Source organism: Lactuca sativa, chromosome 5 (genome assembly GCF_002870075.4).
Source record: "Lactuca sativa cultivar Salinas chromosome 5, Lsat_Salinas_v11, whole genome shotgun sequence".
NCBI classification, from domain to species: Eukaryota; Viridiplantae; Streptophyta; class Magnoliopsida; order Asterales; family Asteraceae; genus Lactuca; species Lactuca sativa.
Genome location: NC_056627.2, coordinates 281,340,451 through 281,412,539, shown reverse-complemented (window position 1 = coordinate 281,412,539; position 72,089 = coordinate 281,340,451). Strand labels below are relative to the sequence as shown.

General features: G+C 41.7%; 2 protein-coding genes across 3 annotated transcripts; one reads left to right on the top strand and one right to left on the bottom strand.

Moving 5' to 3' along the window:
• Window positions 1-47,938: 47,938 nt before the first annotated feature.
• On the top strand, window positions 47,939-51,607 carry LOC111919969 (probable aminotransferase TAT2). 2 transcript variants are annotated; one of them, XM_052771689.1, is made up of 9 exons: window positions 47,939-48,098; window positions 48,255-48,316; window positions 49,658-49,931; window positions 50,008-50,347; window positions 50,430-50,648; window positions 50,723-50,782; window positions 50,926-51,081; window positions 51,164-51,257; window positions 51,336-51,607. In XM_052771689.1, the coding sequence occupies exons 3-9, from the start codon at window positions 49,708-49,710 to the stop codon at window positions 51,473-51,475; spliced, it is 1,233 nt and encodes a 410-aa protein (XP_052627649.1). In that variant the 5' UTR covers window positions 47,939-48,098; window positions 48,255-48,316; window positions 49,658-49,707; the 3' UTR covers window positions 51,476-51,607. The 2 variants fall into 2 exon arrangements, with proteins under 2 accessions (XP_052627649.1, XP_023771300.1); XM_023915532.2 differs by lacking the exon at window positions 48,255-48,316 and having other exon boundaries at window positions 47,940-48,098.
• Window positions 51,608-51,716: 109 nt separating this feature from the next.
• Window positions 51,717-52,897, bottom strand: LOC111919970 (uncharacterized protein At4g28440). The gene is made up of 2 exons (XM_023915536.3): window positions 52,506-52,897; window positions 51,717-52,086 (listed from the first exon to the last, which is right to left on the bottom strand). The coding sequence occupies exons 1-2, from the start codon at window positions 52,759-52,761 to the stop codon at window positions 51,899-51,901; spliced, it is 444 nt and encodes a 147-aa protein (XP_023771304.1). The 5' UTR covers window positions 52,762-52,897; the 3' UTR covers window positions 51,717-51,898.
• Between the last annotated feature and the right edge of the window lie 19,192 nt (window positions 52,898-72,089).

Sequence of the window (72,089 nt, the reverse complement as noted above, 5' to 3'; positions counted from 1 at the left end):
AAGTCTAAAATAAGTGGGGGAGATTTGTAACACCCAGCTCCTGGTACGTATTTAATTTCAAGTATTGTTGTAATTTACTCTAGGACTCGGCGAGTTGGAGGCCTAATCGTCGAGTAGACTCGACATTATGCGGGAGTTTTTAATGATCTACTCGATAAGTCGGGAGACCGACTCAGCTAGTACGAGTTGTCTGGACAAAACCCTGATGTTTAGGGTTTGCACCCTATTTAAACATTTTATCTCACCCAAACCAGCCTCCATCACCCTCCCAACTCAGAGAAACCCTAAATTGAAACCCTAAACCCTTATTGAGTGTTTTTTAGCCTTTTTGGTGCTTTTTGTGTGTGTTTGAAGTTGAAGAAGAAGAAGAAAGTTTGGAAGTTCAAGGAGAAGCAAGGAGATCCAGAAGTTTCACTTCATTCTCAGCTTATTCAAGGTAAAAAGCTAGAACCTTGACCATCTATCTCTTAGATTTTGATTTGGGGCTATTTCTACCCTTTTTATGAGTATAGAGAAGCAAAAAATCGGATTTTGTGGGTGTGCTTTGAGTTGCACGTTGAATCTGAGGCTATTGGGGGTCTTTGTGGCATAAAGATGCCAACTTTGTTGCCAAAAACACCCCATGCATCTTGTAGACCTCATTTTATGGCTTTTTGAGCCAAAGGCCCCATGTATGTACATCAAGTTTATGGATTTACGTATAAAATGGACCCTAGAAGGCCAGATCTATGGTTTGGATGCGTTAAGACCCATTATAATCAATTGTATAGTTTTGGACAAAGAGGGACTTAGCAAGTTGTTCATGGGACTCGGTGAGTTGGAGTGTATTTTCCACCAAACTCTTTTTGTTTATGAACCAGATGTTAAGATCGAAGGTTCCCCGGTTGCTTAGGTTCAGTAGGGACCTGGAAATCATAGGAATCAGCGAGTGGATGAACAGACTCAACGAATTCAAGGAAATGTCCCATCCACATGAAGATGAACTCGGCGAGTTCAAGGGGAACTCGACGAGTCATAGACTGAACATCTTCATATGGATGAAGATGAACTCGATGAGTTCAAGGAAGAACTCGACGAGTCAGTTGAAGATAGTATGATGTGTTGTTGAAGGCGAACTCATCGAGCTCTTGCTAGACTGGACGAGTAAGGACAAGATTATGGCAGTAGGTGAACATAGGGACTCGGCAAGTTAGCAGACCAACTCGGCGAGTCGAGTCAACCAGATGTTGACTTTGACCAGAGGATTGACCATTAATCAAGGTGTTGACCTTGAGCTTGTGTTGGACTTGAGTTGGCCCTTGTAAGGGTTACGAGTATGAATTGATAAGTTAGAAAGTTGTTGTGTAGAGACTGCAGATTCGAGGAGAGTTGGTTTTCGTACCCAGATCAGTACAGACACCACACAAATTTGAGGTGAGTTTTCTCCTAGTAGGAGTGGGTCTACGTCCACAATGTCGGCCCACAATTAAGAGTGTTGGATAGATGATTGTGTTTGTGATAATTATCTAGGGTTGATATGAGATATGTTTATTGTACCTGATATGATTATTGTGCTTGATATATTTACTGTGCTTAATATATGTTAGCAATAGTAAGGGGTGAAATAGTCCCCAGTTACCAGTTGAAAGATACCGAAGGGGAGGGTAGTTCCCAGTTACCGATTGAGAGATACCGATGGATATGTTAATTCCCGGTTACCAGTTAAAAGATACCAAGGAGGAACCTAGCTCCTGGCTATACCTGACAGTTACCGGTTGAAAGATACCGAAGATTATGCATTATTTGGTATGGGTATGATGGGGGAACTCACTAAGCTTTGTTTTTACGGTTTTTAGTTTTGGTTTCAGGTACCTCTTCATCTAAGGGAAGGAGCCGGAGGGGTAGCAGCGCATCACACATTCACACATGATATTTCGCATTTGAGATACCTGGGATTGTACTCTGATATTACACTATTTGATCATATGGTTTCGAGACTTGTGATTCGTGACTTTATGTTAAAATGATATCAATGTTGTTTTTCGTTAACTGTTTTTACAAGTAATATACTCTAAAAATGAAAAAAAAAATGGGTCTAAATTTTGGGATGTTACACATACCAATCGAGGGTCATGGTGTTGCATTGGGTTTGAGAAGCACGGGTTAGATTAGCATCAACTGTGGTGGTTCCATGGGGGCTATGCCCCCCCTCCCCCCCCCCCCCCCACACACACACACACACATCAAAACTTCAAGCTCCGCCACTTAGTTATTCACTAGAGTGTGGCTAAATCTGGGCAAACGAAGGCATAGTGGCCGTTTTTACGACATAGTTGGAAGTGAGGAGGACATCTTCCACATCCCCTACCACCAAAAAACAACCACGATACTGAGTACCACGACCCTTGGTAGCATAATAATTTATTGATGTGGATTGAGTGTTGACAGTAAATGCAAGTGGAGTGGTAGACACGTAGATGTGAATGGAATTCATGAAGAGCTCGTGGCTCTCTGCTTGAGAGAGGAGAGTGCGAAAGGGTGTACAGGGCTTGACAGCCTGATGAGTTGTGGAGAAAGACTCAAAAGCGGAGCCTAATCCACATAAAAACTAATGAGCCTTCCTGATTACTTTAATCAGAGTTGTAGCCAACTAATCACACGCAGACTTGAATTTTCTGCCAAAATCTGAGACAAAAGAGGTACCTTTGTTCAATTGCCGAAGATTGTCATAGAGAGTTTGGACACATTCCATGGAATTATGGCTATAAGCCTTTTCCACAGATTTCCAAATCGCATGAGAAGAATATAGGTTTGAGAGTCTTGGCAATTGCTTCCTCAGATAATGATTAACAATGATCATTGGTTGGCATTGCACCATGTTTGATAGGTCGGATTAGGGCTGGAAGCACCTTCAACAAGAATCGTGGCAGATGGAGCTGGAACAGAACCATCGAAATGGCCTAACAGATTCTGATAAGATAGGAGAGTGCAAATTTGGTTCGTCCATAAAAGATAGTTGGAAAATGTTAGCTTGATGGTTAAAAGATGAAGTATAGTTTGCAGAAAAATATTGGATTCGACTGAAGTCATGGTGATTGAGAAGGAGAAAGATCGAGAATTGAAGGGGGTGCGACTAGGTCAAGTGATCTGTCGCTCTATACCGTATAAGGATTATTTCCCTTGAATCCTTTGTGTATTTCATTAACTAATATATATACTAGGTGTAAAACACGTGTATTATACGGGTTGATTAAAAAAATTAAATATTAAAATGTAAACATGAAGTATTTTTTTTAAATAAAATTTTGAAATAAAGAAAGAAAAAATGTATTAATTACAATTACTATAATATTTATTATATTTAATACTTTGCATATGTAAATATATAAGTATTATGTGACTTTTTAATTTTAAAATTTAGAAAACCTAGAAATTGACATATGATTATTATTTATTTTAAAAATACCATAAAATGACGAAAACTAATGAGATATTGATATGTGGCAAAATAGATTTTTATTTAGTTGATAATACATTATACAACAAACTAGACTAAGAAACAGAAATATATATATATATATATATATATATATATATATATATATATATATATATATATATATATATATATATATACATTATACAACAAACTAGACTAAGAAACAGAAATATATATATATATATATATATATATATATATATATATATATATATATATATATATATATATATATATATATATATATATATATATATATATATATATATATATATATATATCATACAAGAGTTATCTAATCTTGTTTTTATCTAGAATATTATTGCCAATAGTTGTATTATGGATAAACCCCATAGCTCTTTTGACGACCGTTAAGTTCATATTAATATAAGCATTATAGAAACAAAAAACTAAATAAATAAATTTATATTTGAATAACCAATTTGTATCACTGAAAGTTTAATTTTATATTTGATATTAACGAATAATATAAAACTATATTTAGTTTTGAAGTATTCACCAATACCAAATTTTTTCTAAACTCTGAGTTTTAGTATCGGATTAAAGATGATCATTTTAATGAATATCAGTAAAATAAATACAACTAATTAAATACCCCTTTAGATACTATTTTATGTCAACATATTAACCTTGTAGGGATTGATACAATTCCTGTCGGATGTTTAAAGTTCTGATTTTGAAGAATAAAATTTAGATATTGAACTTAAAGTTACACGGTTCATGATTTAAAATAAAACAATATTTCATTTAGGGACGACTTTTACAATAAGGAAGTATAGGAATAATATTTATAGATTTGAAAGACTAAAAGTATTTGTAATTTTCTTTTAAAAAAAAATATGAAGAGGGGCAAAGGGAGCAGGGGGTTAACCAATGGTTCACGTCAGGGGAAAAATAATTCACCCAGGTCTGTGGTGTGGGCCGTAAAGCAGCTTGGCTAACGCTAATCAGCCGTAGCATAGCGGCGGAGATGATTTCAGGTTGCCGTCATCCTTATTTAACCCTACACCCGCTAATGTGATCTCTCGGCTTTTGTGCCTCTAAGGCTCTATCTAATCAAACAAAAACGATTTTGCAGCCTTTTTCTTTGCTTTTTTTTTTTTTTTCCATTACATTTTCTCACTCAGGTAAATAAGTTAAGATAAACAGTAACATGTCGAAAGTACATTCAGGAGGCTTAAGTTAACTACGCTAATAGTGTAAAGAGCTTAATAGAAAACTGACGCTTGTAAAAGTTGAAACCGATACCAGGTTATAGTGGTTATAGTGAACAGAACACGGGATGAGTTTTTGGCACATTATTTTAAGATTGGTTGATAACCAAGGATAAAAGGGTGGATTTGAAGATGTGATGGTTCATGGTTTAGATTTAACCGCTAAAGTTTGCATATAAAAAATAAAAATAGGATCGTTTGATAGTTTGATAGTTGTTAATTGAGTTAGAAGTTGATTGGGTTAGAAACTAACAAAGTTAAACGTTCTGACCGAGTTAAATTATAACTAAAACTTGTTGTTCGCTTTTGCATTGACTGAAGGTGCAAAATAACTATATTATTCTCAAACAACATTTTCTTTATAAAAATGCCTTAATGATTTACCATTTAACTTGTAACATATTTTTTTTTTTTATAAAAACATTCAATATGCATTAAAAAAAATTAAAGATTTAAACCATAAATCTTTCTATAAAACAACTTTGTTTTACAAGAATCAACCAAAATCTCAAATGATTGAAACTTATTAAAGAAACTGATCTTGAAATCTTACAAATAAGAGAACTACAAAATACTTGCATATTTCGTAAGAGCTCCATGAATCACTCTTAATTCATATGTATAAATATCTTAATTCATGCGTATAAAGATAGAAGAAGAGAAAATATGGGTAAAACTGAGCCACTTGAAACAAGATAATGTACACCTATACATAATTTCCCAATGAATAATAAGAACTATATGTTTCTTGAGTTTTCAATGTAAATTCAAGAATGTAATAACCATTGAATTATAAAAACCTTATATCCAGGGTTAGAATTGAAATCCCTAGTAGACGGTGTGCACTCAAATTATCCACATACCATTTTTTTTTTAAATTTTGCTACTCTTGATAATAAATATTTGGCATGTGCAAGCTTGACATCTGCTCATTATGGATCCCTACAGAATTCAAAAATTCAGATAAAATAGCAACATCAAGATGTTTAAGAAGATCAAGAATTATTAGGGAACGAGCTTTCCACCTGTCATAACATTAAAATTAACAACAAAAAACCAAAATTTATGCAGATTAAAAAGTTAGAATTTAATTCACAAAAAAAAGCCTTTGAAGCATTTTTCTCATAGCAGATTCGTTAATATTCATTCCAATAAACAAAAACTTGTTTATTCACTTCTCATCTCATTTGACCCCATGGTTTGTGGGGAACCCATCTAATTTCCAACGAATCAATCCAAGGAAAATCACCGAAGACGGGATCCTTAGTAACAAATTAAAAAGTTAGCAGATGAATGGATATCTATGAATTGGAATCCCAATCATGTTTGTGAGGCACCCATCTGTCGATTCGCTTTCTAAAAGGGCAAGAAGTATACAATAATCATAACTAATCGATTGTGTCTCTGTCATTGGTGGTGGTATTGGTGTGTGTAGCAGCGTCGTTGGTGGGTTGATGGAGAAGAATCAAAATTTGAGGGAAATTGAGGGACGTGAAAAAAAAATACCGAGTTCGCACCTTTTTTTTTCCGAGGACCGAATCAGGAGAAAACTTCCGATTGAATCTAATTTTTTCGACCGAGTCCGATGAAATGCACCAAATCAAACATACGAACTGAAGGTTGCGGACCGAGTCCAAGCTTCTGACCCAATTAGAAGGCTTATCAAACAGGCCCTATGTATATTTGTTTATGTATGCATATATCATCAGGAGTTCATACGCTGCTTTCTCTATGATAGTTTTTGGTTAATAGAAATGTTGTTTTAATCTTTACACTAGCAGGTCATGAGTCATTTATTATGTATACAAGTAGAATCTTATGTTATAAGACAACTAAAGTTTAGTTATTTTCTTATAGTTATATGCTTTTGACAGATGCTCATACACTTAAGATAATACATCGTGGAATTTTGCACCAGTCAAACCTGGATCAACTTAAACCATCCCTAATCTAGAGTAACATTATGATTCATGTTACAACACACACACACACACACACACACACACACACATATATATATATATATATATATATATATATATATATATATATATATATATATATATATATATATATGATCATCCCAAGTATCAGATAACACATTTGTAACATCCCAAATTTCAAGTCTAAAAAATTCGTTTTTAAGATAGTAATTCATAAAACAATTTATAATAAAAATCATCAAGTGATTTATTTCATAAAAACCATAAATTACGTGTCTCAAAACCATATCATCAACTAGTAACGATGTCAGAGTACAAATCCCAAGAATCTCATGTGCGTAACATCATGTGTGTGATGCACTGCTACCACGTCGGCTCCTTCCCCTTCGATGAAGAGGTACCTGAAAACAAAACTGAAAACTGTAAGCATGAAGCTTAGTGTGTTCCCCCATCATACCACATACCACATAACAAACATACTGTCGGCAATTCTGGGGTCCTGACCTACCCTATCAGGCGTTTCTGGGGTGCCAACCTACCCTGTCAGCTGTTTCTGGGGTGTTGACCTATCATGTCAGGCATTTCTAGGGTGCCGACCTACCCTTCGCTTTATCCCAACCAGCTACGGGGACTATTTCACCCCCTACCACTACCGTATAATAACATAACATACTGTCAGGCATATCTAGGGTCCCCGACCTACCCTTCGGTCCTTACGACCGTAATACGGGGACTATTCCCATACTACCTACTATCACATAACATCATATCATACTAGCACATAAAACATATAAGGTAGTAGCAAACCTAGATAATTATCACAAAGACAATCATCTATCAAACATCTCCTACTAGTGGGTCGACATTGTGGCCTTAGACCCACTTCTACTGGAAGGTAACTCACCTCAATGTCGTGTAGTATCTTAACTGTCTTCGGTGCTAGAATCAACTCCTCTCAAACTCCTCAAACTTCTACACATAACAACTTTCCTTAATTACCATTTCATACTCATAACCCTTTCAAGGGTCAACTCATGTCAAAATCAAAGTCTAGGTCAACACCCTGGTCAAAGTCAACATCTAGTTGACTCAACTTGTCGCGTTGGTACACCAACTCGTCGAGTTCAATAATCCTTAAAATACTTGAACTTTGATTGTAACGACCCAAAAACCAAGGGTAAAAATTTCATTTTTAGTATAGCTAAAACATTGATACCATTTATCCAAAACATTTCAAATCATCATTAAGTAAAAAAAATTATCAACGTTCATCCCAAAATCATTCGTTGCGGAATTCATAGGTGTGTGTACTGCGAGCAATCCGAGCCCTTCCTTTCCAAAACGATGATACCTGAAACCATAAACAAACATGTAAGCACGAAGCTTAGTGAGTTCCCCAGAGCATACCCCACACACGATCCACATAACACTTATCATATTAGCTATAAAAGCTACCTCTACCGCATACCACCTGTCATATTAGCTATACAAGCTTTCTCTACCACATAACATTAGCTATGAAAGCTACATATATCACATAAGCCATGCATACATAAACTTGTAAGGATGTCGTGGGCTCCCCCAGGGTCTTACACCATCGTGCCATGGGCTACTCCACATGGTCTCTACCTAGGAATGTCATGGGATACCCCACATGGTCTTTACCTAGGAATGCCATGAGATACCCCACATGGTCTTACATCCAATTGCCACGGGCTCCCCCGGGATCTTCCATGCAATAACACACAATCACATAGCATATCAAATCACATAAATGACTAACACATATACCATAATTATATAATGGACCGGCCTTGGTGCCTTAAACCCATGGGTATGGTGAGAAGACTCACCTCGCACTGTTAAAGTCCCGCGAATAAACTCTAGTTGCTGGTTGACAGGTTCCCGAACTGTCAATCATCAAAACAAAACCCAATTAATAATTGAGTTCCAACACAACCATAATCTACACTTGGAGTAAATAGACCATTTTACCCCTAACCTAGCTTGGTTCAAAACCAAGGCTCAAACTCACACCCTAACGGCCCAAAATCCCAATGGTCATCCAAGGCCCAACATATGGCCCAATTTTCCAAATTGGGCCCAAATTTCTACATGGACTTATTTTCAGGCTCAACCAATTATTCTAGTCCAAACAATTGGCATTTTGATGGCCCGATAGCTAAAAATCCTCCAGGCCTAATTATGGCCCACTTATGGCCCAATTCTCCAAATTGGGCCCAAGCCTCTCTAATGGGTATTATCCTGAAGCCCTATAATTTCCCTTAGTCCGTAAATATGTTCCCAATTGGCCCACAAAGGCCCGCAATAGCTTAGTCCAATAAGTGGTCCAATAAGAACCCAAACCCAATTAGGGTATTTCACATAAAATGTGGATTAGGGTTAAGTGTTCTTATTTAACCCATTAAGGACTTATTCCATTAAATCCAACTACACAATGAAATCGGGCTTGAGTCATATCTTCACTCCAATAGTCCAAAATGTGGGTCCCAATAAGTCCAAACCAATAATTCCAAATTTTGGGTTTTCTAAACCCTAATTAGGGTTTCCAACCCAGTCATAACCCAATAGGCCCAATAGCTAGGTCTTTTGATCAATGAGGGTTCATTAGGCCCATTAGGGTTTCATTGGGCCCACTTTGTCCAAGTATCCCTAAATGAGCCAAAACGCAAACGAGGCACATCACCACCCAACACGGCGGTTGGTGGCGGCAGCCACCACCTCACGGTAGTGGTTATGGATTTTTCTATTATTATTCCGGGCACCATTTAGAATTTACAACTCAATCCAAATAAAACACACACACACACATATTAATAAACACACACACAGCCACCCTTGTGGTGGTACATGGAGGCAGCCACCACCTCACGGTGGTGGTAACGGGGTTTTTCTTCGAATCTCCGGCCAAGAAACGATCCTACAACCCTTACAAGTAAAAGACACGCACGCAACCACTATATCACACTCACAACCACCTATACACGGCCGTTAAGGGTGGCAAAAAAAAACTAGCGGCGGCAGCCACCATGGTTGGCAGCCATGGTCGTTTCCTCGAGTTTTACGGCCAACTTGCACACACCAAAAGTATTGAAACACGCACACACCCACAGACAGAACACCCACCAGACAGAAATACATCGAACATGGAGGAGGAAGACAATGATTGAGGATCTCTTTACAACGGCGATGCTTACGGTAGTAGAAGAGCATTCCCGCAAGATAGCAGAAAACCACCGTAGGGAACGATGGTGGTGGCGGACTCCAGCGAGCTGCGATCGAAGAAGAAAACGATGAAACAGCCCCTGATGTTGGTCTTCAGCGAAACCTGTTGTCGTCGGCAGTCATTGCGGTGGTATCGGGTTGGTTGTTTGCGTCCTCGACTTTTCCGGTGACCGGAGCAACGATGGTTCACGCTATGGCGTGGAGATGGCGACTGCGAAGGCTTGAAGAAGATGGTGGCGGCTGGGAAGGGAAGTGCTAGGTTTAGGGTTTTGAAAATGCCACTAGGGGAAGCGGGAATTGATGTCTTAAACCCAACTCCATAATGAACTTCTCTCCTTTTTACAAAATCGATCCCTCCTTCACAAACCTTTTACAACTTAAATCCAAAACTTACCTTACTACCCCTACACACATAAATCTTTACAAAGTGGCTCCAAAATTTACTCTTTATACCCCTGTTACCTCAATTCATTCATTTTAAGTCCAAAGGTTACCAATTACACCCTTCCTTCTAAAATCCTTACAAAATAAGTCCCAAAATTACTCTTTTAACCCCCCGAATAATCCAATGTATAACATTTGGCTCCCAAAACCAACACCCCACTAAATGTTATTGATTTTAGGACCATTATAAAATAATATAAATTATAAATTTACATCTTGGGGTTCTGAGTTTATTATTTAATTACTCTATTTCAAACAGGGTGTTACATCAATCCTACTCGTCGATTCTTTCAAGAACTCATCGAGTTCTCCTTCATACATAATCGAGACCGTTGCTCATGACTCGCCGAGTTCATCCTTGAACTCGTCGAGTCCCGCTTCATATCAGTTGGGACGTTTGCCTTGAACTCGTCGAATCCTTTGATCTTCAAGACCATCTTCACGTCCATTTTGTTGAGTCCTCTTCTAGACTCAACCAGATTGCTTAGAAATAGAAAAGGTTGGGGAACCATGACCCGACTCGCCGAGTCCTATGAGAGACTCGTCGATTCCCCCAAAGTCCAAGTCCATACAGTCGATTTCAGTCGGGATCATTGCATTCAAAGCATAGATCTGACCTCCTAGGGTCGATATAACACATAAAGATACAAACTTTACGTGCATGCATGGGTGTTAAGAAGCTAGAACACCAAAACTAAGCCATAAAGGAGTCCTAATGCATGGTATAGGGCCATAGTTGAATAAAGGTGGCAACTTTGAGCTTCCTGAGCTCAAATGTTCCCAGATCTGAAGTCGTCACTCTAATATACACTCAAATCCCGAGTGTGACTTAGAAATGTCCCAAAAATGACAAGAAGCAATCCTTAAAGAAGATCTAAGTGATGAAAAGCCAAGGTTTAAGCTTTTCACCTCAAACAAGCTGGAAATGCAACCAAAACTCTGGATCTACTGCCTTCTTCTTGGACCTCCAACCCTTTTCTTCCTTCTCCAAGCTTCAAATCACTAAAATGGCACAAAATAACTCAATAACACTCACAACTGATTAGAGTTTCGAGAACAGGGTCTGAGTGTGATGGAAGTTGGATTGGAGGCCATATAAGTTGTTTAAATAGGTTGTAAACCCTAAAATTTAGGGTTTCGTTCATACAGATTTACTCATCGAGTCGGGGGCTTCCGACTCGTCGAGTAGACTCTTCCACCCACATACAAGATTCACCCCTACTCGGCGAGTTTGGGGCCTCAACTCGCCAAGTCCAAGTATGAAAATGCTAAAACTTATAGTTAATATATGTACCGGGAACCGGGCATTACAAATCTCCCCCATTTATTTTAGACTTCGTCCTCTAAGTCTGCTGCTACATCTGGAAAAAGCTCGGGGTAGTGCTTCCTCATCTCGTCCTCTAGATCCCAAGTCCATTCTGAGCCCTTGTGATACTATCATTGCACCTTCACTATCTCGACACCTTTGTTCCTCAAATCCATCGTTTTCCTGTCGAGGATAGCTATTGGTCGCTTGATGTAGTTCAGGCTGTCACCCATCTGAATGTCCTCTAGAGGCACCACTGCAGAGTCGTCTACCAAGCATTTTCGCAGCTAGGAAACGTGAAAGGTACTGTGAATCTGGCTAAGCTCGGCCGGCAGATCTAGCCTATACGCCACCTTGCCCACCCGGGCCAATACACTGAACGGTTCGATGTATCTGGGGCCCAATTTGCCCCGCTTCCTGAATCGGATGATACCCTTCCAAGGTGACACCTTCAGGAGGACCATATCCTCGACCTGGAACTCCAGGTCTAAACGGTGCTTATCGGCATAACTTTTCTGCCGACCTTGAGTAGTCTGAAGCTTGCTCTGGACCTGCTGGATCCTCTCCGTTGTCTTGAGTACCACTTAAGTACTCCCCATGACCCTCTGCCCAACCTCACCCCAGCATATCGGGGTCATGCACTTCCTCCCATATAACATCTTGAAGGGAGGACGGTCGATACTCGTGTGATAGCTATTATTGTAGGAAAACTATGACAGGGGAAGGTAAGTATCCCAGCTACCACCGAAGTCTAAAACGCATGCCCGCAACATATCCTCCAAGGTCTGGATGGTCCACTCACTCTGACCATCCTTCTATGGGTGAAAAATGGTCCTAAAGTGTAGATGAGTACCCACGTCTCTATCAGAATCTGGAAGTGAACCGCACGTCCCTATCAGAAATCACGGAGACTGGCACTCCGTGTCGTGCTACTACCTCTCTGATGTAGATATCGGCCAGCTTCTCAGCTGAGATGCACTCCTGGATCGGTATGAAATGAGCACTCTTGGTCAACCGATCCACGATTACCCAAATTGAATCCACTCTCTGTGCGGTCCTGGGAAGCTTCGTGATAAAATCCATAATAATATCTTCCTAATTCCATATAGGGATATCTAAAGGTTGTGTCTTTCCGTGAGGCCGCTGGTGCTCGGCCTTGACCTTCCTGCAGGTCAGGCGTCTCTCAACATACCAGGCTACATCCCGCTTCATGCAGGGCTACCAATAATCAGGACAAAGATCTTTGTACATCTTCGTCACCCCGGGCTGGATAGAAAACCTGGATTTGTGCCCCTCCTCCATCAAAACCTGGCGCACACCTCCATGATATGGAACCCAAACTCTACGGTGTAGTGTCAACAACCCACGACTATCATAGTCGAAGGAGGAAACCTGACCCACAATACGCTCGCTCTTTCGATGTTCCTCCTTCATAGCCTCCTGTTGGGACTCTCGGATCTGCTCCAAGGGAAGACTCACTACTGTCATCCACAAGCAAATATCTCTGATCGAGGTTGCCTTGCGGCTAAGAGCATTAACCACAACATTGGCCTTCCTCGGGTGGTAGAGGATCTCATAATTGTAATCCTTCACCACATCTAGCCACCGACACTGCCTCATGTTCAGGTTTGGCTGGTCCATGAGGTACCTCAAACTCTTGTGATGCATGTAAATGGTACACCAGACCCTATAGAGGCAATGACGCCAAATCTTGAGGGTGAAAACAACTACCCCCAACTCTAGATCGTGCGTTGGGTAGATCACCTCATGAGGCTTCAGCTACCTTGGGACGTAGGCGATAACGTGCCCTCTCTGCATCAATATTGCGCCTAAACCCAAAATAGACGCATTGAAGTATACTACAAAATCCTCCACGCCCTCTTGCTGGGCTAATATCGGCGCCTCGCATACCTCTGTCTCAATGCCTCAAACGTTGCTTGCTGCTTAGGCCCCTAGTGAAAGACAACGACCTTCTTCGCCAGTCGGGTCAAGGGTACGACTATCTTGGAGAAGTCCTGAATGAACCTCTGGTAATATCCTGCTAACCCAAGGAAACTCTGAATCTTGGATGGAGACTTCGGAACCTCCCATCTCATCATGGCCTCTACTTTGGCCAGGTCGACCAAAATCTCGTTCTGGTTGACAAAGTGCCCCAGAAACTGCACCTTGTACAACTAGAACTCTCACTTGGAGAACTTGGCATACAAGCTCTCCCTCTTCAAGGTATTCAACACCTCTCCCAAGTGCTCCTTGTACTGCTCCTGGGTCTTGGTGTAAACCAAGATGTCATCAATAAAAACTATCACAGACCGATCCAACATCGGTCTGCATACACGGTTCATGAGGTCCATGAACGCGGCAGGAGCATTGGTAAGCCCGAAGGGCATCACCACAAACTCATAGTGGTCATAGCGAGTCCGAAAAGTAGTCTTCTGTACATCCTTGTCTCTGACCCTCATCTGATGGTAACCTGAACGCAAATCTATCTTGGAAAACCAAGATGCCCCTTGTAGCTGGTCGAAGAGATCATCAATCCTCGGGAGTGGGTAACGGTTCTTCACCGTTACCTTATTCAGCTCCCGGTAATCTATACACATCTTATGCGACTCTTCCTTCTTCTTCACAAACAGAATCAGGGCTCCCCAAGGCGAACTGCTCGACCTGATAAATCCCTTGTCTAACAGCTCATGTATCTGTGTAGACAACTCCTGCATCTCGGGAGGAGCCAAACGATATGGTGCCTTGGCTATCGGAGCCGCACCAGGGACTAGGTCGATCCTGAACTTCATCCGTCTCTCTGGAGGTATCCCAGGAAACTCCTCTGGGAACACATATGGGTACTCTCGCACCACTGGCACATCACCCACAATCACCTTACCCACCTCTTGGATATCCATAACATAGGCGACATGCCCCACGCAACCCTGCTGAAAGTAGCGCTTATCCCTCGCTGTTGAGCATAAAGTTGGTCCTCGCTGTGGCTTTTCACCCTGAATCACCAACTCTCCACCACTTGGGGTCCTGATACGCACCAGCTGAGTCGATCACTGCCCTATTAGGACTCAACCAGTCCATGCCTATGATAACTTTGTTCCCACATAACGGAATGGGAACCAAATCCACGAGATAACGCTCATCATATAAGCTCAACACGCAGTCTCTGAAAACCTATGATGCCCGTACTGATCGGTCGTCGATAATCTCAACCTCTAGAGGGCAATCCAACATGCCCGAAGACTTCGAAAACCTCTTGCTAGGTGCAAGAGATACAAATGATCGGGTAGCTCCTTAATCAAATAGCACTTGTACTGGGATACCTTTCACATGGAACGATCCCGTCACCACATCTGGTGCGACATGCGCCTCCTCGGTGGTCATCTGGAAGGTTCGACTCCTTACCACTGGAGCATCTGTCTTGCCTTGTCATCCATCTATGATCTGCAGGGTCGAGGGAGCTGGCGCAGCCACTTGCGCTGTTGGTGCTAGTCTCGAGCAATCGGCCTTTTTATGGCCCTTCTAATTGCAATGGAAGCAAATAATGGGGTAGTACAATCCTTGCTAAAGTTCCTGGTCTTGGTGCACTTGTAGCAGCCCGATGATCCCAATCTACAAGCTCCCTCATGCGACCTGCCGCATTTCCTGCATCGGCTCTAGCCCGGATGGCCCTTCATCCTAGTGTCGGATCCCTTGGGTTTCTTCCCTGAAACCCCAGTAACATGTCCATCCCCTGCCTTCCTCTTCCTGAGGTGCTCTATATCGATCTCCCTCTCTCCCTCGCCCTCACGATCATGTCATCCAATGTCATACATGCCGAGTAGCTTACATGTTTCTGAATGTCAGCCCTCAACATGTCGCGGTACCGATTCGTCCTCATCTCCTCATCTCCTGCATACTGTCGCACCGGTAAGGCCCTCTCCCTAAACTTTGCAGTAATCTCCGCCACTGAATCCGTCATCTGTCTCATATTAAGAAACTCCCTGGCCAGTTGTTGGATCTCCATAGTTGGCGCAAACTCGGCCCTAAACCTGGTCACAAAGTCTGACGAAGTCATAGCCACAATGGTTGGGGCTCCCAGTGAATCACCAACTGCTTCCCACCAATCTCTAGCTCTCTCCCTCAAACACCCTACAACATACCGAACCCTCGACCCCTCAGGGTAGAAGCTCGTCAACTGAGCAGACTCCATGTCTGCAATCCACCTCCTAGAAAAAACGGGGTCCTTCACCCCATGGAAATCTGGCGCACCACATCCCTTGAAGTCCTTGAAGGAGAGTGTGCGTGTCTCTGCTTGGCCAGATGCCATGTCGCTCCTGAACGCCCTGAGGCGATCCTCCATCTGCTCGATAATCCTTTTCTTGATCGACCCGAAAATCACCGGGGTCGCCTCAAGGATGCCTCTTGTAAAACCCAAAAATTTCAAACCAATTTAAACTTTTAAAACATGTCAAGTTCATCAAAACATTACAACTTTGTTTTCAAAATATTATTTATCAGAGTATTCCCAGAAACATAAACATAATATGAGGAGCTGTACGATCATGCCTTCGCCTTGCCGCGATCCCCTGATATACCTGAAACAATAAACTGAAACTGTAAGCCTGAAAGCTTAGTGAGTTACCCCCAAAATACCAATACACATACAGTCCACCTAACCATGTCAGCAATAACATATAATAACAAACTAAACAGAACAGCACATAACGGGTCCAAAACCCTACAGACTGTAATACCCACGAGCCCACAGTACGAGTCTCCCTTAGCCCGTAACTGGAATGCTCCTAGGGTTTTTTGGCTTCCGCACGAAGCAGTACAACCTCAACCCATCCCATATAACAAGCACATAACATAACCACTAAACATGCAATAACCACATAACATCACAGGTAGTCCTACAGATCACCTAACTGGCATAACCACTAGCATGTGACACTAACTCGTACTCAACCTCTAACACTGCTAGGATAGTATATCCAATGGGCCGGCCTTGGTGCCTTAGACCCCTTAGTATAGTGAGGATAACTCACTAAGCTTTCGGGCTTACAGTTTCAGTTTATTGTTTTAGGTACATCAGGGGATCGTGGCAAGGCGAAGGCATGATCGTACAACTCCTCATATTATGTTTATGTTTCTGGGAATACTCTGATAAATAATATTTTGAAAACAAAGTTGTAATGTTTTGAAAAACTTGACATGTTTTAAAAGTTTAAGTTGGTTTGAAAATTTTGGGTGTTATAAGTTGGTATCAGAGCCTTGGTTTGAGTGAATTGGAGGAACAGTCGTGTAACACCAGTCTCAAATCAAGGAAAGGATTTTCAAAATGATTTTTCAAAAAGGTTTTCAAATTAAATAAAGGAGGATGCAGGGTGTACGATCAACCAGAGCCAGTAAGTAGACCCCAAAATACCATACAAGTTATTTGATTATGTGATATGTTAGAACAGCATGTTAGTACTAGGCTAGGGATCTTCAAAAATTGCACGATAGAATTGTCTGATTTCATGATGCCTGCTAGCTTAGGGTTTCCTTTATATGAAATTGACATCATTACTGTAGTTGCTTAGTGTATGCATCATAGCTATATATAATTAAGATCTTATAGCCTGAGAATGTTTGATTTGGCCCCATGTTCTGTTCTTGTTTGATTGGGAGCTTAGGGTAGGATTGGATATTCGAAAGTCTATAGGGTCCAGCATTATGTATGGCTGGCATACACTAGTGCTACAGGGTTGTGGAAGTTTCATGGATAGGTGGGTTGAGTGAGGCCGGGAGGCCAGTTATGAGATGTTTATCACTCCTCTAGGGTTAGAATTGAGTGCTCGCAATGTTGTGTATTCAGTTAGGGCATTGTGATGATGCTTGAGACAAATATGGGTAGGTATGGAAGGTAGTATGGGCCCGTACTACTGAAAGCACATGACTCATATGCGTGTCAAGTAAGTCAGAATCCCTAGGGTTAGTAGAGAGTTGGCTCCCAGTTATTTATATGGATTATCTGATATCTTGTGGTATGTTTCTGAATGGTGATGACGAGGCGCTTTGTGGCTGAATCCGGTTCGGGATCAGGATCAGGGGACAGAGGCCAGGAGGGGCCGACAGCAGCTGAGCCGGTGGTGCAGATGGGTACAGAGGAGTTGGATGCCAGGATTCGAGAGATCATGCATGATGAGGTTGCTGCTGTATTTCAGGCTCAGTTACCGGAGATGTTCGGGTCGATTAAGACAGCCATGGTGGAGTATTTTGATGAGCACTACGCAGCCTTTGCAGAGACAGCCGCCGCAGCAGCTGCATTAGTTGTATCAGTGGCAGGGGAGGAGTTGGTAGAGGTTTTCAGTACAGGGACTTCGATAACATGAAGTCCCCTACTTTTGATGGGACGCAGGATCCCATCAAGGCTATGAGATGGATTTCAGATGTGGAGGGGTGTTTCTTCACCTGCTCATGTCCTGCTGACCAGAAGGTCAGGTGTGCTCTGAACCTGCTTAGGTCTGGGGCCAATGACTGGTGGAGACTTGCGACTGGGTCGTACGCTGATTATCAGAGAGCTGTTGTTACTTGGGAGCAGTTTAGGAACATGTTCAGCGCCCGTTACATTCCGCGGGTTGAGCGGTAGCGGTTAGCACAGGAGTTTCTAAGTTTGAGACAGGATGGGGAGTTGGTGACGGAGATCACCCATATGTTCACTGAGCGGGTGAAATTCTGCCCAGAGTTTGCTTCCGAGCAGTCTCAGATGACCCGTTATCTGAGTCTGCTCAAGACTGATATCTGACAGTTTGTATCTACCCAGCGATGTGATACTCTTCTGGAGTTACAGGAGGCCGCCAGATGGCGAGAGTTAGAGATTGAGCTGCAGCTGAGGGAGCAGCGGCCGGCCCCGGCACAGTCGCAGCCAGCGCCGAAGCGGTCTAAGACCGCTGATTTGAGGTCTGGGAGTCAGCAAAGCCGCTCTTGTGGAAAGTGTGACAAGGTTCATTCCGGGATTTTTCGAGCCAGTAGTGGGTGCCACAGGTGTGGCAAGGAGGGGCACTATGCAAAGGATTGTCGCCAGGCCGCTCCGATATCAAGTATGAAGTTATGTTACCATTGTGATCAGGTTGGCCATTTGAAGGCCAACTGCCCGTTAATCGTCGCGAAACCGGCGCAGACTCCAACGCCGGCTACTTTGAGGATCACGGATGGGAGACCAATCACGGCAGACCCTCCGAAGGCTCAGGGTCGTGGTTTCCAGCTTACAGCGGAGGAGGGCAGAGCAGCACCAAATGTGGTTGCCGGTATGTTTCTATCCTTTATCTCGTTTTCTATATTTGTTGTATGCTTATGTGTGGTACCTGTGATTAGGTACATTTTTAGTGAACTCTTTTCCTGCTTTGGTCTTATTTGACTCAGAGGCGAGTTGGTCCTTCGTATCTCAGTCATTTAGTAGGGAGTTCAGTGCACCAGTGGGCGAGTTAGAGTGTCCATTGTGAGTGTCTATCGCCAATGAACACACGAGGTTTCTGCTTCTTCAGTTTATCGAAGGTGTGACTTGGAGATTTTCGGGGTGTCCTTTCTGATAGATTTGATTCTGATGCCCATGGGGGAGGTGTGCTTGATTGTGGGCATGGATTGGCTCAGTCGGTTCGGTGCTATGATTGATTTCGAGGGCCAGCGAGTGGTAGTTCGAACCCCAAGTGGGGGAGAACTGATTGTATATGGCGAGGGCACCAAAGTAGGATCAGGGTTTTGTTCAGCTGCTGAAGAGGAAGGGGGTGGATTTCTGTTGGGGCCCCGAGCAGCAGAGGGCGTTTGAGACCCTCCGTCAGCGTTTGTGTGAGACACCAGTCTTGACACTCCCAGAGGGAGTTGAGGATTTTGTGGTGTTCTGTGATGCATCTATCACAGGTTTAGGGGCAGTCCTCATGCAGAGAGGACGGGTGATAGCCTACGCATCGCGACAGCTGAAGCCGCATGAGACGGGATACCCTACGCATGACTTGGAGCTGGGGGCGGTGGTGTTCGCCCTTAATATATGGAGGCATTACCTCTATGGGGCCCGTTGTACCATTTACACGGATCACAAGAGCTTGAGACATATCATGGATCAGCCAAACTTGAACATGAGGCAGCGCAGGTGGCTGGATGTAGTCAAGGACTACGATCGCGAGATCCTTTACCATCCTAGTAAAGTGAATGTGGTTGTGGATGCCTTGATCCGCAAGTCAGCTGGGTCTTCCACCCCCGCGGTATGTATGAGGATAGTGGTGGATTCTCCGCTTGCGAGTTTGATCAGAGATGCCCAGGTATAGGGAATGCGACCGGAGAATTGGAAGCTGGAGAGGATCAAGGGTAAGAATACCCGGTTCGTGCAGGATACTCGGGGACTATTGACCCGATGTGGTCGGGTTTGGTTTCCGATGTCTAGTAGAGTTAGGCAGACGGTTATGGAGAAGGCTCATAAGTCGCATTTCTCTATTCACCTAGGGGCCACCAAGATGTACCGGGATTTGAGTTTGAGCTATTGGTGGCTGTGCATGAAACGAGAGATCGCTTGGTACGTCGAGACGTGCTTGACCTGTAGGATGGTCAAGGCCGAGCATCAGAGGCCGCATGGAAAGTTGCAGCCTCTAGAGATTCCCATGTGGAAATGGGAACATATCACGATGGATTTTATTACCAAGTTTCCGAGGACGGCGAAGGGGGTTTGATGCTATATGGGTCATTGTGGATCGATTGACAAAGAGTGTCCATTTCTTGGCTATACGGGAGAGCTCATCGGCCGAGAAATTGGCCGAAGTGTACGTTCAGGGTTCTTAGTGTAAATAAGGAGGGTCAACTCGACGAGTCGATGGATAGACTCGACGAGTCGAGTCGCGATTATGGTCACGTGTTAAGTGACCAACTCGGCGAGTCGGAGGCTAGACTCGGCGAGTTGGTGCTGGAATGAGAAAAAACCTAATCCGGAGTTTGTGCCATATATAAAGAACATAATGCCCTTTCTTCAGCCTCTTTACATTCCCTTTGAGTCCCAGAAACCCTAATAGCCGTGAGTGAGAGCTTGGAGAGTGTTTGGAGCTTTAAGAAGTGAATTTGGTGGAGGAGACTTGAAGATCAAGAGGCAACCATGAAGGTTTTCCTGTGGATCCTGAACCCACTCCAGTTTGGGGCACATTTGTGAGGTATTAAGCTGTTACCTTGACCTTTTCTTCTAGAATCATTCACATGTGGAGGCTAGGGTTTTCCTTGGTAAAGGGAATTGTTATAGAAGCTAGATCTGAAGCTGAAACTTCAGATCTGAACCTCTTTTGAGTCCTAAGTTCGATAAGTTTAAGTCCTTGGATAATTGGTGAAGCCCCTTTTGTCTAAAACCCAAGCCCTAGTGTGTTTTGAGTTTATATCTCCTTGATATCACGTAAAGTTTGCAACTTTATGTGAGGGCTAGCTTGTAGAAAGACAGATCTAAGGATTTGAGCTCCGACATGGCTTGGAAAGCCACTGCATGGGTTAAGAGCTTGAGATACTCGGCGAGTCGTATGGGTGGACTCGGCGAGTTGGATGAAGATAGGCAGGAACTCAGAGAGTTGGAAGAACAACTCGACGAGTCTGTTGAAGATTGCCTTGGACTTGGCGAGTCTATTCTTGAACTCAGCGAGTTTGGTCGTGGAGTCCTAACCTTTTATGGTTGAGCAGTGAATCGGTGAGTCGAAGGATGACTCGGTGAGTTGAGCAGGAAGGGACTCAGAGTTTGTTGGACTCGGCGAGTCTTGGGGAGACTCGGCGAGTTGAGTCGCGATGTGGGAGTTTTCAGAGCTTCGGGACTCGACGAGTCAGCGGGATGACTCGGCGAGTAGAGTCAGTCAGGAAGTTTGACTTTGACCAAAAGTTGACCAGTTGACTTCCAAGGGCATTTTTGGTAATTGTTGGCATTTATTGAGTTTAGTGATTTGGTGTTGACCAGTAGGGGAGTTCGTGTCCGTGATTGGAGCAGCGTGATCTTATTTCTTCAGCCGACAGTTGCAGGTGAGTTATCCTCATTATATTAGCAGGGTCTACGGCACCAAGGCCGGCCCTTTATCGGATGGAAATCCGGGTATTGTTTGTTATGTTATTGCTTTGCTTGATCTGCATCCTGGTTCAGGATGGTGTTGTGTCAGTGACCTGGTTAAGGTCGGTACCCGGTATATAGGGTAATGTTATGCTAGTGACTGATTAGGTTAGAATCCTGGTTAGGATGTTGCAATGTTACTGATATGCTAGATTTCATCCTGGTTTAGGATGGTTGTCTTGTTATTGATATGCTAGATTTCATCCTGGTTTAGGATGGTTGCTATGTTACTGATATGCTAGATTTCATCCTGGTTTAGGATGGTTGTTATGTTATTGATATGCTAGATTTCATCCTAGTTTAGGATGGTTGCTATGTTATTGATATGCTAGATTTCATCCTGGTTTAGGATGGTTGCTATGTTACTAATATGCTAGGTTTCATCCTGGTTTATGATGGTTGCTATGTTATTGATATGCTAGATTTCATCCTGGTTTACGATGATTGCTATGTTATTGATATGCTAGATTTCATACTGGTTTAGGATGGTTGCTATATTACTGATATGCTAGATACATCCTTGTTTAGGATGGTTGCTATGTGATCTGTTAGACTATTTGTCTGGTTAAGAATTGTTATGCGATTAATTGTTTATTGTGCATATGGTTGTTTGATGGGGGTTGGGTTGAGGCGGGTCCTGCTTTTTGCTGTAGGCCAACATACCCATGGCGGACCGGATATTCCGAAGGCCCAGCGAGAGGTCCGGATAGGCTGAAGGCCCCAAGAGGGCGGACCAAACGTGCTAAGGCTCGGGGAGTGGACCAAGTCGACTGAAGGCCCGGTGTGGGCGGACCAGTCATACTGTAGACTCAGAGAGTGGACCAGGTGGATTGAAGGCCCAGTGTGGGCGGACCAATCACACTGTAGACCCGATGTGCATGGCTGTTTTATTTTCGATATGTTATGAGTATGTTGTGTGTGGTTGGTATTTTGGGGGTAACTCACTAAGCTCTCGGGCTTACAATTCAGTATATTGTTTCAGGTACTTCAGGAGATTGTGGCAAGGCGAAGGTGTGATCGTACCGCTCCTCATGTTTTATGATTCATGTGATATGGTTCTGGAGGATACTCTGATGTTTAAACTTTTTTGAAAATAAGATGTATGAACTTAATGGTTTTGGAATGAAATAAAATGTTTTAAATTGGCTCAAATTTTTTGGTCGTTATAAGTTGGTATCAAAGCCTTGGTTTGAGTGAATTGGAGGAACATTCGTGTGAATCCAGTCTCAAATCAAGGAGGGATTTACAAAATGGTTTTCAAAAGATTTTCTAAATAAGTGTAGGAGGATGCAGAGGGTACGATCAACCAGAGCCAGTAAGTAGACCCCAAAATACCACACAAGTTATTTGATTATGTGATATGTTAGAACAGCATGCTAGTGCTAGGCTAGGGATCTTCAGAAATTGCATGATAGAATTGTCTGATTTCATGATGCCTATTAGCCTAGGGTTTTCCTTTATATGAAATTGACATCCTTATTGTAGTTGTTTAGTGTATGCATCATGGCTGTGCATAATCAAGATCTTATAGCCTGAGAATGTTTGATTCGACCTTAGGGTGGAGTTGGATATTCGAAAGTCTATCGGGTCCAGCGTTATGTGTGGCTAGTATACACTAATGTTGTAGCATCGGTGGAAGTTTCATGTATTGGGTGGGTAGTGAGAGGCCGGGAGGCCAGATATGAGATGTTTAGCATTCCTCTAGGAGTGAGGATTTAATCGCTCGCTACATTTATGCATATTCTTAGGGTGTTGTGATGATACTTGAGACAAATATGGGTAGGTGTGGAAGGTAGTATGGGTACGTACTACTGAAAGTACAGGACCCATACGGGTGGGAAGGAAGTCACAACCCCTAGGGTTGGGTTTTGGGTTGTTTCTCTGTCATTATATAGGTTATTAGAGACCTTTTGGTGTATTGCCAGAATGGTGGTCACAAGACGTCTTGTGACCGGATCCAGGTTAGGATCGGGAGCTGGCAGTCAGGATAGGCCAGCATTGTCAGGGGATCGTGTCAGGGAGATCCTCCAGGAGGAGACGATCGAGATTGTTCAGGGATAAATTCCGAAGATGATTGGGTCTCTCAAGACCGCGATGATTGAGTATTTTGTCGAGCGTCCTGCAGACATTGCTGAGACGGTTGCCGCGGTAGCTTTGGCAGCTGTAACGATGGCGGGGAGAGGAGCTGGACGAGCTTTCTAGGACCGGGACATGTTATTGATACATAATCTGATGAGCAGAAGGATATAGTGATATGGGAGCAGGAAGATGACATGTGCTCGTTATATTTCCACGGGTCGAGCGGGAGAGGCTAGCTTGTGGGTTTATAGATTTGAGGCTCGGGGGTTTGCTTGAGGTCGGGTTATGGGTCGTGGGAACTCCAGAAAGGGGTGATGATTATGTTCAGCTGGGGTTTTGCAGCTGGAAGTGAAATGGTTGATTGATGATTTGGACCGTCGTTTGGTAGGGCAAGGATTGCACCCCCTCAGTGTCCGAGCTCGAAGGAGTGAGCAGGCTTGTGACCCCAGAACCAGGTGTATTCCAGCTCGGGGTCAGTTGGTTATAGGAATAGGCAACATTATTTCAGCGCCGGTGAGCTCAGGACGGTCGGCGTGGCATAAGTGTTGTAAGGTCCGGTTTTCCTTGGATCTCTTGTATCGGATGGAAAGGATTGATGGTGCGATCTATTGCACTTTTGGGACTGTAGACTATGTCTTGGGAGTGGTTCGTAGCCTGGTTTAGGGTAGAGGTTGTTTCAGCTGCTGCCGTTCAGCTGTGGGCGTTTGAGTTAGTGAGTCAGGGTGTGAACCCTAAAGAGAATAATTTCTAAAGCCCGAAAGCAGGAAGCTTGTTTGGAACACCTTTGGAAAATGGGTTTTATATGGGAGGACTATGGATGGAGTCCCACAAAAGGGTCATTCATCATTGTCAGGATTCAATGGTTAGCAACCATTAGTGGTTGACAGATTAAAAGCGTCAAGAGATGTAACTCGTTGTCGAGGTATTAGTTGGAGCATCTATATGGTGGTCTTCAAGAAGTGAGTGTGGAGTCATTCACGCATTAGTGGCTGTCGGTTTCACTAGGATTCAGGAAGTGATCATCTGATTCTTAGAAGTGTGTGATGAGTTGGGTCTAGCTAGCAATGGAACACTAGTGGGAAAGAGTTGGGTGTCATCAGATAAATCGTTGGGAAGTGAGGAGGATTGAGAAACCTCCAATCTTCATGCATTATGAAGGCTTAGTTGAATCTAAGTGGGGGAGTGTTACCCTGAGATGCTGCAGTGGAAAGGTTTTGAAATAGGGATAAGTTTCACAACCCGACAGGGAGAACAGAGGCCCTATTGGCTGCTTAGTTTAAGGGTTGTATTGTTTGGGGGTCGAAAAAACTCCCCAGCATAAGAACACGTCTTCTGGATGCTTGATAGCAGAACTTGGGTAACCATGTTGGGGTCCTAGTCAAGAATCGGGTTCAGTTCGAGTTTTCAGTCGAGGGTGTGCTCGACTCTGATGGATTTTGGATTGATAGATTGAGGGTTTTGTTAGATGCCAGGGCTCAGCAGTGCATTCAGCACGGGAGTGCGGGTTATTTAGTGTGTATGGTAGACACGCGGGCCAGGGAACAGACCTCAGATTTCCGAGAAGGTGGGCGATTGACTGAAGGCCTCGTAGGGCGGTCCAATCATGCTGAAGACTCTGTTTATGTTTGTAGATCTACATCCGGGTATTGAGTAGGCTGCTACGCTTTAGCACTCAATAGGTCTGTTCCACGTTTTGAGCATGCTGCTAGAGTAGGGTGAGGACTCCGGTGTATCTTGGTTGATCAGAAGTTACTATTAGGGGTCGGACGGAATTCAAAGAATCTTGGTGATCTCATCCGTTCGGAGTGTCTTCGAGGTTTCATCTTCTTGGATTGGGTAATACTCTAGTTGGGGACCGAAAATGGATCCGAATGGGTGTTTTAATTAAAATGTTGGATCCAGCGGTGTTGTTAGTCGAGAATGTGGCATGATTGGAGCAAGTGATAGACAAGTGGGGCAGGGAACAAACCATGGTTTCAAGAAAGGTAGTTGGTCGATGTGAGGCTTGGGTTTGGGCCATGGAAAGGATTCCGGGAACGGAACTGGAGCTCGGAACCCCAGGAGGGCTAGAACAGACTGCATGGGAGAGATCCCCGGGAAGGATAGTATAGGGTGACGTACGACAGTTTTGAGCGGTCCGGATAGACTGAAGGCCAGAAGGCGTACCAGTCAGGCCGAAGGCTCAGGGAACGATCCAGACAGGCTGAAGGCCCGGGAGGGCGGTCCAGACATGCTGAAGGTTCCGAGAGTGGTCCAGATAGACTGAAGGCCTGGTAAGGCTGTCCAGTCATGCAGAAGACGTTGTATGTGTTAGTGGTTCGGTACGAGGAGAATGAGGAAAAGCGTCACCAATGGGTGATAATTGATATGGTCTGGCCCCAAGTATTGATCATGTTAGTGGAAAGCAGTGCATGGACCCGAGAGTCCTTGCGAGCAGATTCAGAGTATATGGAAGTTTGAGAATAGCAGTTTCTCTACATGTATAATGTAGAGTGAAGTGTAGCTTAGTGGAACGTGCCGGTGCGGTAAGGGTTGTTGAGTGGATTTCCTGTAAAGGAAAGGCATGTAGCTCCGGAAGGAGCATGGGTACTTCAAAAGAGGAGGAAGTGGAATAAGTGGATTATCGAAGATGCTTCAGCTATTGGTAGTAAGTAGTGGGATTGTACCAGTGGTATGGAAACACATCCGGGTTGGATGTCTGTTGAGGTTGCGGAAGGATTTCCGGTAGTGTAGAACCAGAGGAGTTCGGAAGGGATGCAAGGATGGGGCCTTGGATTTTCTATATGGTTGTGATCAAGTGGTGATGTATGTAGTAGTAATTCATCCCAGGGATGTCTGGAGGTATCGTCAGTGTGTCGGGTTTTCCACCCCGATGATGTTAGAGCAGGTTCAACATGCGTATGTAATTGCAGGGGAGAGCTCATGGGAGTTGCTCAGGAGCTGAAGGATGTGCCATACTGTCAGATCGGAAAGAAACGATTTGCATTCAGAAGGGAGAGCAGGATAAGTCCCAGAAGTGAATTCGATAAAGGATATGCTAGTCGAGAAAATGGGTAGCAGCTTGGTACCGGGTCAGGACCCGGTGGTTCAAGGCGATGTCTAGCTTTGTAAGGGTCAGGTGATTGTTGTGATTTGGGGAGATGAAAGTATCATCGGGTGATCATTGGTTAATAAGGGTTGTTATTAGAGATAGAAGTCGGTGGCCGGCTTGAATTAGTTTTCATAACTCTGGGAGAGAAAGGTTGGACTTTATAGAGGTTCGATAGCAATGTTCGGAGGAACTTGGGTCGGTCGAGACCAGGAGGTGCATTGTGAGAGTAATTTCAGGAATTGTGTGCTGCAACAGGCTTCGAGGACGAAGCCTAATTTAAGTGGGGGAGAATTGTATACCCCGAGTTCAGAAGTGCAAGTTAAGGGTTCTTAGTGTGAATAAGGAGGGTCGACTCGGCGAGTCGATGGATAGACTCGACGAGTCAAGCGCAATTTTAGTCACGTGTTAAGTGACCAACTCGGCGAGTTGGTGCTGGAATGAGAAAAACCCTAATCCGGAGTTTGTACCATATATAAAGAACATAATACCCTTTGTTCAGCCTCTTTACATTCCATTTGAGTCCCAGAAACCCTAATAGCCGTGAGTGAGAGCTTGGAGAGTGTTTAGAGCTTTGAGAAGTGAATTTGGTGGAGGAGACTTGAAGATCAAGAGGCAACCATGAAGGTTTTCCTGTGGATCCTGAACCCACTCCAGTTTGGGGCACATTTGTGAGGTATTAAGCTGTTACCTTGACCTTTTCTTCTAGAATCATTCACATGTGGAGGCTAGGGTTTTCCTTGGTAAAGGGAATTGTTATAGAAGCTAGATCTGAAGCTGAAACTTCAGATTTGAACCTCTTTTGAGTCCTAAGTTCATAAAGTTTAAGTCCTTGGATAATTGGTGAAGCCCCTTTTGTCTAAAACCCAAGCCCTAGTGTGTTTTGAGTTTATATCTCCTTGATATCACGTAAAGTTTGCAACTTTACGTGAGGTCCAGCTTGTAGAAAGACAGATCTAAGGATTTGAGCCCCAACATGGCTTGGAAAGCCACTGCATGGGTTAAGAGCTTGAGATACTCGGCGAGTCGCATGGGTGGACTCGGCGAGTTGGATGAAGATAGGCAGGAACTCGGCGAGTTGGAAGAACAACTCGACGAGTCTGTTGAAGATTGCCTTGGACTCGGCGAGTCTGTTCTTGAACTCGGCGAGTTTGGTCCTTGAGTCCTAACCTTTTATGGTTGAGCAGTGAATCGGTGAGTCGAAGGATGACTCGGTGTGTTGAGCAGGAAGGGACTCAGAGTTTGTTGGACTCGGCGAGTTGAGTCGCGATGTGGGAGTTTTCAGAGCTTAGGGACTCGACGAGTCAGCGGGATGACTCGGCGAGTAGAGTCAGTCAGGAAGTTTGAACTTGACTGAGGACTTTGACTTTGAGCAAAACTTGACTAGTTGACTTCCAGGGGCATTTTTGGTAATTGGTGGCATTTATTGAGTTCAGTGATTTGGTGTTGACCAGTGGGGGAGTTCGTGTCCGTGATTGGAGCAGCGTGATCTTATTTCTTCAGCCGACAGTTGCAGGTGAGTTATCCACACTATATCAGCAGGATCTACGGCACCAAGGCCGACCCTTTATCGGATGGAAATCCGGGAATTGTTTGTTATGTTATTGCTTTGCTAGATCTGCATCCTGGTTCAGGATGGTGTTGTGTCAGTGACCTGGTTAAGGTCGGTACCCGGTATATAGGGTAATGTTATGCTAGTGACTGGTTAGGTCAGAATCCTGGTTAGGATGTTGCAATGTTACTGATATACTAGATTTCATCCTGGTTTAGGATGGTTGTCTTGTTATTGATATGCTAGATTTCATCCTGGTTTAGGATGGTTGCTATGTTACTGATATGCTAGATTTCATCCTGGTTTAGGATGGTTGCTATGTTATTGATATGCTAGATTTCATCCTGGTTTAGGATGGTTGCTATGTTATTGATATGCTAGATTTCATCCTGGTTTAGGATGGTTGCTATGTTACTGATATGCTAGGTTTCATCCTGGTTTAGGATGGTTGCTATGTTATTGATATGCTAGATTTCTTCCTGGTTTACGATGGTTGCTATGTTATTAATATGCTAGATTTCATCCTGGTTTAGGATGGTTGCTATGTTACTGATATGCTATGTGATCTGTTAGACTGTTTTTATGGTTAAGAATTGTTATGCGATTAATTGTTTATTGTGCATATGGTTGTTTGACGGGGGTTGGGTTGAGGCGGATCCTGCTTTGTGCTATAGGCCAACATACCTAGGGCGGACCGGATATTCCGAAGGCCCAGCGAGCGGTCCGGATAGGCTGAAGGCCCCAAGAGGGCGGACCAGACGTGCCGAGGCTCGGGGAGTGGACCAGACCGACTGAAGGCCCGGTGTGGGCGGACCAGTCATACTGTAGACTCAGAGAGTGGACCAGGTGGATTGAAAACCCAGTGCGGGTGGACCAATCACATTTTAGACCCGATGTGCATGGTTGTTTTATTTGCGATATGTTATGAGTATGTTGTGTGTGGTTGATATTTTGGGGGTAACTCACTAAGCTCTCGGGCTTACAGTTCAGTGTATTGTTTCAGGTACTTCAGGATATTGTGGCAAGGCGAAGGCGTGATCGTACCGCTCCTCATGTTTTATGATTCATGTGATATGGTTCTGGGGGATACTCTGATGTTTAAACTATTTTGAAAATAAGATGTCTAAACTTAATGGTTTTTGAATGAAATAAAATGTTTTAAATTGGCTCAAATTTTTTGGTCGTTACACGCGAGATCGTGTCTCGCCATGGGGTTCCCGTTTCCATTGTCTCTGATCGGGATGTCAGGTTTACTTCCCGCTTCTGGCAAAAGTTTCACGAGGAGCTGGGCACATGGTTACACTTCAGCACAACATTCCGCCCGCAGACAAACGATCAGAGTGAGCGGACTATTCAGACCCTTGAGGACATGTTGAGGGCGTGTGTCATTGATTTCGGTGGGAGTTGGGATTCTCACCTACCGCTTGCGGAGTTCGCCTACAACAACAGCTGTCTTTCTAGCCTTGGCGCCCCACCATTCAAGCTGTTGTATGGGCGGAGATGTCGCACCCCAGCTTGTTGGGGAGAGGTTGGCCACAGGGTGATGGGTAGGACGGAGGTGGTCTTGCAGAATACCAAGAAAATTCAGCAGATTAGGAAGCGGCTGCAGACCACTCAAAGTCGGCAGAAGAGTTACGCCGACTGGCGCCGCTCCGAGTTAGAGTTTCAGGTCGGTGACATGGTACACCTGAAGGTCTCGTCCTGGAAAGGCGTGATCCACTTCAGGAAGAGGGGAAAATTGGGTCCTCGATATATTGGGCGGTCAGGATCATTATCAGGGTTTGCAAGGTAGCTTACAGGCTAGAGCTGTCAGAGGAGCTTAGTCGGATACACAACACTTTCTACATTTCGCAGCTGCAAAAGTGCATTATGGATCAAGAGGAGGTGGTGTCGCTGGATGATATTTAGGTTGATGAACGCCTGAATTACGTAGAGAGGCCAGTGGCCATACTGGAGAAGAAGATGAAGATTCTGAGGAATAAGGAGATACCTTTGGTGAAAGTTTAGTGGGAGCATCGGAGGGGGTCCGAGTGGACGTGGGAGGCGAAGGCTAAAATGCGGGAGCGTTACCCGGAGTTATTCGTTGCAGCATACTTTGAGGACAAAGTCTAGTTCAAGTGGGGGAGAACTGTAACACCCCGATTCTCAAGTATTGATTTAATGTGTGAGTTTCTTGATTTCAAGGGCTACTCGACGAGTTAATTGCCCTACTCGTCGAGTAACAACGGATTGGTCCACATATTTTAATGACCTACTCGCCGAGTCCAAGAAGGGACTCGACGAGTAGGAGCTGGCAGATGAAACCCTAAATCTCAGGGTTTTGCACCCTATTTAAAGGATCATTGGCCTCCCCCAGCCTCCCCTTTTACTGTTTCTTGTCCCTCTCAAACCCTAATCGAGTGTGTGTGTTCCATTTGTGTATTTTGAGCTTGGAAGAGGATTTTGTGGAGAAAGGAGCTTGGAGAGCAAGTATTCAGAAGCAAGGAGCTTGTGGGATCTGAAATCTACCTTATTGGGCATCTTCTGGAAGATATAATCGTTACCCTGACCTCATTTCATTCTAGATCCCCTCTCTGGATAATTCTAGGGTTTTCATGGTATGATTGGAAGCTATTCTTGTGTGCAAGCTAAGATCTGAAGTTGTAACTTCAGAACTGAGCTCCCTTGGACTTCTTAGTCCATAAAGTTTACAGCCTGTGTAAGAATGAGAATCTCCCAAGGTGCAAAGCTCCATTGGAAGCTTAGATTGGTCATTTAGGGCCTTTAGAGCCTTGCATGTGCGTAAAGTTTGCAACTTTACGTGATAAACATGCCTTAGAAACTTGGATCTGTAATCTAGAACCTTGCCATGGCTTCTAAAGCGTCTGCATGGATGAAAGTCTGCAAGGACTCGGCGAGTTGGAGGAACAACTCGGCGAGCCCGTTGATGATGGCCATGAACTCGACGAGTTGGATGAACAACTCGACGAGTCCATTGAAGATTGCCTTGAACTCAAAGAGTCGCCGAGGGTTTCTCCCAAATTCTTGGACACGTATGAGCTCGGCGAGTTAAATGGGAACTCGACAAGCAAATCAAGGATTTCACGACTTCTCGAGTTCAGGAAGGACTCGACGAGTCGGTGAACTGCACTCGACGAGTCGAGTCAACATGGACTGTTGACTTTGACTGTGGACTTTGACTTGGACCAAGGGTTGACCAGTTGACTTCTGAGGGTATTCTGGTAATTTAGAGATTTATGAAAAAGGGTATTATGGTAACTATAGGTGGTGGAGTTCATGTTGGTGATCCGGGAGTTGAGCTTTCTAGTTTCAGACGATAGTTGCGAGGTGAGTTATCCTCACTATACTAAGGGGTCTAAGGCATCAAGGCCGGCCCACTGGATATACTATCCTAGCAGTGTTAGAGGTTGAGTACGAGTTAGTGTTGCATGTTAGTGGTTATGCCAATTAGGTGGATCTGTAGGACTACCTGTGATGTTATGTGGTTATTGCATGTTCAGTGGTTATGTTATGTGCTTGTTATATGGGATGGGTTGAGGTTGTACTGCTTCGTGCAGTAGCCAACAAACCCTAGGAGCATTCCGTTTACGAGCTAAGGGAGACTCATACTGTGGGCTCAGGAGCATTCCAGTTACGGGCTAAGGGAGACTCGTACTGTGGGCTTGTGGGTATTACAGTCTGTAGGGTTGTGGACCCGTTATGTGCTGTTCTGTTCAGTTCGTTATGATATGTTATTGCTGACATGGTTATGTGGACTGTATGTGTATCGGTATTTTGGGGGTAACTCACTAAGCTTTTGGGCTTACAGTTTCAGTTTATTGTTTCAGGTACATCAGGGGATCGTGGCAAGGCGAAGGCATGATCGTACAGCTCCTCATATTATGTTTATGTTTCTGGGAATACTCTGATAAATAATATTTTGAAAACAAATTTGTAATGTTTTGATGAACTTGACATGTTTTAAAAGTTTAAATTGGTTTGAAATTTTTGGTTGTTACACCTCTCGTAAACTCCGACGCGGTGAACTCGCGTAGTCCGTCATCAAATGGCTCGGATCCTGCACCTGAACCTGAACCTGATCCTGACCCAGAACTTGAACCTCCTGCTCTGTGACGTGTCACCACCATTCTGAAATAAAACATACAACTGTCAAGGTCATACATAATCTCGAGAGGTCTCACACACTCTACAAGGTCCTTGGTTCTATCTCGGCCCTCTTTGACTCGAGTACGGATCCTCTGCTTCCAGTAGTACGGGCCCATACTACCTTCCACATCTATCCGTACTATCCTTAAGGATTGCTTCGACATCACTAAGTCCCTTCTACTACTTTTGCGCTCTATGCTAATCTCATCATAGGCTTACCCTACGGAAACTCTCCAACACACTCTTCGCCACCAGCTGCATAAGGAGTTCCTGCTACCTTAACCTAACTAGCTTGCGAATATCATTACATATCACTCAGACCAGATAATTCTTCGAATGAAGATCCTACTCTACAACGGTTGGACTTAAACAAGAGCTACGAAATACGGATAGACCTAACCTTCTGAAATTATCCAGTCCTCGCAATATGTAACTTAATGTATTCGTTTAATAGTTAATTAAAGATAACTAGAACCCCTAATAGCAAAAATCAAGCAGCATTCGGGCATTGAGTAACCCAAACCAAGCATATCCTATCCAGGTTATCATATCACTGACTAGTCAGTACTATCATGCAGCTCAATAAGCACATACAACGGGCATATCAGGCATCTTCCTAGATCCTTAGCCCTAATCTAGCATGCAGTTCTCATAATCATATCATAACATAACATAAAATGTATGGGTATCTTGGGGAAAACTTACTTGAGCTCGGTCGGTTGCACACATCACACACCTTGTTCTTTCTCTAAACTCTTTACCTTAACTTTTAGAAAAGCTATTTTCTCTTAAAATCTTTCAAACCCTCGATTTGAGTTCAGACACTCCCGAAAGTGTGTCCGAATCTCTTAAACCAAGGATCTGATACCAACTTGTAACATCCAACATTTCAAGTCCAAAAATTTCGTTTTAATATAGTAATTCATAAAAGAATTTATAAAAAAACATCATCAAGTGATTTATTTCATAAAAACCATAAATTATGTGTCTCAAAACCATATTATCAACTAGTAACAATGTCAAAGTACAAATCCCAAGAATCTCATGTGCGGAACATCATGTGTGTGTGATGCACTGCTACCGCGCCGACTCCTTCCCCTTCGATGAAGAGGTACCCGAAAACAAAACTAAAAATTGTAAGCACGAAACTTAGTGAGTTCCCCCATCATACCACATGCCACATAACAAACATACTGTCTGCAATTCTGGGGTGCCGACCCACCTAGTCAGGCAATTTTGGGGTGCCGACCTACACTGTGAGGCGTTTCTGGGGTGCTGACCTACCCTGTCAGGCGTTTCTGGGGTGCCAACCTACCCTTCGCTTTATCCCAACCGACTATGGGGACTATTTCACCCCCTACCACTACCGTATAATAACATAACATACTGTCAGACGTATCTAGGGTGCCCGACCTACCCTTCGGTCCTTACGACCGTAATACGGGGACTATTCCCCTACTACCTACTATCACATAACATCATATCATACTAGCACATAAAACATAGCAGGTAGTAGCAAACCTAGATAATTATCACAAAGACAATCATCTATCAAACATCTCCTACTAGCGGGTCGGCATTGTGGCCTTAGGCCCACTTCTTCTGGAAGGTAACTCACTCAATTTCGTGTAGTATCTGAATTGTCCACGGTGCTGGAATCAACTCCTCTCAAAATCCTACACATAAAAATTTCCTTAATTACCATTTCATACTCATAACCCTTTCAAGGGTCAACTCAGGTCAAAATCAAAGTCCAGGTCAACACCCTGGTCAAAGTCAACATCTGGTTGACTAAAATCGTTGAGTTGGTCCACCAACTCGTTGAGTTCCATAATCCTCAAAATACTTGAACTTCGATCCTACTCGTCGAGTCTTTCAAGAACTCGTCGAGTTCTCCTTCATACAGAATCGGGACCTTTGCTTATGACTCGTCGAGTTCATCCTTGAACTCGTCGAGTCCTGCTTCATATCAGTTGGGACGTTTGCCTTGAACTTGTCGAGTTCATCCTTGAACTTGTCGAATCCTTTGATCTTCAAGACCATATTCACGTCCATCTTGTTGAGTCCTCTTCTAGACTCAACCAGATTGCTCAGAAACAGAAAAGGTTGGGGAACGATGACCTGACTCGCTGAGTCCTATGAGCGACTCGTTGAGTCCCCCAAAGTCCAAGTCCATACAGTCGATTTCAGTCGGGCTCATTGCATTCAAAGCATAGATCTGACCTCCTAGGGTCGATATAACATGTAAAGTTACAAACTTTACGTGCATGAATGGGTGTTATGAAGCTAGAACACTAAAACTAAGCCATAAAAGAGCCCCAATGCATGGAATATGGCCATAGTTCAATAAAGGTGGCAACTTTGAGCTTCATGAGCTCAAATGTTCCCAAATCTGAAGTCATCACTCTAATATACACTCAAATCCCGAGTGTGACTTAGAAATGTCCCAAAAATGACAAGCAAGCCCTAAAGAATATCTAAGTGATGGAAAGCCAAGGTTTAAGCTTTTTGCCTCAAACAAGCTGGAAATGCAACCAAAACTCTAGATCTACTGCCTTCTTCTTGGACCTCCAACCCTTTCCTTCCTTCTCCAAGCTTCAAATCACTAAAATGGCACAAAATAGATCAAGAACACTCACAACTGATTAGGGTTTCGAGAATTAGGTTTGAGGGTGATGGAGGCTGGAGTGGATGCCATATAATTTGTTTAAATATGGTGTAAACCCTAAATTTAGGGTTTCATTCAGACAGATCTACTCATCGAGTCGGGGCTTCCGACTCGTCGAGTAGACTCTTCCACTCGCGTCCAAGATCCAACCCTACTCAACGAGTTTGGGGCCTCAACTCGCCGAGTCCCAATATGAAAATGCAAAAACTTATATTTAATATATGTACTGGGAACCGGGCGATACAACATTTCTTAGATATAACCACTTCCACGAGATATTGATTCACGTATGTTATACTTCCAGGAGATAATGATTCATGTCGATGCAGAAATGTGTAGCAATAGGTGCATTTTTTTCCGATCAAATATAATAATATATAAAGTTAAAAATTACGAGTGCATTAACATTCTAGTGTAGACAAAATTCGTGAAGGGTGAATTGGTAATTTCATGGGCAACCTTTTTGATAAAAGTATGTTAATAACGAACCTACGTATTGTAACAATATGGATAGTGTTTTAGTAAACTATAACCTATAGTAACTAGTCTCACACATGTGCTAAACACTCGGTGGCAGAACTATGAATTTTGATATGGAGATACAATATGTAAGACCCGCAGATTCAGGTTAGTTAATAATAAGCATTAAAAATGATTTTTTTTTATTATCTAGGGTAAATAATATTAACAAAAGTAATAGTTATGGTCAACAATTGTAATGTAACACCGTAAAATTTAAAACAATTTTTCATTTAATTTTTAATAAAACATTTCATTATTAAATCTTCCAAAAGTCAAATATCCAATGTTTCCACAAAATACATAACATAATCCTTAACCCAAGATCTCAAAAACATGACATCTGCAAGTGTGTACTGATCAAGCTTGCGCCTTCCCGCGATCCTCGCTAGTACCTGAAAAACATAACACATAACACTGTAAGCATGAACGCTTAGTGAGTTCCCCAAAATACCATATACTACACATACGCCTTTCCAGGCCATAGGATCTTCCGATCCAAGTGTCTCAGGGGATTTCCATCCCAGACTCTGTTGACCTTCCAGTCCATATCATCTTGACCTTCCGGTCCGCATCATCATACTCATATCACATAACATATCACATATAACTTACATCACATATACATCATACACATAAGACCTTTCGGTCACACATAATTACCCCATCGGGTAAGGCATGGTGAGAAGACTCACCTCGCTGATGTCGGATAATCACTCGTGCCCAATCTCCCGACCTATCGTCCTCCTGTATCATAAGTACAGCTCTCATTAATACTTTCCTGACTTTGTTTGACTAATACTATCAAGTCAACACTAGTCAACCCTGCTCAACACTGGTCAACGGTCAACCTTTGACCCGACTCGTCGAGTGCCTTCGGGCAACTCGGCGAGTTCTATCGCGTACTCACGTCCTCTAGATCCCTTCTGACCCACCGAGTCATTCCCCAAACCGGCGAGTCACCAACTATGTGATTTACGGGGAAACCCTAACCCTACTCGTCGAGTCTGTTCTTGGACTCGGCGAGTCCATCCCATGCACAAACCCAACTGACCTCCTGAGGTCAGATCTGTTCCATTAATCCATAGATCTGACCTTCCCAAGCATGATAATCACGTAAAGTCCATATCTTGATGCACAAACAACATCTATTTGATCCTATATGATGTTTTAGCCCCAAATATCATAACCCATGGTCAAAACCCCCATTGATCTTCATGAAGCTTGATGAGTAAGGCTCTTTGGACCTCTATGGATCCAGATCTACAGCCTCATCACAAATAGGGACTAATTGGACATCAAATCTAACCAATAAAGGGTCCAAGAAACCCTAAATCCATATGATCATCATAACAACAGAAGGAAAGCCAAATTATTACCTCAAATGTGATGCTCTGAGCTCCAAATCCACATAATGTCAACCTCCTTTGCTTCCTCTTGGCTAGAACCTCCTTCTCCTTGCTAAACAATACTTCAAAGGTCAACAATGGCTTCCTCTCTCTCCCAAAATGCACAAGCACTCTATGGTTTCTCTCAAGGGACTGATAATCGCAAATGACGACCCTAAGGGCCTTTAAATAGGTCTCAAACCCGAGAGATTATGGTTTCATTAAACAGCACGGACTCGCCGAGTCCACCCATGAACTCGCCGAGTTCGGTCATCAATCCGGATGAGAATTCGCGACCCTACTCGGCGAGTCTAAGCACGAACTCACCGAGTCCCTCCACAAACTCCAAAATAAATGAATAAAATAATATACCTGGGAATCTGGATGTTACGATTCTCCCCCACTAGAATCAGACTTCGTCCTCGAAGTCTTACTCTGCAAACAACTCTGGATGCTGCTCACGCATCTCATGCTCCGGCTCCCAAGTCAACTCTGACCCCTTTCGATGCTACCATTGGACCTGCACCAGAGGCACTTCCTTGTTCCTCAGAACTTTGATCTTCCGATCCCTAATAGCCACCGGTCTCTCAACATAGTTCAGGCTCGCATCCACCTGGATATCCTCTAATGGTACCACTGCCGACTCGTCGGCTATACACTTGCTCAGCTGAGATACATAGAAGGTGCCATGAATCTGACTCAACTCTGCAGGTAGTTCCAACCGGTAGGCTACCCTGCCTACCCTCGCGATCACCCTGAAAGGACCAATAGATCGGGGCCCCAGCTTGCCCCTCTTCCTGAATCGGATCACTCCTTTCCAAGGAGAGACCTTTAGGAGCACAAAGTCGCCGACCTGAAATTCGAGCTCGGACCGGCGCCTGTCCGCATAACTCTTTTGGCGACTTTGAGCGGTCAGCAACCTCTGTCAGACCTGTTGTATCTACTCTGTTGTCTGAAGCACAATCTCTATACTACCCATCACACGTTACCCTACCTCTCCCCAACAGATAGGAGTCCAACACCTCCTCCCATACTACAACTCAAAGGGTGGCATACCAATGCTCGAATGATGGTTGTTGTTGTTGTAGGAAAACTCCGCCAAGGGCAAATACGTGTCCCAACTCCTGTCGAAATCCAACACACATGCTCGGAGCATGTCCTCGAGCGTTTGAATCGTCCGTTCACTCTGCCCGTCAGTCTGTGGGTGGTATGCGGTACTAAAATGTAGCCTCGTACCCAGTTCCTCATGAAATTTCTTCCAGAATCTGGAAGTGAAACGCACATCTCGATCTGAGACAATCGAGATTGGCACTCCATGCCACGATACCACCTCCCTCACGTACACCTCTGCCAATCTCTCAGCGGAAGAGCTCTCACTGATAGCAAGGAAGTGAGCGCTCTTCGTCAATCTGTCTACAATCACCCAAATTGCATCGACGCCCCTCGCAGTCCTCGGCAATTTGGTGATAAAATCCATAGTAATTTGTTCCCACTTCCACTCGGGAACCTTTAATGGCTGCAACTTACCATGCGGTCTCTGGTGCTTGGCCTTAACCCTACGACAGGTTAGGCACCTCTCAACAAACCATGCGACGCCCCTCTTCATACAGGGCCACCAATACTCCCTCTTCAGGTCCAAATACATTTTAGTGGCCCCGGGATGGATCAAGAACCTCGATCTATGCGCCTCCTCCATCAAAATGGTACGCGTCCCGCCCACAAACGGTACCCAAATCCGACCCTAAAAAGTCATAAGCCCTCGTCTATCGGTAACGAACTCCGACACCTGCCCGATAACCCTCTCCCTCTTACGATTCTCCGGTCTCACTGCCTCAGCCTGGGCCCCTCAAATGGTGTCCAACACCGGAGTCATCACAGTCAATCTCATACAAATGCCTCGAACCGGGGCACTCTCTGCCCTACGACTCAGGGCGTCGGCCACCATATTAGCCTTGCTCGGGTGGTACAGGATCTCACAATCATAATCCTTTACCACATCCAACCACCTCCTCTGCCGCATGTTCAAGTTGGGCTGATCCATCAAGTACTTCAAACTCTTGTGGTCCGTGTATATGGTACACCGAACCCCATACAGATAGTGACACCAAATATTGAGGGCGAACACTACTGCCCCCAACTCCAGATCGTGAGTGGGATACCTCACCTCATGAGGCTTCAGCTGCCTCGATGCATACGCTATCACATGCCCCCTCTGCATGAGCACTACACCTTGCCCGGATATAGATGCGTCACAGTAAAGCACAAAATCATCAACTCCCTCTGGGAGGGATAGCATCGGGGCTTCACACAACTTTTGGCGAAGAGTCTCAAACGAGGTCTACTGCTCTGGACCCCATGAGAAAGCAACACCCTTCCGGGTCAAACTAGTGAGTGGCACTGCAATCTTGGAGAAATCCTGGATGAATCTCCGATAATAACCGGCCAACCCCAGAAAACTCATGATCTCAAAGGCAGACTTCGGTACCTCCTAGCTCATCACCGCCTCAATCTTGGCCGGATCGACCAAAATCTCATTCTGGTTAACGATATGTCCCAAGAATTGGACCTCCCGTAACCAGAAATCGCACTTGGAGAATTTGGCATAGAGCCTCTCCGATCTCAAAACCCCGAGGATCACCCTCAAATGCTCCTCATGCTACTCTCTAGACCTCGAATATACCAATATATCATCGATGAACACGATCACCGAGCAATCCAACATCGACCTGCATACTCTGTTCATGAGATCCATGAACGTTGCTGGTGCATTGGTGAGCCTGAAAGGCATCACGACGAACTCGTAGTGCCCGTATCGCGTCCGGAACACCGTCTTCTGAATATCCTCATCACGCACCCTCATCTGGTGATATCTAGACCTCAAATCAATCTTGGAGAACCAAGATGCCCCCTGAAGCTGATCAAATAAGTCATCAATCCTCGGCAACGGATAACGGTTCTTAACCGTTAACTTGTTCAACTCCCGATAATCTATACACATCCGGTGTGAACCATCCTTCTTCTTAACGAAGAGAATCGGCGCTCCCCAAGGTGAGCTGCTCGGACGAATGAACCCCTTCCCCAACAGTTCCTGCAACTGTGAGGATAATTCCTGCATCTCTGGCGGTGCTAGGCGATATGGCGCCTTAGCGATAGCTGCAGCCCCATGAATCAAATCGATGCGAAACTCCACCTGCCTCTCAGGAGGAACACCTGGCAACTCCTCGGGAAATACGTCCGGGAACTCACGCACTATCGGAAAATCACCAACTGAGCTCGGCCTCCCAACGGCCTCACGCGTATCCATCACATAGGCTACGAACCCCTTACAGCCATGCTGCAAACTCTGCCTCGCTCTGGCAGCCGAACAGAATGCTTACAAGTCCCCTCACCATAAACTGTTAGCACTCCCCCACTAGGATCTCAGATCGTCACCAGCTGCTGCTCGCAGTCTATCACCGCCCCAACATGGCTCAACCAATCCATGCCCACGATAACACATACGTCCCCCATCGCAATCGGGACCAGATCTATCGGAAACCCAACGCCGAAGATCTCAAGTACACATCCCCGAATCACCTCTGTGGCATACACTGCCCGCTTGTTGGCTATGGAAACACGCAAAGGTCGACCCATCACCTCTCGCTAAATACCGATGTGCCTACTGAAAGCTAATGATACAAAGGACCGACTCGCACCCGAGTCAAACAACACTAAAGCAAGTACAGAATTCACAAGGAAAGTACCTACGCATATCATGATATAAGCACAATATCTCAACATAAAAATAAATACGTGAAAGAGTACATACCAGCCACGACGTCAGGTACTGCACGGACCTCCTCCGCTGTCAGCTGGAACGCCCTCCCTCGCGCCTTTAGCGCCTCGGCCTTCACCGGCCGACCCTCACTAGCTCTCGCAGTAGCAGGGGCAGATCCCTGAGATGCTCCTTGTGTCGTCCCTCGCAACTATGGACACTCCGCCTTCTGGTGCCCGGTCTGGTTGCAATGGAAACAGACCATGAATCCCTTGGGGCAATCCTTGGCGATATGCCCCTCCTTGCCACACTTGTAGCAAGCGCCAGACCTACAAACTCCATCATGACCCTTGCCGCACTTTCCGCAAGTGTGACCCTTCTGACCCCCAGACCTCGAATCGGCGGGCTTGGCCCGCTTGGCTGCCGGTTGAGACTGTTCCGGCTGCCGATCCATCCTCTGAGACTCGGCCTCCTCCCTGGCCTGCATCTCCAACTCAATCTCCCTCTTCCGGGCATTTGCTTGAAGCTCAGCAAATGTCCGGTATGATGAGTTTGCCACAAACTCACGAATGTCTTTCCTCAGAATGCTCAGATATCAGCTCATACGTGCCTGCTCGGTCGACACGTGCTCAGGGCAGAACATCGCCCTCTTGTGAAACATTTGGGTAATCACAGTAACTGACTCAGTGCCCTGCTTGAGGGTCAAGAACTCCTGAGCCAGACGCTCCCTTTCCACCGGGGGAACGTACTCGTCACGAAACATAGTGGTGAACCTCTCCCAGGTCACCGCAGCAAGCTCTGCTGAAGAATAGTGCGTTGTCACGAACTTCCACCAGTCCTTCGCCCCCAAGCGAAGCTGGTTCAGCGCGAACCGAACTCTTAGATGCTCCGGACATGAACATGTATAGAAGCACCCCTCTATGTCAGAGATCCACCTCATCACGGCTATCGGATCCTGAGTTCCGTCAAATTTTGTTGGCTTCGTGTTGCTGAACTCCCGGTACAACAACGAGTCACCCCCCTGCGGCCTGGCAGCAGCAACGGCCGCAGTGGCTGCTGCAACAGCAGCATCAGAAAGAGTAGCATGCCGCTCATCAAAAGTCTCAATCAAGGTGGTATTAATAGACCCGAACATCTCTGGAATCTCAGCCCTGATGGCCGCAGCCACCTCCTCGTGGATGATCCTACAGATCTCCTCATCACTCGTCCCGCTGATCTCTGGTGTGTGGCGTGTGCCAACCATGATCTACCTCTGAAATACAACATAAATAAATACCAAGGACTCGCTTGAGTATACATACACTCGATAAACCCACCCTACTTGTTCCTTGGTACCCTAAGGATTCTTACTTGGACTGTGCACTGACCCGGTGTCTTCAGTAGTACGAGCCCAATACTACCGTCCACACCGCATCAGCATCCACCCCAAGTCCTCCTCCGAGGATCCCAAATCACAAGTACTCTATCTCTTCTCACACATAAACTACCCTTCGGTAGACTCTCATAGCACCTTACTGCTACCTACTTACTCTAAAGCATCTCATGGCAGCAAAAATCTTCCTAGACTAAGGCATCACAAATCAGGCCACTCTAGTCCTAATATGAATTCCTAGCCTACTCTAGCATGCATAACACATTTCAATATATCTCATAACACAAAATGTAAGGGTATTTTGGGAAATCACCGTTCGGGCGCTGGCTGATCGTACACACTTCTCACTTGCGTATCTTTTCAATTCTTTTATTTTTCAGAAAAATTGTTTATCTTATGAAAAATCTCTCAAATCCTCAGTTTGAGTTCAAATACACCCGAAGGTGAATCCGAATCCCTCAAACCAAGGCTCTGATACCAATTTGTAACACCGTAAAATTTAAAACAATTTTTCATTTAATTTTTAATAAAACATTTCATTATTAAATCTTCCAAAAGTCAAATATCCAATGTTTCCACAAAATACATAACATAATCCTTAACCCAAGATCTCAAAAACATGACATCTGCAAGTGTGTACTGATCAAGCTTGCGCCTTCCGCGATCCTCGCTAGTACCTGAAACACATAACACATAACACTGTAAGCACGAACGCTTAGTGAGTTCCCCAAAATACCATATACTACACATACGCCTTTCCAGGCCATTGGATCTTCCGATCCAAGTGTCTCAGGGGATTTCCATCCCAGACTCTGTTGACCTTCCAGTCCATATCATCTTGACCTTCCGGTCCGCATCATCATACTCATATCACATAACATATCACATATAACTTACATCCCATATACATCATACACATAAGACCTTTCAGTCACACATAATTACCCCATCGGGTAAGGCATAGTGAGAATACTCACCTCGCTGATGTCGGATAATCACTCGTGCCCAATCTCCCGACCTATCGTCCTCCTGTATCATAAGTACAACTCTCATTAATACTTTCCTGACTTTGTTTGACTAATACTATCAAGTCAACACTAGTCAACCCTGCTCAACACTGGTCAACGGTTAACCTTTGACCCGACTCGTCGAGTGCCTTCGGGCAACTCGGCGAGTTCTATCGCGTACTCACGTCCTCTAGATCCCTTCTGACTCACCGAGTCATTCCCCAACCCGGCGAGTCACCAACTGTGTGATTTACGGGGAAACCCAAACCCTACTCGTCGAGTCTGTTCTTGGACTCGGCGAGTCCATCCCATGCACAAACCCAACTGACCTCCTGAGGTCAGATCTGTTCCATTAATCCATAGATCTGACCTTCCCAAGCATGATAATCACGTAAAGTCCATATCTTGATGCACAAACAACATCTATTTGATCCTATATGATGTTTTAGCCCCAAATATCATAACCCATGGTCAAAACCCCCATTGATCTTCATGAAGCTTGATGAGTAAGGCTCTCTGGACCTCTATGGATCCAGATCTACAGCCTCATCACAAATAGGGACTAATTGGACATCAAATCTAACCAATAAAGGGTCCAAGAAACCCTAAATCCATATGATCATCATAACAACAGAAGGAAAGCCAAATTATTACCTCAAATGTGATGCTCTGAGCTCCAAATCCACATAATGTCAACCTCCTTTGCTTCCTCTTGGCTAGAACCTCCTTCTCCTTGCTAAACAATACTTCAAAGGTCAACAATGGCTTCCTCTCTCTCCCAAAACGCACAAGCACTCTAGGGTTTCTCTCAAGGGACTGATAATCGCAAATGACGGCCCTAAGGGCCTTTAAATAGGTCCCAAACCCGAGAGATTAGGGTTTCATTAAACAGCGCGGACTCGCCGAGTCCACCCATGAACTCGCCGAGTCCGGTCATCAATCCGGATGAGAATTCGCGACCCTACTCGGCGAGTCTAAGCACCAACTCACCGAGTTCCTCCACAAACTCCAAAATAAATGAATAAAATAATATACATGGGAATCTGGATGTTACATGTAACCTACTTGATTTAATAAAGAAGAATTATGTGAATATTATATGTTTCATGATCATTATAATATAATAAAATAGGAAAAATTAGTTGAATCGTCCGTAAATCGTAAAAATAAGTGCGCCAAAACACACACACACACATACACACACACACACACACATATATATATATATATATATATATATATATATATATATATATATATATATATATATAGAAAGTACACGTCTTCGCGATCCCAAAAATATAAATTTCGTAGAAATCCAACTTCGTATGAATTAGATATGATTTTTAGAAGATATAAAAGTTAGTCGCGTACAACGAATGTATGACGTAAAAAGCTACGAAAAGAATGGTTGACTTTTAGCTAATGCGACCAAAAAGAAAATCGTAGTACTCCTTAAAATAGGAATTTTGAGAAAACAATGTCAAAAACGGAGTCCGTACGAGAAAATTATGATTTTAGCAAAATCATTTAATTTTATAAAAATGTGGACAAAAATATAAATTCAAAATTAGCCGACGGAGTCTAAACGAAAGTTGTAGATCTCGTCGATAGCTATGCGTGAATATAAATAACGTCAAAAACAGAGTTCGTATGAACGAGTTATAATTTTTAATAGCATATTTACGTATTAAAATATAGTGTAAATCTTATCCCCCGAGCATTTCTGTCCCTCGTGAGTCATGATTCGACTTTTCTTTTTGTAGTTTTAGTATAGTAAGGTGAGCGCCGAAGCTGCAAGAATCTTTCTTAGAAATACATATACGGTATAAATCATATGAATTTATCTTTATAACATGTCATCTAACATATAACATCTTTGCACATAAGCACAACGCTCTGCCTAACACCTTGACTCTTCCCTTGATGTGACCTAGGTATGAATGTCACTAAGTCTTAGTCTTATGTTTATGGTGACTAATGATAGTCTAGATTCCTCACTAATATCACTGTCTACATCAAGATCTTTCAAGTAAAGAACTACCAGGTATGATCGTATTGAAGGTAGGGTTCGTTTTGTATACAAATTATATTGTTAAGAAATCTCACTTTAAACACCTCACTAAATACAGCCTAGACATTACTCTCGTAAGTAGATCAATCAATATAATGATTTGGTATCACTGATAAATCTTATTTATAAATTCATAACAACGAATATATATATATATATATATATATATATATATATATATATATATAAACCGAAAGCGATATAAGTGTAGCTTAACTTATATAGATTTTCTAGCGAAAATCGGGAGATTGTACTGGCAGGACTCCGACTCAAGAGCTTCTACTAGTTGAGCTTCTAGCTACCATAAAGTCTGGATAAAAAGGTTCAGATGTCTAGAAAATTTGGAGCTTAAGAACCAGAGAGTTTTCAAAGAGATAAGAGAGTTTGGGATTAGAAATGAAGAAATTTGAGGCGGTATTTATAGCTGGATAGACGCACGTCGCGGAGAGAAGAGGCGTGCCACGCAAGTTGAGCAACGTTGATCCTGCCATTTTCTTCCACATGTCAGGTCCATGCGTAGCTATCGAAGAGTTCTACAACTTCTGTTTAGACTCTGTCGGCTAATTCTAATTTTAATTTTAAAGGTATATTTTTAACAGGCTTAGAGTGTCAAAGTCCATGTGAAAATCATAACTCTTCTATACGACATCCGTTCTCGATTATCTTTATATCGACGGATAGGTATTGATGAGATATTCAACTCTCTTTTAGATTGTTTTTCCTAACAATTGACCGATCTTAATTTCGGTTTCTGTGTCGTATATTGTTGCGCTGAAACTTTAAAAAATCATAACTTCCTCACATGAAGTCGGATTTGGATGTCCTCTATATGCACGGTTTCGCTTTAACGACTACTATAACTTTCGTTTAGATTATTTATCGTAAATAATCTTCTATCAGCAATATCTGTTTATCACCGTGACAGATAATTATCTTATTATTCTTAAATCGTCTAACCCTATCTTGCGTGTGTTACATGTAAGGATATTAAAATGAATCTTTATTATTGTTTATTTATTAAAATTTTAAATTAATCACCACAAAAAAACCATTTGTATTACTTTAGTTTATAAACTCAATGTGTAAAATTAAAAATGTCAATTTTTTTAAATTTTAATATTGATGTATGTTCTTTCATAATCACTACCAGATCATTATTTTTAACATATTATGAGATGATGCTAACAAATATTAATAATAACTATCATAATTGTTTAACAAAATCTTCTAAGTACTAATAGTTGAATGCTAAATAACTTTTAGTTGAAATTTTATGAGTTTTAATATTAAAATGCTATTCCGTTCAAATAAGTAACTTTTTTATATTTTTGAAAAAAAAATGACACAAACTTTATTACTTTTTGTAGTTTTTTAAGGATCATATTAGAAGATGAAAGACTTAATATATTCATACAAAAAAATAAATGTAATTAATCAACTTTTCACTTATATTCACACTTGTTTCAGATGTTAGACAATAGGGACGACCGTCTAAGGTTTATCTGTTAAATAAATCCACAGTTTTTATGGATTTTATTATACATATGTATCGATTATTTAGGGATCGTGTATGTATAAATTTTTTATAATAAAAAATGTTATATGTAGATGTTAGTACAAATATTTTTTTTTTTCCAATTATTGAGTTGTTATAAAAAATGATGAAATTTATATATTTTAAGGGCTTTTTATTTTCTTTTTTTTTCCGAACTCAAAATATGTTTGAAACCATCATATTTGTATCTTTTGAGTTGTAGTTAGTTAAAATCTCTGTTTGAAAAATAAAATGTTTTAATGTTAAAACAATAATTGAAGTTCATTAGCAAAAAGTCTAAAATAGAAAATTTGCATATCTGTATCAGACAATGTTTCATTTTATTATATTTAACATTGTTGATGAAATTTTATTATTGTTTATTTTATTTTGATATTAAATTAATAAATTTTTTATTTATGGAAATATTTAAGATATTTATTAGCAATAAGCCTAAAAAGGAATATGTTTTTTTTCACTATGGTTTATTTATTTATATATTAAGTTAATAACCACAAATTTCATTAATATTATTTTATTTTATTTAATGTTAAACCTATGTTATCTTATAACAATTCAAATAATATGATTATTTTTTACGACACTAGTTGAATTTTCTTATTTTTCAGCTCTCAAAAACTAATATACAACTATTTGATCATCTTTCTTATTTATTTCTAATATCAAATCAAAATAATAATATATTATGAGTTAAAAAAGTTGAACGATCTAACTATAACTGTTGTCTATTTTATGTAGTACAAGATAATAACAATTTTTACACAACCTTTTGTTTTAAGATATAAAAGTTGTTATTGCATATAGCTAATGACAATTACTTAAATATTTTTAGCGAAATATATGAAATAGCTTCGTAGTAGGAGTGGGAGAGACGTATTGGATTGGTGATGCATTGTTGATATGTTAGGCTTATCATGTGACATGTGTGCTGACTCATGCGGGGTTTGATTTGTAGGATGAAACGTTATCCAATCCTTCCCAAGTGTCGTGGAGTTATCGTCAGTAAAATCGAACCGCTTTCTTTCTCTTTGGGTATATATTATTTTATATTTATATTTATATATACAACATGCAATGCAACGAGATGCATCATCGCTCACACATTTAATTTTTTGGAGTTTGAAAGCCAAATTGGTAATTCCTTCCCTTAATATTTCTATCGTAAGGTATGTTCCACTCTCTTAGTCTCTTCCCTTCTCTTCACCATAAACAAACATAAAACCGCTTAAATCAAGGTGTTTTCGTTTTAAAGGTTCTTCTATAAACAAAGTTTGCTTTTGTTTCCATGTAAATATAAAAATTCACTTTTATAGAATTCGTAGATCGTTTACAGTTGGCTTCTATAAAGCGGATGTTTCAACTAACTCGTGCATAATCAAGTAAAGTAAGTTACCCTATTAATATTATTCTTAGCCATTGATTATTCTATATTTTGATGTTTAACTTGACATTAACCAGAATAGTTTAGTATTTTTTCAGTTTAACCACGTGATGATATTTTTTATGATTTATAACCATAAAAACAATACCTATATTTATAACATGATATAAAGGTTTTCCCTATTTTATTGGAATGTCAATTTTGGAATAAAAAAAAAGGGGGTTTTTTCAGTCTTTGCATAAGATACGAAGAGTCGTCACGTAAGTATCCTTGACCTCCTATAATTCATATTCGGTTTTTGTGTGGAACATTTTTGAAAAATTAACTTGTAAAGCTGAAAAACTGGAAGATAAAAATTCTTAACGACTCATTGAAATAGTTTTTGGATTATAAATATTTTGTTTCAAATAAAATGTTCAAAAAGTGGAAAATAAAAGCTCCCAAAAAGCTCATTGAAGTAACTTTTAGTAAGGAGCATTTTGTTTCAAATAAAAATTAAAGCAAAAACCTTACAGCTCGTATTGATTTTTTTCCGAGTTTTTTCTTGAAGCTCCTAAGATCTATATGCCAAACATAATAAATTCCAGAAATTAAAATTAAAAAAAAAAAAAAAAAATTATGCTTTTTGTCTTTATTATGGTGGGTTCTTTTTAGAAAAATGAAGTTTTTGTGGTTAAACGAGAGAAAATGTGTTACAATTATAAAACCAATAAACGCAAAACTGGAGTAGTTTTCTATATTTTACCTTAGAGAACCACGCATACCAGGTTACACTGATTTTTTTTTTTAATAAATGTTTTATGATTATATAAAAAAAATTGGAGTGTTGAACCAAAAAAATTCTGAAACTACAATGATTTTTATATAGTTTGCTCTTTAAACAAACATAAAGTTCTTAATTTAAACTTAATTAAAAACTTATAAAAGTAGAAAAACAGATGAAAAAAGTCGAAAAAATGTATCCATCATTTTTTACATGTTTTCATTTGCTATTTAATGTAACTCTAGATGTTTGTATTTTTTTTGCATGAACTTTTAATTTTCTATGATACATACTACATACATGTGATTTATATAGTAGTCGATTTAAGTTCTCTTTATCAAAATAAAAAGAAGCTAAAAAACAGATCAAAAATTGCCTAAAGTAATTGTAATTAATATATTACTTTAATTAAACAATAAAGAACTAATAAAAAATTATAAAATTATAAAAAAAAAAAAATCAAGATATCAAATTACACCACGTAGCAATGTACTTATCTCGTAGTATCAACATAGTCAACACTCATCACACTTTTTTTTACCCAGTATAACACCCAAGTTACATCTTGTTACCTTGTATAGTAAATAGCATATATTGTTGCAAAGACAAGTATACCCCCATCAGTTTCAAGATGCAGACACCAACAAACATAACCATAAAGGGTATCCTGGGTATTTTAATGTCATGTCTTGATGAAAAGAACAAGAAGAGAGTAATCTCTTTAGGAATGGGAGACCCAACAGCCTATTCTTGCTTCACCACTACTCATCTTGTTCAAGATTCTGTACTTCAAACTCTTGAATCCCACAAATTCAATGGCTATTCACCCACTATTGGCCTCCCACAAACGCGAAAGTAAGTTTTCTTTTTTTACTTTTTTTTTTTTTTAAAAAAAAACTTAGTTTTGTTCTTTGTTTATGTTTATTTTCAGGGCAATATCGGAATATTTATCGAAAGATCTCCCGTATAAACTAACCCCTGATGATGTTTACATAACAGCTGGCTGCACACAAGCTATAGAAGTTGCTATATCGATTCTAGCTAAACCAAATGCAAATATTTTAGTTCCAAAACCAGGATTCCCAATTTATGAACTTTGCGCAGCTTTTAGAAACGTAGAAATTCGACATTTTAATCTTATTCCAGAAAAAGAATGGGAGGTTGACTTGGAAGAAGTCAATGCATTGGTCGATCACAATACGGTTGCAATTGTTATCATAAACCCCGGGAATCCTTGTGGCAATGTCTACACTTATCAACATTTAAAAAAGGTAGATACTAAATATAATATGCATATGTAATTCCATACCAAACAGACCCTCCTTAAAGATATTGATTTGAGGTTCATGTTAGATTGCAGAAACTGCAAAGAAGCATAAAATTCTTGTTATAGCAGATGAAGTTTATGGGCATTTAGCTTTTGGGGAAAACCCTTTTGTGGCTATGGGTGTTTTTGGGTCAATGGTTCCTATTCTTACACTTGGTTCATTGTCAAAAAGATGGATAGTGCCAGGTTGGAGGCTAGGGTGGTTTGTTACAGCTGATCCTAATGGCATCTTCAAGAATGCTAAGGTACTAAACACCTTTTCTTTTTTTTTAAATTATAAATATTTTGAATTGTAAAATAACTTTTCTTGTTTTCTCAGAACATTGAGCGCCTAAAGAAGTACTTTGATATATGTGGTGGTCCAGCAACTTTTATTCAGGTGCTTCTTTTATACTATTTCTTTCTACATTTAATGCTTTGTGTAACTTCCACATGGTTCACCTTAAGTTGTCACCTAACTTCCATTTTCATAAGTTTTTTATATTTAATATTGATTAAGAAAACATTTTTTTAATGTTTCAGGCAGCTGTTCCTCGGATCCTTGAGGATACGAAAGAAGTGTTCTTTACAAGAACTCTTAGCATACTGAAGAACACTTCAGATATTTGTTTCAGGAAAATTCAAGAAATCCCTTGTTTGACATGCCCACAAAAACCACAGGGAGCTATGGCTGTTATGGTAAAGGTTTAGGTGTTTTGGTTTAAATTTAATGGTAAATACTTTATCATTTTGTTAAAAATGTTTCTTTTGTTTTGTGTAGGTTAAACTAAATGTTCCTTTACTAAAAGATATTAGTGATGATATTGACTTCTGTTTCAAGCTAGCCAAAGAAGAATCTGTGATTCTTCTTCCAGGTGATTACAATTCTTTAGTAACATTTTGTTGAATTTTAGAAATGAGCTAATAAATATGTTTCTTTTTGGGTTTTGCAGGTCTTACTGTAGGTTTGAAAAACTGGGTTCGTGTAACTTTTGCTGCAGATCCATCTTCTCTTGAAGAAGCTCTTGATAGAGTGAAGTCTTTTTGCCTAAAGCATTCTCATCAACAAAAGGTTCATATTGATTTGATATAACATAATTCAATCAATACATATTTTTTTACTGCATAGTCAGTCAATGTAATCCAATCATGTGTGTCTTTCACTTTAAATGTGCGTGTTTTTATGCGCACATAAGGTATAAAGAATTAGCCCATCACATGTTCATTGATCGTGCTTTTGTTAATCCAATCATGGTTTATATTTGTTTAATCACTCAAATATTGCATCAAGAGATATTGAAAGAAAACCTTGAGGTAAATTAACATGAGAGCAATGAAGATCTAATAGTTATATGATATATGTATAAACAGAATAGCCAAAACATTCCCCCAATCAAGATCCCACCATAGTAATATGTTTTTGATAATAAAGCGGAGAGATCCATGTTTCTATTCTGATCCATACCCGTAGTATATCAGGCTATCAGCATAATTAAGCATAAGAAAGATGGGTTACCTATTCGGCAACACTTACAAGCTCATACTCCACAAGAGAAAGATTGTTGTCCTCTTTAACTTCAAATGTGACAGGATCAGTTACCTCAATACGACCCCACCTGTCAACAGCAAGCCTCATCGACCCCTTGAACATGTCAATCTTTCCATTTCGAATGATGACACCAGCACCAGGTTTCATAAGATCAACTGTAAAACAGAATGAGCAAAGATTGTTATACAAAGTTGCTTCTTGTTTCTTATCCCCAAATGTTTTTCTCTAATAACTTCTATGTAGTTATCCGCAGACTTGAGAGTTAGGAAATGGCTCAATTGACCCTACAAAGTCAAAAGTTGACTACAAATGGTGGGAGTAAGTAGTAACATAGAGAAACAAACTCAAAACAACAACCATGTCATGGAAGTGATGTTTCGAATCACGGTTTGCTAAACATGAACGGTGAATCACGAAATCATGCCTAGGGTTTAAAAAGTCACATCATCACAAATGAAAGTAAAAACTCAAAACGAAGGGTCGTAGCATTAACACAATATGATCCGATCGCTCTATTTTCTAGGGTTTTGCAACACAGAAATAATAATAAATAAAAAACACAACGCGACGTTACCTTGATCGTTGCGAGCAGTGAAGAGAATGGTTCCGGTTTCATCACCGACGAGACATTCAGCAATGCGAACATTACGGAGATTAGGAGACACAGCACGTCCCTTCTGCAACACAATTTCGGAGCTAAGCACCTTGGCAACGAGTGTCAGACCTGTAGTTCCCGGTTTAAGGTTGTCGACCTTAGTAAACACCGGCTTTCGAAGAGCTGGTTTAACCGGAGCCGACGATCCTTGAGCCTCTGAGTTGTTTGTAGCCATCGGAACAGTGGTGGATGTGAATTCAACAAGCGATCGTAATCGTATCTCCGACGGGGCTCTGATCGTTTCCCTTTCAAACTGCTGTTACTGCACTGCATATTTGACGAATCTTTACGCAACTACTATTTCGGGAACCTCTCCATTTCCCGACTCTTTTCGTATTCCAGTGCTATATTTAGATACATGGGCCTTTGACCCGTTATGATATATGGGCCTATGGATCCATACGAACATGGTCGGGTTGAACCATTATTATTTTTCTAATATTTTTTGTATTATAGGTATCATCAATTAATAATTTATTTTATTTTAAATAAAAATGATTTAAAAGATTGTAAATATTTAAAATAGAAAAGTTGGCAAAACAAATAATCCAGCAAATTAAATAAGTGACTGCAATATTCCCCAGGGATCAAAGATTGCAGAGGAGCTACTATAAATGCTACTATAAATAAAATGTTACAATTGGAGGTAATTTTTAAGTGTAAGTGAAAATAGTTAGAGTTTGGTTGGACCATGTATATTTTTCTTTTTACTTAAGCTCTCAAACTTTGTTATATTTAGTTATTGATTTCTTTATATAAAGATTAGATGTGCTCATAAGTATAAGTTATAGTATTTTTGATAATCATATGTATGTATTTTCATATGAACCTTTTCTCTCTCTCTCTCTCTCTCTCTCTCTCTCTCTCTCTATATATATATATATATATATATATATATATATATATATATATATATATATATATATATATATATATATAATTCACTAAAATAAGTGTATTGTAACTTTTATAATTGGTTTTTTCTACATTACGAAATTACTTAAAAATTTATCATTCTAGCTTAAAATATCATTTATATAAATCTTCGTAAGTATTAAACATAATTATAAATTGTCTTTCCTAAAACTAAAAACTATGTGATTGATTCTATGTAATCGTAAAATATTGGTTTTGACAAATCATGGGGTACATACACATTATTCCACTTACAAGGTGTATACAAAGCAATTGAGAGAGTACGTACATAATTTCTCTATTTAGTATTTATTACAAGCCAGACTAACCATCATATTTTCATGTGAGAATATAATTAAAACTAAAGTATTGATTTTTCTGTACAGATCATTAAATTAAAATAATTATATGACAATTTATGAAATCAATCACAACTATATATAAAATAACTGCACAATGAATGGATAAATTTTGACATGCATGAAGGTTTATAGATAACTGAGTTCAATATAAGAAAAAATGTAAACAAAAACCCGTAAGAACCCAAAAAAATGAAAACCAAAAAACCTTTGCACCAAAACTAACAACTAACTTTGAAAGTTCTACCAAAATGGCAATGAAAAAATTGAGGGACAAATAGTAAAATAAAAAAAGCATGGAAATGCCACAAGATTTTAGAGCCAAAAGATGACCAATTCTAAAATATTTTATGATTAATTTATTAATCAATAATAAATTAATAAACTTATTTTCTCTTTGTATCTATTTCTTTCAATTTATCATTTGTGTTTCGAGGGCAACACAAAAGGACCTTGTTATTGTTTAAAAATATTACCAACTAGTTAATGATCTTAGATATTCTTTCCAACATAGCCTACATTCTCTCAGCTTGAAACCCTAACTCCATGTCCATGTGTTGTTGTTCTTGAATCTTTTGGGTGGGCTAAGAAGCTCTCAAGAGTTCAAGGCTCAAGAAACCATCTGCTTATCCTTACTTCTATATTGCACGTCTTCAAGATCTCAACTTTATCCAACTCGATGTTTAGATCTAAGAGTTGTTTGAGTTTTTGGTCACTTGTTGTCATTTTAACCTTATGTTCTTTGAGTTTGAGCAACTCTAGAACTTTGAATGGCAAATGTGTATTAATCTAGATTTTGGAAAGAAGAAAATTGTGTTTGCTTGTTTTCATATTTAACCATGCAACGAATTATGAGCTTTATTGGACTTAATCAAGTTAGGGTTGTAAATTAGGATAGATATAGCCCTTGGAATGGATAAAGTCGGAAACTTTATCCATTAGGTCACTCTGATGAATCATATATGAAGATATGAGCCTTTATATTGTAACACGCATAAAAATCATGCCGAATTTGAACTTTTAAAAACATTTCAAAACCATTAAATCATTACCAACTTGTTTTCAAAATGTATAATATCAAAGTTTTCCTATAAACATAAACAAAACATTAGGAGTTGTACGATCACGCCTTTGCCTTGCCGCGATCCCCTGGTGTACCTGAAACAATAAATTGAAGCTGTAAGCCCGAAAGCTTAGTGAGTTCCCCCAAAATACACATACCCACAACATTACACATATAATCATAAACAACATACTATGGGTCCAGTCAACCATCGGGTTGGAATACCCCAAGCCCTCAACCATCCGGTTGGAATGCCAACATATTATGGGTCCAATCATCCTCGAGATGGAATACCCCAGGCCCACAACCAACATGTTGGAATGACCACATACTATGAGTCCAATCATCCTCAGGATGGAATACTCACGGCCCACAACCAATAGGTTGGAATGTCTAGGTCTATTGGCTTTCGCACAAAGCAGATAAGCCTCAACCGCCAAACAAATATGTGCATATATAACAGATAATCACATAACAGTCTATAGACAAACAAACCGATCTAACAAATCATAACAACATAGCAACATCCTATCAGCTAGGATACTGATATAACAAATCATAGCAGCATATAACATCCTATCTACTAGGATACTTATCTAACGGATCATAGCAACATATAACATCCTATCTACCAGGATACTGATCTAACGGATCATAGCAACATATAACATCCTATCTACGGGGATAATAATCTAATGGATCATACTAGCATAACATATCAGGATAACAATCCAAAAAGGGTCGGCCTTGGTGCCTTAGACCCTTGAGTATAATGAGGAAAACTCACCTCGCAAGTAGTGTCGAAATACTGTAAATCTCTGGCTGCTGTCTCACCGAGAATCTCGAACTATCACATAATAAATACTAAGTTAATACCCAAAATAACCTTCTTGACTAAGTGTCCACACCACTCATTAAGTCCATCCTCTTTATTGGGCCAAAGCCTAATACCAAGTCCTTAACTTGAAAGTCCACTTATAAAGCCCATTATTGGCCCAATTTACCAAATTGGGCCCAAATCCCTAATTGGTCCTAATCCCAAGATCTATTATAAAAAATTGGCCCAAAACATTATATTCATAAAGTCCAGCAAAGGCCCAAACCCAATTAGTCTATAAACAGTCCAAAACTCAAAACCTAAAAGTCAAAGGCCTAACAGAGGACGTACGTAGGGCGTACTCACTCTGATGTTGACCACCATCGGGGTAGTTGACACAGTATGTTGGCGTACTGGATTTACGTTGGGCGTGCGCAGTGTTTTGCCAAAACCTTATTAAGTGCTTAATGACTTAAGCACTTAAGACCAAACTTCAGATCCAAAGACCTAACGTGCCTAGGACCCATAGAGTCGCGGACTTTATCACTTTGATGTCCAAAAAACTCTTAATACTTGGTCTTAATCCATTAAGACCTTCTTATTCCATGCATGGGACACATTCATCTATTGGGACCTTATTTTTATCACTTAGGACCCTTTCTAGGGTCTGGAAGGACAACTTAATATGACCAAGATGCATCATGCACCATATTGGGGTTTTTGGGACAAGAAATGTGCCAAGAACCAAAAATAATACAAGATCTACTCAAAATAGTTGCCAAGCTAGAAGCTTTTTACCTTTTGGAGTTCCTAAAGCATAAGAAAACTTCAGATCTACAAGCTGGCCTTCCTTCTCCAACTACTTGATGCAATGACTTCACCTTCAAAAGCTCAAAACACACACCAACTCACACTCACACAAAAAGTTAGGGTTTGGGACATTTCTGAAAATGGAGGCTGAGAATGATGAGAGAAAGTGAGCCATAAGGATGTTTATATAGCCCCAACCCGAAATATTAGGGTTTCAACCAGACATTAGTACGCCCAACATACACAAGTTATGCCCAGCATACTAAGGTGGACCTTAGTACGCTTAGTGTACTCTTATGTACGTGAAGCGTACTCCTTCTTGGCCTAAGGTTGCAACTTTGGCCCTTAAACTTATCTTGGCTATACACTTCCAACCCCAATGACTACAAATGACCATATAATGATAGAAGAGGGTTCGGAAATACCTGAAAAATCTAGGGATGTTACAATTCTCCCCCACTTGACCTAGACTTCGTCCTCGAAGTCGATTGTGGTAAATAGATCCGGGTAATGTTCCCGCATCTCAGACTCGGGCTCCCACATCCACTCGGATCCCCTCCGATGCTCCCACTGCTTTACCAAAGGTATATCCTTGTTCTATAGAACCTTCATCTTCCTCTTTAGTATAGCCACTGGCCTTTCCACGTAATTCAGACGCTCATCGACCTGAATATCATCCAACGACACCATTGCCTCTTGATCCACAATGCACTTTCACAATTGCGAAACGTGAAAGGTGTTGTGGATCCGACTGAGCTCCTCCAGTAGCTCTAACCTGTATGCCACCTTGCCAGCCCTGGAAACGATCATGAATGGCCCAATGTATCGGGGACCCAATTTATCCTCTTCCTAAAGCGGATCACACCCTTCCAGGGAGAGACCTTCAGGAGTACCACGTCACCAACCTGTAACTTTAACTCAGATCGGCGTCTGTCGGCGTAACTCTTCTGCCGACTCTGAGCGGTCTGCAGTCGCTGCCTAACCTGATGAATCTTCTCGATAGTCTACAAGACTACCTCCATCCGTCCCATCACCCTATGTCCGACCTCACCCCAACAAACTGGGGTGCGACATCTCCGCCCATACAACAACTCGAAAGGCAGGGCGCCAATGCTGGAATGATAGATGTTGTTGTAGGCGAACTCTGCAAGGGGTAGGTGGGAATCCCAGTTCCCACCGAAGTCAATGACACACGCCCTCAACATATCCTCGAGGGTCTGAATGGTCCGCACACTATGACTGTCGGTCTGCGGATGAAATGTTGTGCTAAAGTGCAGCCGCATGCCCAGTTCTTCGTGGAACTTCTGCCAGAAATGGGAGGTAAATCTAACATCCCGGTCGGAAACAATGGAGACCGGAACCCCGTGGCAAGCGACGATCTCGTGGACATACATGTCGGCCAACTTATCGGCCAATGAACTCTCCTGTATAGCCAAGAAATGGGCACTCTTGGTCAACCAATCCACGATGACCCATATAGCATCAAACCCCTTCGTCGTCCTCGACAGCTTGGTAATGAAGTCCTTCGTGATTTGTTCCCATTTCCACATGGGAATCTCCAGGGACTGCAGCATGCCATGCGGTCTCTGATGCTCGGCCTTGACCATCCTATAGGTCAAGCACCTCTCGACATACCAAGCGATTTCTCGCTTCATGCACAGCCACCAGTAACTCAAGCTCAAGTCCCGGTACATATTGGTGTCCCCCGGGTGAATAGAGAAGTGAGACTTATGAGCCTCCTCCATCACTGTCTGTCTGACCCCACCAGACATCGGAACCCATACCCGACCACATCGGGTCAATAATCCCCGACTATCCTGCAAAAACCAGGTATTCTCACCCTTAATCCTCTCCAGTTTCCAGTTCTCTGGTCGCATGCCCTCAACTTGAGCATCCCTGATCAAACTCACAAGCAGAGAATCCAACGCTATCCTCATACATACTGTTGGGGTGGAAGACCTAGCTGACTTCCGGCTCAAAGCGTTCGCCACCACATTTGCTTTACCGGGGTGGTAAAGGATCTCGTAGTCGTAGTCATTGACTACATCTAGCCACATGCGTTGTCTCATGTTCAGGTTCGGCTAATCCATGATGTGTCTCAGGCTCTTGTGATCCGTGTATATGGAGTGGGCCCCTTTGAGGTAATGTCTCCAAATCGTGAGAGCAAATACCACCGCTACCAACTCCAGATCATGCGTAGGGTATCTCGTATCATGCAGCTTCAGCTATCACGATGCGTAGGCTATGACCTATCCTCTCTACATGAGGATCGCCCCCAAACTTGTGATGGATGCATTACAGAACACCACAAAATCCTCAAATCCCTTCGGGAGAGTCAAAACTGGAGCCGCACACAAATGCTGTCAGAGGGTCTCAAATGCCCTCTGTTGCTTAGGGCCCCACTGGAAATCCATCCCCTTCCTCATCAGAAGAGTGAGGGGTACTGTAATCTTGGAGAAATCTAGTATGAGTCTCCGGTAGTACCCTGCTAACCCCATAAAACTCTTGATGTCTAAAGGAGATCTCGACACCTCCTACTACATGACTGCCTTGATTTTGGCTAGGTCGACCAAAATCCCCTCCTGGTTAATGATATGTCCGAGGAACTGGACCTCTCATAACCAAAACTCACACTTCAAGAACTTGGCATACAGCCGTTCCCGTCTCATAACTCCCAACAACTCCCTAAGGAGCTCCTCATGTTGCTCTCAGGTCGTGGAATACACCAATATATCATCTATAAACATGATGACCGAGCGATCAAGCATCGGTCTGCAGACCCGATTCATCAGGTCCATAAATATTGTTGGTGTGTTGGTGAGCCCAAACAGCATCACCACAAACTCATAATCTCCATAACGAGTCTGGAACGCGGTCTTTTCCATGTCCTCCTCTCTGACCCGGACCTTATGATATCGCGACCTCAAGTCTATCTTGGAAAACCAAGATGCACCCTGTAACTGATCAAATAGATCATCTATCCTCGGGAGTGGATATCGGTTCTTCACTGTCAACTTGTTCAATTCCCTATAATCTATGCACATCCGGTGCGAACCGTCCTTCTTCCTGATGAAGAGGATCAGTGTTCCCCATGGAGAACTGCTCGGTCGAATGAACTGCTTGCCCAGTAGTTCCTGCAGCTGTGATGACAGCTCCTGCATCTCGGGTGGCGCCAATCGGTACGGTGCCTTGGCGATAAGGGCCGCACCCGGCACCAGGTTGATCCAGAACTTAACCTTCCTCTCCAGAGGTATCCCTAGTAACTCCTCCAGGAACACGTCAACAAACTCTCTAACCATAGGAACCTCTGAAACTGGAGTCTGATCCCTGACCCGCGTATCCACCACATATGCTGGCTAACTTGCACACCCGTGCTGAATATACTGCCGAGACATGGTAGCTGAACAAAACCCTGATCCCACTCTGGTGCCCTCGCCATATACAATCAGTTCTCCCCCACTTGGGGTTCGAACTACCACCCGCTGACCCTCGCAATCAATCATGGCACCGAATCAAATAAGCCAGTCCATACCCACAATCATGCACACCTCCCCCATGGGAATCAAAATCAAGTCTATTGGGAAGGATACCCTAAAGATCTCCAACTCACATCCTCGGTAGACTGAAGAAGCAGAAACCCCGTGTTTGTTGGCGATGGAGACTCGCAACGGACACTCTAGCTCGCCTACTGGCACACTTAACTCCTTACTAAATGTCTGCGATACAAACGACCGACTCGCCCCCGAGTCAAATAAAACCAATGCAGGAAAAGAGTTCACTAAAAACATACCTAATCACAAGTACAACATATAAGCATAAAACATATATAATAAAAGAAATAAAGGATAGAAACGTACCAGCAACCACGTCCAGTGTTGCCCTGGCCTCGTCGGCTGTAAGCTGGAAGGCACGCCCCTGAGCCTTTAGAGGCTCTGCCTTAACTAGCCTCCCATCCACAATCCTCAATGTAGCTGGCGCTGGAGCCTGTGCGAGCTTGGAGGCTAGTAGAGGACATTGGGCCATCATATGGCCCACCTGATCAAAAAGATAACAAAGTTTGACTCCAAGAGTCGGAGTCTGCTACTTGCAGTCCCTGACCAGATAGCCCTGCTTGCCACATCGGTCGCACCCACTCCCTGATCGTCACGTCCCTGAATGATCCTTTCCGCACTTCCCACAAGTGCGACATGGCTGTCCCCCAGTCCTAGTATCAGCGGTCTTAGACCGCTTTGGCGCTGGCTGCGACTGTGTTGGGGCATGCCACTGCTCGCTCAACTGCAACTCAATCTCCAACTCACGCCGCCTCGCGGCCTCCTGTAAATCCAGAAGATTATCACATCGCTAGGTAGACACAAATTGTCGAATGTCAGTCTTGAGCATGCTCAGATAACGTGTCATCTGAGCCTGCTCGGAAGCAAAATCTGTGCAGAACATCGCCCTCTCTGTGAACATGCGGGTGATCTCCGTCACCGACTCCCCATCCTGTCTCAAACTCAAAAACTCTTGAGCCAATTGTTCTCGCTCAACCCGTGGGATGTAACGAACATGGAACATATCCCTGAACTGCTCCCAAGTAACAGCAGCTCTCTGGTCATCAATGTACAACCCAGTCGTTAAACTCCACCAGTCCTTGGCCCTGGACCTCAGCAGGTTCAGGGCACAACTAAACTTTTGGTCAGTAGGACACGAGCAAGTAAAGAAACACCCCTCCACATCAAAAACCTACCTCATGGCCTTGATAGGGTCCTGAGTCCCATAAAAAAGTAAGGGGCTTCGTGTTATCAAATTCCCTGTAATGGAAGCCCCGACTGGCTCCTAATCCTCCTCATGCCGTTGTTACAGCCGATGCAGCTACAACGACAACCGTCTCAGCAAGGGCTGTGTATCGCTCATCGAAGTACTCAACCATGGCGGTCTTAATAGACCCAAACATCTCTGATAGTTGTGCCCGAAACAAAGTGGCAATCTCATCATGCAGGATCTCTCGAATCCTGGCATCTAGCTCATCTGTCCCCATCTGCACCACAACCTCAGGTGTTGCTGGCTCCTCCTGGCCTCTGTCTCCTGATCCTGATCTTGACCCGGATCCAGTCAAAAAAGTGTCTCGTCATCACCATTCTAAAAACATAACAAAAGATATCAGATAATCCACATAATAACAGGGGACCCACATCCAACTAAACCCTAAGGGTTGTGACTTCCTTGCTACGCGTATAGGTCCTGTGCTTTCAGTAGTATGGGCCCATACTACCTTCCACACCTACCCATATTTGTCTCAAGTTTCACCACAACGCCCCTAACAATACACATGTACCTGGTGGTCGCTCAACCTCACTCCTAAAGGAAGGCTAACTGTCTCTCGACTGACATATTGGCCTCACACAACCCACCCATCCATGTAACTTCCACCAACCCTGCAACACTAGTGTATGCTATCCATACATAATGCTGGACCCTATAGACTTTCGAATATGTGATCCTACCCTAAGTCCCTAATCCACAAGAACAGAACATAAGGCCAAATCAAGCATTCTCAGGCTATAAGATCTTAATTATGTACAACCGTGATACATACACAAGCAACTACAATAACGATGTCAATCTCATATAAGGAAAACCCTAGGCTAGCAGGGATCATGTAATCAAGCAATTCTATCATGCAATTTCTGAAGATCCCTAGCATAGTAATAACATGTTGTTCTAACATATCACAATATCAAATAACCGTATGGTATTTTGGGGTCTACTTACTGGCTTCGGCTGATCGTACACTGTGCATCCTCCTTTTCTAATTTTGAAAACCATTTTAAAATTATTTTGAAAATCCTTCTTTGGTTTGAGACTGGATTCACATGAGTGTTCAGTCAATTCACTCAAACCAAGGCTCTGATACCAACTTGTAACACCCATAAAAATCATGTCAAATTTGAACTTTTAAAACATTTAAAAACCATTAAATCATTACAAACTTGTTTTCAAAATGTATAATATCAGAGTTTTCCCAGAAACATAAACAAAACATGAGGAGCTGTACGATCAAGCCTTTGCCTTTTCGCGATCCCCTGATGTACCTGAAACAATAAATTGAAGTTGTAAGCCCGAAAGCTTAGTGGGTTCCCCCAAAATACACATACCCACAACAATACACATATAATCATAAACAACATACTATGGGTCTAGTCAACCATCGGGTTGGAATACCCCAGGCTCTCAACCATCCGGTTGGAATGCCAACATACTATAGGTCCAATCATCCTCGGGATGGAATACCCCAGGACCATAACCAATAGGTTGGAATGCCCACATACTATGAGTCCAATCATCCTCGAGATGGAATACTCACGGCCCACAACCAATAGGTTGGAATGCCAAGGTCTATTGGTGTAACGCCCTTAGATCCGGGCTAGTCAATTTAGAGACGATAAGCGTCAAAATGACTTTCTGATAGAAGAGTGTTTAGAATAAATAATCTTAACCAAGTTGTAGTATATGTCACAAGATTTCTGTGCATATAAAGAACGCCGAAATCCGAGTTATAACGAAGAAGTTATGACTTGTCGAAGTTTCGCTACAGAATCGGCACGACACAGCGCGACGTAAATAGTGAATTTATGATAGAGCAATATTTGGATGAAACAATCTAAACGAGAATCAAAGATCTCGTCGATAGTAGTCCAATGGTGAAAAGACAGACGAAAACGGACGTCAGATGAAGAAGTTATGAATTTCTAACAGAGTTTTCCTGTCCCGTCCTACTAAAAATAATATAATAAAAATAAAGTCAAAATTAGTCAACGAAGTCTAAACAAAAGTTGAAGAGCATAGTCTCACCTACGCGTGGATATAAAGAACGTAAAAAACGAAGCTCGTATGAGGAAGATATGAATTTCTGAAGTTTTTAAATAATTAAAATATATTTATAAAAATTATAAATTTGGATAATATCCTAAGTGCTGATGAGTCCGATCTGATCCGAAAGGTACACCCAACGTACAAGGAGGTATGCCTAGCTTACATGTCGACAGCGAGGTACGCTCCGCGTCGGAAAGAGTTACGCCCAACGTACTTCGACCTTGTGTGGTCCGACAGAGGGTCGCATAGCACCACCGAGATTTTGCCACCTGGCTCTCCTATCCGAACTACGCCCAACGTAAGGGCCTCGGTATGCCCATCGTAGTCCGAGGATCAGACCCTATATAAAGGGTGCGAGGGCAGCAGGGGTTTTTTGCTCAATTTATATCTTCCACCCCTTATACTTCCTATTTCTTGACAAGATTTACCCCCAAAGCCCCAATATCAATCCCGACACCCGAAGCAAGTCCCGAACCTCGAAGATCCTGATAAATATTGTTTTCGAGCCGAAACTCTGTTCGCGAGAAGCCCAATTTTGGAGAAAACATCCCAGTTTCATCAGAAACGATTCTTTTAAGAGACGCGGTGATGTCCGGTAATCGTCTTATCAAGTGAGTGTGTAGTTACTTTCTTCTAACACATAAATATGAAGTATTTGCTATGAAATACGTGCTATGTGTTATATCTTGTTTGTTTATTTAAGATGGGTGTGGAATGAATGTTTTATACAGGTTTTTAATGATTTAAACCTTATATGTATTTTATATCTACAAATATGTCGGGTAGAACATGGGTAGATGAAATACATGGTGACTATGAGACATAGTGCCTATTGTTTAAAACCTGGTGACTATGAGACGGAGTGCCTATTGTGTAAACTCTGGTGACTATGAGACGTAGTGTCTATTGTGTAAACCCTGGTGACTATGAGACGTAGTGCCTATTGTATAAACCTTGGTGACTATGAGACGTAGTGCCTATTGTGTAAACCCTGGTGACTATATGACGTAGTGCCTATTATATAAACCCTGGCGACTATGTGACGTAGTGCCTGTTGTATAAAGCGTGGTAGCAAATGGACTTTGTGCCAATCCCTTAGGTCAATCCTTAGGAATGAATGAATGAAGGATAATTGACTCTTAGGGTAAAGCTTTAAGAAACAAAAGGAGATAATGGGGATGGGTAATTTCGGTTGATTGTCCGATGATTAAATATAATATAATATCTTACAGTGGGTCTATATGCTCACCAGGCTCCCAAGCCCAACCCACTCAGTTTTCTTTGCATTACAGGTAATGGCACAAGAGTATAAGTTGGTGGACTTGACGGGAGATTTTGGATTATAGATTAGTAGTTATAAATGACTGTTGTAAGGTCTATTTTATATTGATTATGCTTTTGGTATGTATCGGAACATGACATCCCGAGATTTTGTTATTTAAAGAAAATACATTTCTTTAAAGAAATGCTTTGATAAATTCTTATCATATTTTGTTTTGGGAACAAATTCTGAAACTCTTTTAATCAAAGGATTACTCTGATTTTATAAAACAAAGCATAAACAAATCGGCATTTTCTGTCCGTGAAAATTGGGGATGTCACAATTGGTATCAGAACATTAGTTTAAGCGAACTAGGATTTTGTAGGATTTCTAGACTTAAACTTAGATTGCTAAGTGATGATTGTGAGATGAGTGTCTACTATATTTTAGACACAAGCACTAGTATATTTTAGGAAAGATGCCTAAAATGCTTTTATGTGCTAAATGCTATATGTTTGCCATATATGATATTGTTTGTTCGGATCTAAGGTCTGTTGCCGAACGGATCTGGAAACCTTATGTGTTTATGATTCTAATTTCGTATAGAAAGAAAACGAACCACTTCTCTTCTCGGAGCCCACGGAGCGGTATATGAAGAATGGATTTTTGGTCCCTTTCGTCCAGTGGTTAGGACATTGTCTTTTCATTAACAATGGTGAGAACGAGAAGTAGAGTTGGAAACACTGACGAACACAGTAATCAAGCACCTGTGATTGAACCAGTAGTTGTGGCAGCAGCAACACCTGAGCCAATGACAATGGTTGGCGTACAAATGATGATTCAAACAATGTTGGATCGTCAGATGGAAGAAACGAGACGTCTGCTTAGGCAGAATCGTTAAGAGCTGTCAATTCAAGTTGAGGAGCCCGAAGTGAATGGAGGGCAGTCAAAGGGAGGGAACTTTAGTGGGTTAATCAGTTAAGCTGACCCACCATTAGTTCGACAGAACAATCTGGATGGAGGAAATGATGGACGTGGATGCAAGTACAAGGATTTAATGGCATCCAAACCACTGTGTCTAGTTGGAAACCCGACACCAGTAGGAGTTATGGACTGGATCTCCGAGATGGAGACGATGTTTGAAAGTTTCAAGTGTAGCAACAGACAGAAGACCGCTCTTACGATTCCTCTATTAAAATCTGGAGTGCTGAGCTGGTGGAAGCTACTGACTGGTTCTATGCCCAAGGGGGAAGCTAGCAAGATGTCGTGGGAAGATTTTGGGGTGCAGCTAAAGATGCAATACTGCTCTGAGCAGTATCTTTTGGAAATCAATAATGAGTTCCAGAATCTGAAAAAGGGAAGGTTGAGCGTCACCAAGTACGCTACTAGTTTTATGGAGAAAATGAAGCTTGTTCCCTACCTACTTCCAATGGAACTTTCCAAGGTCAACAAGCTTGCCCTCGGATTACCAGTGGACTTTGGTCCGATGGTCAAGCAAGCGACCACTCTAAAAGCCGCCATTTGGGCTGCTAGGAATGTCGAGACTTAGATAAGAGAGAAAGGTCTGGAGAGATCTGAAGTTGGAGAGAAAAGGAAGCATGAAGGATCTTCAGTGATCAACAAAGAAAGCAAATTCTCGAAATCTGGGGGAAGAGATGAAGCTAAGTGGTGCGAGAAGTGTAAAAAGAAACACTTCAGGAAGTGTAGCGAGGAGATGAATTGCTATAAATGTGGGAAGACAGGGCATTACGCCAACAAGTGTGCATCCAACAAAAAGGTGTGCTACGGGTGTAACGAAGAAGGGCATGTTTCTAGAGACTGCCCAAAGAAAAACACACCGCCACAGCCAAGGACATTCCACATGATCCTCGACAAAGCAGACAATCATGCGAGGAATCAAGGATGAGGATTTTATATCCAAAGACCAAGTTATGAAGTAGCAAGGCGAATAGTAACTTGTAGTTTATCCTATTAGAGGCAAAGTATAGAGTGAACTTGAACCTTTGTGTAATCGTTTCAAGGAATAATATAAACCATGGTTTTGATATCTACGTGATATTTATGGTTTTAATATCTGATGTGTTAAATGATTGTGTGATTTTTATGGTGACTTGGTTAGACTGAGAGACAATACTTGGGACGAGTATGAGTAGGTGTGAATAGTAGTAGAGATCTATACTACTAGAAGCACAAGACTCACGCTTAGATCAAGGAAAGTCACAAGGTTACCAAGAAGCTAGTAATTGATTCCGTTTTATTCAAGTATGTCATTACCATTGTTTCGGTAATGACTAGTAAGATGGTTGTTATTCCGACCCTAGTGGTCATATCGAATTAAGTCCGACTACAATGAATTTGTTACGTGGTTTGGAGAACCAAGTTCGATGTAGCATCTGACTGAGGTTAGAATATTGAAATCAATGCGACCAATAACATCGCGCTCGTTAGTAGCTAGAGATGGTACATTTTAAAATGTGACTATATCACATTAGAATATGAAGGAAGGTATATTCCATTTTGGAGTTTGACCCTAAGAGACTTGAGTCAAAGCGTTGCATCATATGATGAGAGGTCATTAGAACATGACCCATCGATCTATTACAATAGATAAGGGGAAGTACTTATCCTAAGAAGAAGAAGAAGGAGTCCTCAGTAAGGATTTATTTTGTAACGTGTGGGTTACGATTGAAAGTCCAACATAGTACGAAGAACAGGTGCAAGATTTAGCATCACGCTTATTACATAGGATGGAAAGGTAACGCATGGAATCATTATACAAGTGCTAATTTCGTTGATGATTCCGGGACGTAATCATCCTAAGGGAGAGATAATTGTAACGCCCGTAGATCCGGGCTAGTCAATTTAGAGACGATAAGCGTCAAAAATGACTTTCTGATAGAAGAGTGTTTAGAATAAACAATCTTAACCAAGTTTTAGTATATGTCACAAGGTTTCCGTGCATATAAAGAACGCCAAAATCTGAGTTATAACGAAGAAGTTATGACTTGTCGAAGTTTCGCGACAAAATCGGCACGACACAGCGCAACGTAAATAGTGAATTTACGATAGAACGATATTTGGCCAAAACAATCTAAATGAGAATCGAATATCTCATCAATAGTAGTCCAATGGTGAAAAGACAGACAAAAACGAACGTCAAATGAAGAAGTTATGAATTTCTAACGGAGTTTTCCTGTCCCGGCCTACTAAAAATAATATAATAAAAATAAAGTCAAAATTAGATGATGGAGTCTAAACGAAAGTTGTAGAGCATAGTCTCACCTACGCGTGGATATAAAGTACGTGAAAAACGGAGCTCGTATCAGGAAGATATGAATTTCTGAAGTTTTTAAATAATTAAAATATATTTATAAAAATTATAAATTCAGATAATATCCGAAGTGCTGACGAGTCCTGTAACGCCCATGTTTTTGGGCTTGCCATTTTTAGCAATGTTATAGTCTAGGTTAACCTTTGTAACCCATTTGAAATAATAAGAATGTATAATTTGCGAATTATGTGTTTTATACTTATATGCTTAATTATGTGATTTGATTTAATCAAGAATATAAAAAAAGTGTAAAAATGAAATGCTAGATAAGATTGATATCTATGGATAATGTTGTAGTAGTTGAAACGAGGTTTTCGATAGTATAAAGAATGCTGAAATCCGAGTTATAACGAAGAAGTTATGACCTGTCGAAGTTTCGCGACAAAACCGGTGTGGCATAGTGTGACGTAAATAGGGAATTTACGAAGGAGTGATATTTAGCCTTAGTGATCAACACGAAAGACATAGATAATGTTGAACCGAGAGCGTGCATAAAAAGAACGCCTTAATCTGACTTCGTATGAGGAAGTTATGATTTTTCGAAGTTTCAGCTTAGCAGTAGACAGCCCAAAAGTTTGAATTAAGATCGAGCGAGTTTTAGCCGAAACTTTCTAAACGAGAATTGAAGATCTCGTCGATGGTAGTGCAACGACAGAAAGAGGGACGAAAAAGGACGTCAGACGAAGAAGTTATGAATTTCTAACGAAGTTTTTCTGTCCCGACCTACTAAAAATAAATAATAAAAATAAAATCAGAATTAGCCGACGGAGTCTAAATGAAAGTTGTAGAGTATGGTCTAACCTACGCGTAGGTATAAAGAATGTCGAAAACGGATCTTGTATGCGAAAATTACGCAATTTAGAAGTTTGACGGGTCAAATTACGCCAAGCGTAATTTGAGTACGCCCAGCGTACTCGGACGAGTGCAAGTTGCCTGACCAATACTCGAGTGCTACTAAGTGACGCATGCAGTAACGTTGAGTATCCAACGTAAGGCTTGGTACACCCAGCGTAATCCCAGACCCAACACCCTATAAATAGAAACCGAGATCAGCCATTTTCCTTTCCATTTTTCTTTCTTTCTCTCTAGTTTTTGCCTTGGTTTGCGTGCCAATTATATCCCGAAGCGCCGATATCATTCCCGAGTCCCGAAGCATGTTCCGAAGTCCCGAAGATCCCGAGAAGTGTTATTTCCAAGCTGAAGCTCTGCCCGCGAGGAGCCCGGTTTTTGTAAAGATCTTCCAGATCTACCGAAGAATACTACTTCTACAAGTCGCAGTGCTGTCCAATCATCTTCTGATCAAGTGAGTGTGTAGTCACTTTCTTCTAATGCATAATTATGAAGTATTTTATACGAAATATGTGTTATGTGTATATTTTGTTGTTATATGTGTGAATGTATATTCACTTTCTTCTATTTTATAAATATGATTTATTCTCTATGAAATACGTGTTATGTGTATGTATCTCATCTGTTGGTTGGAATATGTATTGAATGAGAATGCTATGCAGGTTTTAAACTATGTATGAAAATATATATTTTTATCTACTAATATGTTGGGTAGAACATGGGTAGATAGTTGATGTGTGATAAACATATGAGAGGCCTCGATGTTGTTGTTGTTGATCTAGTTATTCAGCGGAGTATGGATAACAACCACATACTCTTTCTAGACAGTCATGTGGAACGCTAGCAGGCTCATAACTTGTAGGTGTTGTGAACGATGTGTTCACCGGTGTACTCTATCCCCCTCATGGTTGCCTTTAGGACATCTACTGTTGAGGAAACCCCTTACAGTAATGTCCGTCCCGATGAAAATTTTAGATTAGGTCCCTTGAGATAGATGTTATTTTAGGGATGTAAAGTGAGGATAACGGGAATGGGTAATCAGGTTACTGTTGATTGTTGAAGTAAATATAATTATTTATTGTGGGTTGAAAACCCTATATGCTCACCAGGACCCCAAGCCTGACCCACTCAGTTTATTTGTATTACAGGAAGTGGCGCAAGGGCATAAGATGGATGAATCATCAAGTTGTTTTGTTTTCAAGTCTGTATATGTATATATTTTTTGAATGACTTGTAATGTTATCGTTTATGCTTTATGGTATGTATCGGAACATGACATCCCGATTTTTGATTATGAAATGAAATTATATTTCTTTATGAAATGTTTTGATAAAAATCTATTTTATCATGTTTTATTTTGGGGAACAAATTTTGCAACTCTTTTAAATCAAAAGAATTTACTCTGAAATGTTTAAAAAGCATAAATGAAACCGGTCTTTTCTGGCCGAGATTTTGCGGATGTCACAAGTCTGATCTAATCCGAAAGGTACGCCCAACGTACAAGGAGGTATGCCTAGCGTACATGTCGACAGCAAGGCACGCTCCGCGTCAGAAGGAGTTACGCCCAACGTACTTCGACCTTGTGTGGTCCGACAGAGGGTCGCGTAGCACCACCGAGATTTCGCCACTTGGCTCTCCTATCCGAACTACGCCCAACGTAAGGGCCTCGGTACGCCCATTGTAGTCCGAGGATCAGACTCTATATAAAGGGTGCGAGGGCAGCCGGGGTTTTTTGCTCAATTTCTATCTTCCACCCCTTATACTTCCTATTTCTTGACAAGATTTACCCCTGAAGCCCCGGTATCAATCCTGACACCCGAAGCAAGTCTCAAACCCCGAAGATCCCGATAAATATTGTTTTCGAGCCGAAACTTTGTTCGCGAGAAGCCCGATTTCGGAGAAAACATCCCGGTTTCATCAGAAACAATTCTTTTAAGAGACGCGGTGATGTCCGGTAATCGTCTTATCAAGTGAGTGTGTAGTTACTTTCTTCTAACACATAAATATGAAGTATTTGTTATGAAATACGTGCTATGTGTTATATATTGTTTGTTTATTTGAGATGGGTTTGGAATGAATGTTTTATACATGTTTTTAATGATTTAAACCTTATATGTATTTTATATCTATAAATATGTTGGGTAGAACATGGGTAGATGAAATACCTGGTGACTATGAGACATAGTGCCTATTATTTAAAACCTGGTGACTATGAGACATAATGCCTATTGTGTAAACCCTAGTGATTAGTAGACGTAGTGGATATTGTGTAAACCCTGGTGACTATGAGACGTGGTGACTATTATATAAACCATGGTGACTATGAAACATAGTGCCTATTGTGTAAATCCTGTTGACTATGAGACGGAGTGCCTGTTGTGTAAACTCTGGTGATTATGAGACGTAGTGTCTATTGTGTAAACCCTGGTGACTATGAGACGTAGTGCCTATTGTATAAACCTTGGTGACTATGAGACGTAGTGCCTATTGTGTAAACCCTGGTGACTATGTGACGTAGTGCCTATTATATAAACCCTGGCGACTATGTGACGTAGTGCCTGTTGTATAAAGCGTGGTAGCAAATGGACTTTGTGCCAATCCCTTAGGTCAATCCTTAGGAATGAATGAATGAAGGATAATTGACTCTTAGGGTAAAACTTTAAGAAACAAAAGGAGATAATGGGGATGGGTAATTTTGGTTGATTGTCTGATGATTAAATATAATATAATATCTTACTGTGGGTTGAAAACCCTATATGCTCACCAGGATCCCAAGCCTGACCCACTCAGTTTTCTTTACATTACAGGTAATGACACAAGAATATAAGTTGGTGGAGTTGACGATAGATTTTGGATTATAGATCAGTAGTTACAAATGATTGTTGTAAGGTCTATTTTATATTGATTATGCTTTTGGTCTGTATCGGAACATGAGATCCCAAGATTTTGTTATTTAATGAAAATACATTTCTTTAAAGAAATGCTTTGATAAATTCTTATCGTATTTTGTTTTGGGAACAAATTCCGCAACTCTTTTAATCAAAGGATTACTCTGATTTTATAAAACAAAGCATAAACAAATCGGTCTTTTCTGGCCGTGAAAAGTGGGGATGTCACAATTGGCTTTCGCACAAAGAAGATAAGTCTCAACCAACAAACAAACATGTGCATATATAACAGATAATCACATAACAGTCTATAGACAAACAAACCGATCTAACAAATCATAACAACATAGCAACATCC

Coding starts and splice junctions, on each gene's coding strand:
- LOC111919969 (XM_052771689.1), top strand. CDS start 49,708: ATGCAGACACCAACAAACATAACCATAAAGGGTATCCTGGGTATTTTA. Junction 49,932..50,007: donor GGCCTCCCACAAACGCGAAA/GTAAGTTTTCTT, acceptor GTTTATTTTCAG/GGCAATATCGGAATATTTAT. Junction 50,348..50,429: donor CTTATCAACATTTAAAAAAG/GTAGATACTAAA, acceptor GGTTCATGTTAG/ATTGCAGAAACTGCAAAGAA.
- LOC111919970 (XM_023915536.3), bottom strand. CDS start 52,761: ATGGCTACAAACAACTCAGAGGCTCAAGGATCGTCGGCTCCGGTTAAA. Junction 52,087..52,505: donor CACTGCTCGCAACGATCAAG/GTAACGTCGCGT, acceptor TCTGTTTTACAG/TTGATCTTATGAAACCTGGT.